General features: G+C 56.8%; 1 protein-coding gene and 1 pseudogene across 2 annotated transcripts; one reads left to right on the top strand and one right to left on the bottom strand.

The window, feature by feature from the left end:
- Nucleotides 1-10,236: 10,236 nt before the first annotated feature.
- LOC108524372 (uncharacterized) lies at nt 10,237-12,853 on the bottom strand (annotated as a pseudogene). The gene has a single exon (XR_001884032.1). The product of XR_001884032.1 is annotated as an uncharacterized LOC108524372 (transcript).
- A 1,835-nt stretch (nt 12,854-14,688) lies between these two features.
- CTBP1 (C-terminal binding protein 1) lies at nt 14,689-49,819 on the top strand. Its single transcript, XM_017865400.1, is given in 15 exon segments — nt 14,689-20,563; nt 20,695-20,889; nt 23,451-23,605; nt 32,881-33,040; nt 36,084-36,112; nt 36,114-36,249; nt 38,047-38,079; nt 38,181-38,237; nt 38,511-38,630; nt 44,424-44,825; nt 45,166-45,380; nt 46,795-46,925; nt 47,660-47,787; nt 48,228-48,345; nt 48,834-49,819. Coding segments are annotated over 14 exon segments (1,875 nt in total). The 5' UTR covers nt 14,689-20,563; nt 20,695-20,882; the 3' UTR covers nt 49,018-49,819.
- The last annotated feature ends 20,240 nt before the right edge of the window (nt 49,820-70,059 follow it).

Genomic DNA, 70,059 nt, shown 5'->3' on the forward strand with positions numbered 1-70,059 from the left:
ATCATTCCACTTGTCTCTCGCAAACACCACAAGGTGTTGTCATCCATTTTCCGTCAACCCACTTGGCCCTCCCAACCACCCTTGGGGAAGGCATATCATAATCTCCCTTTTACGTCAATTCTCTTAATCTCCAACTACTCATGAGGAAGGTGCTTGCCATCATAATCTCTGTTTCCAAGAGAGAAAAGCAGGCCCAGAGAAGATGAGCTTCTGGTCACAGTCACCCAGCTGGTGAGTGGAGGTTTTAGAGTCAAACCCAGCATCTGGCTGCAGAGTCCCACGCCCCATTCCCTCCTGGTGACAGGTGTGCTCCATGGGACTCTTACGAAGATGGATGTCAATGTGCTGCAAAAGATGCCTGATAACAATCTGATGAGAAAAGTGGAAAACTATCTGAGCAAAACCTAGAAGTTGGGAATGGGAGCAGAGACGAGAAGTAACGATTTTAAAGACCTCACAGCAAAGTGGGGAGCATGAGGAAGAGAAAGCTTTCCAAGGATTCCATCTGGATATAGGCACGAAGGGAGGAGGCTCGTGTGGACTCCTTGTTTGTAGAAAGTGACCACTAGGCCAGGTGCGGTGGCTCAAGCCTGTCATCCCAGCACTTTGGGAGGCCGAGACGGGTGGATCACGAGGTCAGGAGATCCAGACCATCCTGGCTAACACGGTGAAACCCCGTCTCTACTAAAATAAAAAAAAACTAGCCGGGCGAGGTGGCGGGCGCCTGTAGTCCCAGCTACTCGGGAGGCTGAGGCAGGGGAATGGCGGGAACCCGGGAGGCGGAGCTTGCCGTGAGCCGAGATCCGGCCACTGCCCTCCAGCCTGGGCGACAGAGCGAGACTCCGCCTCAAAAAAAAAAAAAGAAAAGAAAAGAAAAGAAAAGAAAGTGACCGCTAATGCTAAGCTCTCAACCACTCTGAACCCTGCAGTCCGTTCATGGCCTGAAGGCACCTGGGTTTAGCTGCATGCTAAAAATTTTTATATGTAGTATTTCTTATTGTCTAGTTCTAAATCTTTTCAGCTCCCACTGTGATTCATTCTTTGGGCTATTAGTCAAATGTGGTTTTATGGTTTTACATTTTCAAATGTTTGGTGATTGTTTCTTATTCTGTTGTCATTGCATTTGGTCAGAGAACATGACCAATGTGATATAGATTCTTTGGTATTTTTTGAGATTTGGTTTTGTGGGCTGGTAATGTGTTCATTGTTTGTTAGTAAACATTCCATATATGCTTGAAAATAATGAATTATTTAATTTGGGGTATATGTATCTTTAGAATCACGCTTGTTAATTGGGTTCTTCAATTTTTCATGACCTGATTAATTATAAAACTATCAACTCTATCAGGTATGAAAGACATATATTACCATAGTTCTATAATAATAGTTGGTGACTCCAATACCCTATTCTCAATAATGGATAGGACAATCATACAGAAGATAAGTAAGGAAATAAAGGATTTAAGCAACACAATAAGCCAGCTAGATCTAACACACATCCAGACATTCTACCAAGGACAACAGCAGCATACACATCCTTCTCAAATAAGCATGAGTCATTTTCCAGGATACACCATCTGTTAGGCCACAAATTAGGTCTCAATCGATTTTAAAATGTAGGTATCATATAAACTCTTCTCCAACAACAACAGGATAATGTTAGCAATCAGTAACAGAAGTAAAACTGTAAAATCCACAAATTTCTGGAAGTTAAACAACACACTCTTAAACAACCAATAAGCCAGAGAAGAAATCACAAGGGAAATAAGAAAATACTTAGAATGAAAATGAAAACGCAGCAGACCAGCACTTACAGGATGCTACAAAAGCAGTACCAGAGGGGAAATTCATAGTTATAAGTGCTTACACTAAAAACTAGCAAGATCTCAAACCAGCAACCTAACTTGACAACTTAAGAAGCTAGAAAAAGAAGAATAAACTAAACCCAAAGCTAGCAGAAGAAATACTGAAGGTTAGAGAGTGATAAACGAAATAAAGAATTGAAAACTATAGAGAAAATCAATAAAATCAAAAGTTAGTTCTTTGAAAGATCAACAAAATTAACAAACCTTTCACTAGATGGACTAAGAAAATAGAAAACTCCAGTTACTAAATCAGAAACAAAAGTGGGCACATTACTACTGACTCTACAGAAATAAAAAGAAAATTGTAAGAGAGTACTATGAACAATTGTATGCCAACAAATTGGATAACATGGGTGAAATGAACAAATTCCTAGAGACACAAAATCTACTGAGAAACAAATAAATCAGGAATAAATAGAAAGTCTTAAGAGAATTATAACTAATGTGGAGATTGAATCAGTAATCAGAAATCTGACAAAGAAAAGCCCTGGACTTGATGGCTTCACTGGCAAATTCTTCCAAATATTTGATGAAGAATACCAGTTCTTCTCAGGCGCTTCGGAAAAACTGAAGGCGAAGGACTACTTCCTAACTATTCTATCAGGCCAACATTATCTTGATGCCAAAGCCAGACAAAGACACTATAAGAAAAGAAAACTGGGCTGAGCGTGGTGAATCACACCTGTAATCCCAGTACTTTGGGAGGCTGAGGCAGGAGGATCACTTGAAACCAGGAGTTCAAGACCAGCCTGGGCAACATATTGAGACCCCATCTCTACAAAAGAATAAAATAGGCTGGTGTGGTGGTGAATGCCTGTAGTCCTAGCTAGTTGGGAGGCTAAGGTGGGAAGATCACTTGAGCCCAGGAATTCCAGGTTGCAATGAGCCATGATCACACCACTGCATTCCAGCCTAGGCAGCAGAGCAAGACCCTGTCTCTAAAAAAATAAAAAATAATAAAAAAATAAATTTAAAGAAAAGAAAACTACAGACTAGGGCCAGGCACAGTGGTTCATGCCTGCAACCCCAGCACTGTGGGAGGCTGAGGTGGAAGCTCAGGAGTTCAAGACCAGCCTGGGAAACGTGGGGAAGCCCCATCTCTACACAAAATACAGAAATTAGGCATAGTGGCATGTGCCTGTAGTCCCAGCTACTCAGGAAACTGAGGTAGGAGAATGGCTTGAGCCAGGAGGTATAGGTTGCAGTAAGCCAAGATTGCGTCACTGCACTCCAGCCTGGGTGACAGAGCAAGACCCTGTCTCAAACAACAAAACAACTACAGAACTAACATCCTTGATGAATATAGATGTGAAAATTCTCAACAAAATGCTAGCAAACCTAATTCAGCAGCATATTAAAAGGATTATACACTACGACCAAGTGTGACTTATTCTTGGAGTACTAAGATGGCTCAACTGAAAATGGATCAGTGCAATACACGACATTTCCAGAAGGGGAAAATAATCCCCCACATAACCATCTGAATTGATGCAGAGGCAGCATTTGACAAAATTCCACACATTTTATGATTTAAAGAAAAACACTTAACAAACTAGGAATAAAAGGAAACTGCTTCGACAACACATAATAAAAGTCATATACGAAAAACCCACAAGGAAGGGTGCCTGTTTCCCCACTGCTATTCAGCATAGTACTAAAAGTGCTAGCCAGAGCAATTAGGCATGAAAAATAAATGACCTAATAAGTGAATTCAGCTAAGTAGCAGGATACAAAGTCAATACATTGTTCATGCTAACAGTGAACAGTTTGAAAAGGAAATTATGAAAACAGTTCTACTTACAGTAGCAGCCAAAAAAAAAAAAAAATTAGGAATTAGCTTAACCAAGGAGGTGAAAGACTTCTGTACTGACAACTACAAAAAAGTTGCAGTAAGAAATTAAAGAAGACATAAATAAATGAAAACACATCCCATGTTTGTGGATTGGAAGATGTCAATAGTACTCAAAGTGATCTACAGATTTAATTCAATCCCATCAAAACCACAAAGCCTTTCTCAGAAATGGAAAAACCCATCCTAAAACTCATATAGAACCTCAAGGGATCCCAAATAGTAAAAACAATGTTGAAAAAAAAGAAGAAAGTTAGGGGACTTACACTTCCTGATTTCAGAACTTACTACAAAGCTACAGTAATCAATAATTTAGTAATCTGGTAAACTTGCTACAAAGCTGTAATCAAGAATACAGTAATCTACAGTCTGTCTTCATGCCAGTGTGGTACCCTGGACCTATGTGTCTGTCTTTATGCCAGTACCACATTGGCACAGAGACAGACACATAGGTCAATGAAATAGAGCACAGAGTTCAGAAATAAACCTTCACATATATGGTCAAATAATCTTTGACAAGGTGCTGAGACCGTTCAGTGGGGAAAAGAATAGTCTTTTTGACAAGCAGTGTTGGGAAAACAGGACATTAATTTACAAAAAAATAAAGTTGGATCTTTTGCTTCACACCATATACAAACTACAAAAACCTAAATGTACCACCTAAAACTGTAAAACTCTAAAAAACAATAAGACAAAGCTATACAACTTTGGGTTTGGCAATGATTTCTTGGATATGACAACAAAAGCACAGGCAAAAGACAATGTGAACAGAGTAAACAGGCAACTTGCTAGATGGGAGAAAATAGTTGCAAGTTGCATATGTGATGAAGAATTAGTATCCTTAATACATAGAAAACTCCTAAAACTCTTCAACGAAACAACAAGCTGATTCAAAAATAGACACGACTTGAATAGACATTTCTCTAAATAAGTACTCAAATGGGCAATATGCATATAAAAAATGTTTGACATCGCCATTCATTAGGCAAATGCGTATCTAAACTACAATGAGGCTAGGGTATAGTGGCTCACACCTGTAATTCCAGCACTTGGAGAGGCTGAGGGATTGCTTGAGCCCAGTTCAAGATCAGCCTGCACAACATAGTGAGACCCCCGTCATGTCTCTAAAAAAAAAAATGTTAAATTAGCCAGGCATGGTGGTGGTTGCCTGTATTTCCAGCTACTCAGGAGATTGAGGTAGGAGGATCACTGGAGCCCAGGAGGTCAAGTCTGCAGTAAGCTATGATTGCACCACTTACACTCCAGCATGGGCAACAGAGTGAGACCCTGCCTTAAAAACAAAAAACAAAACAAAACTGCAATGATATACCACCTGACACCATTAGGTTGGTTACTATATTAATAAAACAAACAAGCAAACAAAAAAACACAAAAATTCCAGAAAATAACAAGTGTTGGTGAGGATGTGGAGAAACTGGAACCCTTCTGCACCATTGCTAGGAATGTGAAATGGTACATCCATGATGGAAAACAGTATGGTGGTTCCTCAAAAAATTAAAAGTAGAATTACCCAGCAACTGAATTTCTGCACATATACCCAAAAGAATTGAAAGCAGGGTCTCAAAGAGGTATTTGTATGCACATGTTCATAGCAGCATTATTCACAATAGCTAAAACATGGACGCAACCTGTGTTAGTCCATTTTCATGCTGCTGATAAAGACATATGCAAGACTGGGTAATTTATAAGGAGAAAGAGTTTTAATGGACTCAGTTCCACGTGGCTGGGGAGACCTCACAATCATGGCAGAAGGTGAAATGCACATCTCACATGGTGGCAGACAAGATAAGAAAACTTGTGCAGGAAAACTCCCCTTTGTAAAACCATCAGATCTCATGAGACTTATCCGCCATCACGAGAACATCATGGGAAAGACCTGCCCTCATGATTCAATTACTTCCCACTGGGTCCCTCCCACAATACGTGGGAGTTGTGGGAACCAAAATTCAAGATGAGATTTGGGTGGGGACACAGCCAAACCATATCACAACCCAAGTGCCCATTGATGGATAAATGAATAAGCAGAATGTGGTATAAACAATGGGATACTATTTAGCCTTAAAAAGGGATGAGATTCACCCCATCTCTACTAAAAAGAAATACAAAAAATTAGCCGGGCGTCGTGGCACCCGCCTGTAATCCCAGCTACTCAGGAGGCTGAGGCAGGGAACCGGTTGAACCTGGGAGGCAGAGGTTGCAGTGAGCCGAGATCGCGCCACTGCACTCCATCCTGGGCAATGGAGCGAGACTCTGTCTCAAAAAAAACAAAACAAAACAAAACGAAACGAAAAAAGGGATGAGATTCTGACACAGGCTGCAACATGGATGAATCCTGAGGACACTGTGCTAAGTGAAATAAGCCAGTTGCCAAAAATACAACTATTACAGAATTCCACTTATATGAGGTGGCTAGACTAGTCAAAATTATAGAAACAGAAAGTAGAATGGTGGGTACCAGGGCCAGGGGAAGGGAAATGAGGAATTATTGTTTAATGGAGACAGAGTTTCAGTTTTGCAAGATGGAAAGAGTTCTACACAAATGCATGGTGGTGATGGTTGCACATCACGAGTGTATTTAACACCACCAAACTGTACACTTAAAATGATTAAGGTTGTAATTTTAAGTTATATGCATTTTACTACAAACTTTAAAAGTTGAAAAAAAGACAAGTGAGGGCAGTCGTTGCACTGGGGAGAAGGAGGAGGGCAGTTACTGGTGGGGGCTTTGGAGGGGTTTTTGACACAGTGTTCCACTTCTCAAACCAAGTGACAATTACGCAAATATTGCTTTGCTTTTTTAAAAAAAGATTGTGGCTTTCTTCTTCCTAGAAGACTGTGTGTTGTCCTCTTGTCTGGTGTGCTTTGTTGAGAGAAGCTGCCCCATGGGAGAGCCTACGTGGCTGGGAGCTTAGGGTCCCTCTGCCCAACAGCCCATGAAGAGTAAGCTCAGATGCAGACTTCCCCAGGCAAGCCTTCAGATGAGACCACAGATGCTGTGCCATTGTCTTGATTGCAGTCTAGTGAGAAGCCAATATGCAGAGGACTCAAGCCATGCCTGGATTCCTGACTCATGGAAATGGTGAGATACTGAATGTTTTTTAAGCTGCAAAGTTGCAGGGAATTTTATTATGCCCCAATAGATAACAAATAATGCTATGTATAGAATCCTGTGTTACTACTTATTTTGTTTTGTGACTTTAAAAACATAGATATTTGACTATTGCTTGGCTTTTATCATTGTAATTGATAAGACTGCTTTCAAGATAACTGCTTTTGGTGTAATCTGAATGGTTTTCTTTTTCACTTTAAATTTTTTTTGTCTTTTGTATTCTGTAGTTTTACTCCTAAATGTAGAAGTGTAGTTTCATTTTTTTCCACCAGTTCAAGTCTCACAGTGTTCCTGAATCTTAGGATTCACATTTTTCATGAAGTATAGAACTTTCTTAGTCATTATCTTTTTAAATACTGTTGCTTCCTCATTCTTCTAATCATTCAGAATGGAACTCTCAAAGATGTTTGGGATCTCCTCATTCTGTCATCATGCTCTGCCTCACACCAGAAGTAATTTCTGCATATATCACAAATTCAGCTTTGAGCTGGGTCTAAATTGCTTTTTAACTCACTCATTGAGTTAATTTTAGCAAGTATGGTTTTCCAGTCTAGATATTCCATTTAGTTCTTCAAAACTGCCTATTCTTCCCCCATTCCCTTGCAATCGTATTCTTGTTCATTTACTTTTTTTTTTTTTTTTTTTTTTTTTTTTTTTTTTTGAGATGGAGTTTCGCTCTCGTTGCCTAGGCTGGAGTGCAATGGCACAATCTCGGCTCACCGCAACCTCCGCCTCCCGGGTTCAAGCAATTCTCCTGTCTCGGCCTCCCAAGTAGCTGGGATTACAGGCATACACCACCACGCCCAGCTAATTTGGTAATTTTAGTGAAGATGGGGTTTCTCCTTGTTGGTCAGGCTGGTCTCGAACTCCCAACCTCAGGTGATCCACCCACCTCGGCCTCCCAAAGTGCTGGGATTACAGCCGTGAGCCACCGTGCCCAGCCTCATTTACTTCTTTTGTTACTGTAATTCTTAACCATGTTAAACATGTTTAATTAATGTTCTCTTTTTTGCTCGATTCACCTTCTGAAGACCTTTGGTGAGGGAGTCCGTTCCTGCTTTCACACATCTGCTGACTTCCCTCATGTGGTTCTTTCATTGCATGTCTTGTACTTTATGATTGTAAATTCATCTTCAGTGGGTTTTATGGGTAGGAATTGGAGGGGGCTAGATTGAGAATGTCTATGTGATTTTGCTTCTATCACTGTGCCTGCTTCTGTCATGGACATCAAAGGTCTTACTGGCCTGGGCCCAGGTTTTATATCAAGTTGTTTGCTGCAGGGGTGGTAAGGCCTGGATTGTGAAACCTGTGAAAATTTGACACCTAGGCTGGGCACAGTAGCTCATTCCTCTAATCCCAGCATTTGGGGAGGCCAAAGTAGGACGATCACTTGGGCCCAGGAGTTCAAGACCAGCGTGGGCAACACAGCTAGACCCTGTCTCAAAAAAGAAAAATTCAATACCTGAAGTCTAACGAGACTCTGAGTCCTGATTATCAATTGTCAACAAAACTGTTTCTGTCTCACAGAACCACAACAGGCAGGCAAACACAGAACCATCCTATTTTCTTCCTATTTTCATCCTACTTCTGTGGGCACAGTTGTTCATATCTCTGCTGAGGGTGTAGCCCTTTGAGTGCCCTTGTTCCAGTTCCCGATTCACGTGGATCCAGGGAGGCCTCGTCTCCTTTCCCATGTAAGTGCGGAGACTTAAATCCCGAGGCTCCGGACCAACATTCTCCCGGGCTGCTGCCCTTTGGCTCTTACACTTCAAGACCTGGTTTTCAGTCTTCTGTTTGTCTCTGGTTCCTGTCACATCCCTGACCTCCTTGTGAGCTCAGCAGTGCCTCAAAAGTTTGTTGTTTCTATCTTGTGCTCACAAGTTCTGTTCTGGGAGGCTTTTGGGGTTAGACCATCACAGGTAAAGACAGAAGTGGAAATCTACTTTTGCACTATTTCTAAGATCAATTTCTAGGCTTGTTTTCAGAACATTTGCCATCCCTCTCTGCTCTGGTTTGAATAATTGTCCCCTCCAAAATTCATATTGAAGTTTGATTGTCATTGTGATGATCTTAAGAGGTGGAACCTCTGAGAGGCAATTCAGCCACGAGGACTTTGCCCTTCTGAATGGGCTGGTGCTGTTATGGGAGTGGGCGTCTTATAAAAGGGTGCATTCAGCACCCTTTGCTTTCTCTCTCTCTTTGCCCTTCTGCTGTTCTGCGATGTGAAGATGCAACAAGAAGGCCCTCACCAGATGCAGCCCCTTGAGGTTGAACTTCCCAGCCTCCAGAACCATAAGCCAACAAGCTTCTGTAAACTATAAGTTACCCACTCTGTAGTAGTCTGTTATAGCAGCACAGAATGGATGAAGACGTCCTCTGTATCATTTTGCAATCCTACAAGAAAGGTGTTCTTTTGTACTCATTTCATCCCTGGCTAAACTGGACTCTGGAGGGCTAAAGTAACAAGGCAGGTCTGTCTGCTTCCAGAGGACCTGTCCTACAGTGGCGGTTCTGGGCTCCCCTGGGCTTTGTGGCACTTTACAGCTTGCAGTCATCCTGCAAGGTAGATGTTACTTCTCTTCCCATCTTAGGGCTGAAAACCAAGCCCTTATAGCAGTTATACAAGTTATGTGGCAGTTTTCAGCTATTGTATTAAAAATATTTTAGGTAGACAATATGGTGTATATACCAGTCAGCCTTAAAAAGGAAGACAAGGCTGCCATATATGACAATATGGATGAACCAGAAGGACGTTATGTGAAAAACCCAGGCACAGAAAGACAAATGCTGCATGATCTCACTTACAGGTGAAATCTAGAAAAGTTGAACTCACAGAAGCAGAGGGTAGAATGGTGTTTATCTGGGGCTGGGGCTGGGCAGTGATGTTGGTCAAGGGATACATTTGAGTTACATTGGAGGAATATGTTCTAGGGATCTATAGTAGGACATGATGACTATAGTTAGTAACAATATATCGTGTGCTGGAAAATTGCTGAGAGTAGATTTTAAGTGTTCTCACCACACCAAAAAACAACAAGTATATGAGTTAATGCATGTTAATTAACTTGATTTAGCCATTCCACAATGTATACGTTTTAAAACAAGTTGTAAACAATAAATATATACAATTATTATTTGCCAATTAAAATATATACATTTAAAATATTTTAGATATTTGTCCATTTTTGTTTCAAGTTTACTTGTTGGTCATTTTATTGTTAAAAATTCTTGGTTGTTTTTGGCCGGGCGCAGTGGCTCATGCCTGTAGTGGCTCATGCCTGTAATCTCAGCACTTTGGGAGGCTGAGGCGGGTGGATCACCTGAGGGTCAGGAGTTCGAGACCAGCCTGACCAACACAGTGAAACCCCATCTCTACTAAAAATACATAAAATTAGCTGGACGTGGTGATGGGTGTTCTACAATTCCAGCTACTCGGGAGGCTGAAACAGGAGAATCGCTTGAACCTGGGAGGCAGAGGTTGTACTGAGCTGAGATGCACCATTGCACTCCAGCCTGGGCAACAAGAGCGAAACTCTGTCTCAAAATAAATAAATAAATAAAAATGATTTTTTTTTTCTGTGTGTACATGACTGACAACACCAGTGGTTTCCTTTAATACCTCATCAATGTTCCCAGGCACTTTTTGTATTTGAGGTATGTGAAGTGATAGGGTGGCCCTTGTCTTGTGTGTGATACTGAACACACCGACTGATAAAATGGGGGCCTTTGGCTGCACGCCAGACACTCTGGGTAGTGATGAGCTCGCCCCCGACTCTGTGCCAGAAATCAGAACGGTGGTCCAGGAGAGTTGGCAGAAAGAGGAGGAACCAGACGCAGTGATCTACCTGGTTTGTCCTGGTGTCAAGTAAGTTGGAGTTTTTCTTTCACACCTGGCTGGCACACAGGAGCACTCATAAATACCCGAGTTGAGTAATATAGTCCATTGATGTGGAGTCGCATGAAGCAGCATTCGTCCATCCAAAATGCCGATGCTTCTTTAGAGTGGACTGAGTTTTCCCCCAATACTAGGTTGTCCCACGCGATGGACAAAAATACCCCGTGTGGGAATGGAGGCTGGAGAGGGGGAACCTAGTGCCCAGGCCTCTGGCATCCCCACCAAGGTGACTCTCCAGCAGCTCCTAGGATAGCCCATCTGTGTAGGGCAAACGCCACGGGACCCTCCTGTGTGCAGGCACATGACAGGCCCAGGCACAGGGAGGCAGATGGGCAGGCACAAGAGCAGCCAAACACTGACCCTGGAGGGCGGCGGTCATCTGCTCATCATGGGAAGGACTAGAGGTGGGAGAGGCAGGCAGCGCCCACTGGGGTTGGGACGAGCTGTGCACACGGCTGGGTGCACACAAAACTGAGGCTTCTTTGTGAGCAACACAGTCACATTTAGGTGTAGGAATCTTGGCTGGAGTTGCGTAACGTGGGGAGCAGACAGCTCTGCAGCCAGAACCACAGCTGGAGAAGGAAGCACTTGGAACAAGCCAGGGGAGTGGGACGGGCCAGGGTCATATAAGAGTCGTGATAACACACTGACAAGTTGTGCAGAGGGACACTGTGCAGACGGAGGCCATGGGGCGTTCTGATGGGGAAGACGACGGATCCCTGGCTGGCATCCCTCTCCGTTCTTAGTTGCCTGTGGAATTCCCGAGAGCTCTGCTCCAGCTACACTGGACATAAAAGTGCGCAGGAAATGGATCCTGGAGAGGAACTGCTCTTCTGGACTGAGCTTGCTGCTCATGGCAGCCTCACCTACAGGACCCAAAGCCTTATGTGATGTTTGCTGGACACTCAGCCACGTGGCTGCCTGTTGAGCTCTGCAAGTCCACGGGGGAGCCAGGAATTTCTCCCCAGAAGCCTCTCCATTTTATTCACCAACGCCCAGTAAATCACAACCTGACTTGCTGCAGAGGATGGAGTGCCTAGGACCCGTCTGTCCCCAGCTTCTCTGGGGAAAGAGGGGGTGGCACGTCCCTGCTGCCTTCTCCTGGGCTGGCTGTCCATGCCGAGCAGACAGGAAAGCCCAGTGTGGTCCCTGCTTGTGCACCCCACCAACCACATCGTCCCTTCCCGGCAGCCTCACCTAGGCCCCTCCATCTGTGACCCCTTGTCCCCTGCACCGATGTCTGGCCTTGCAGGTTGCTGCTCATTTTTCTGGAATTTTCTTAGATCTCTGCAGGGCTGCCCCTCCCCCTACAAGGGCTCCACACGTATTCCCTCCTTCATGACTCCCACTGGGCTTCCCCGACAGGGCCTCACCCTCCCCAAAGCTCTGGTGACACCTGCCAGGTTTCCTCCAGGCCACAGCTGGGCAGCCCGGTCTTAGAACAGAAAGCGGTACGCATGGCAGGCCCGACTGAGGACCCAGCACTGTCAGTGGGGTCAGACGTCTTCCCAGGCCTCGAAGGGCAGACATGGGCTTCTCAGGGCAGCCTAGGACGCGTCCTCACGAACCACGGCGAAACTAGAGCAGGTGTCTCTCTCGGATAGGAGTCTGTATCATTCCGTCTCCAGGCTGTGGTTTCTGAAATGCAACTATCTGATCATTCCAGTGTGCTCAGAGTAGCCACGCGCAGAGGCCCTCCCCACGGGGTGGATGGAAGCGTCCACTCGAGGCGCCAGGAATATCCCTGGGCCCCTCGGGAGAGTCTGCAGGGGCAGCCCCTGGGTGAGCAGGCCCGGTGCGGCCTCTCCCTGAAGGGACTTTCGGGCCCTTCCCGGTCGGGGCGTCTCCGGCAGCGGGCAGCAGCAGAGCTGAGCTGCCTGGAGGTTGGTTGGCTACAAACCCTACTCTTGTTAAAGGAAAAACGGGGTCGGGAAGGGGGTTCTCCAGCCCTGAACTTCCCGGGCCGGGGACAGCGCGCTGGGCCGGGCAGGACGCGGCCCCTCCCGGAGTCAGGGTCCCCGCGGCTGGGGACGCACTGGGGCGGGCGCGCTTCTCCTCCCGGGGCCCCATGTGCGGCCGGCTCTTGGACGGTAAATCAGGGCCCGGGTGGGGGCGATGGGTGAAACCCGCGGCCTAGGTCCCCCTGGCCAGCCCCGCGGACAGCGGCACCGCAAGGACAAGCTCTTCGTAGGCGCACGGGCCAGGCCGCAGGGCCAGAAGCGAGCGCGGGAGGGCGGCGGCTGGCGGGGCGGGAAGGGAGCGGGGCAGCCGCGGCGCGGAGGAGCGCCATTTACGTTCGGGTCCGTTCCGGGCGCTGACGTGGGCGACCCTGCCTCGGCTTCCGGGCCCGGCGCCGACCCGTAGGGGCCTCGCGGGCGGCGGCGCTCCCGCCCAGCGGGTGCAGACCTGGCCCGACCCCTGGCGCCTCTAACTCGGGGACAGAGCGGTTTAGAACGTGCGGAACAGGCCCTCGGGCTTCCACCACGGCTCCAGGTCCCGAAGCTTACACACCCCCGCCAGGCTCCGCCGCCCCCCCGCAGCCGCGCCCCGACCGGCCGAGGAGGTACGGGCCCTCGACCGCCGCGTGAGCTCCCGTCGCCGCGCGCCCCCAGCCTCGCGGGGGATCACCGGAGACAACGCGACGAGGGTCACACAGCCCGCCGCGTCCGCCGCCGTTTTTTTTTGGGGTCCCCACCCGAATACGCACGTGTCACTCGTGGGGGTCGTATATCGGAGCGCGGCTTCAGGCGGCCGCGGGGGGCCTGCCTGGTCTCACGTTAATGAAGTAGCTGGCGGGGCGGAGTGGCTCAAGGCCGGCGGTCGGCCAGGCGCAGGCGGGCGGGGCGGAGCAGCGGACGGTCAGCCCGCCGGACTTGCGGCGGCGCAGCGCGCCGGAGTGGTCGGGGCCCCGCGGCCGCTCGCGCCTCTCGATGGGCAGCTCGCACGTGCTCACAAGGCTGCGCTCGGTAAGGCCGCGCGCGCGCGCGCCGTTTCCGGCGCGGGCGGGGGCGGCGGGGGGCGCGCGGTGGGCGGGCGGGGGCGGGCCGGCGCGCGCCCGCGGCCGTCGGCTTTGTGTGCGATGCGCGTGCGCGCCGGCGTCCGCGCGTGCCGCGTCGGGGGCGGGACCGCGAAAGTGTCGTGCGCATGCGCGGCCGCTGCGTGTGAGCGAGCGCCGCCGTCTGCCTCCCGCCCGCGGCCCGGCGCAGGTGAACGCCGCGCTGGTAGCGCGCTCGCCACCGAACCCAGCGCCTGCAGGCCCGGGAGTCACCCGAGTCCGATCCCCCGGCGCTACCCCGTCCCCGTCACGACCCCGGGGCTGGGCCTGCCGGAACGGGGGTGGAGCTGCGGCGTGCGAGCTAGGGGTGTTTTGGGCGCGCCGCTCCCGGGCCACTCGCGAGGCGCCCCTCCCGCCCTGGGGCGCGGCGACGCGGCCGCGCGCTGTGGGGGAAGGGGACGGGGCCCGGGCGCCGGGTCTGACCGTGGAGGAGGCCGCCGCCCTCAGACCGAGCCCAAAGCGCAGCCCCCGGCGGTGACGCGGGAGGGCCCCGGGGTTCTCCGCTCCCGCGAACTCCGCGAGGTCCTGGACCGGCCCGGCGCCCCCACCTGCCCCTGCCTGTGCCGGCCCAGGTCCCGGGGCGCCTTCCTCGCGGGCTGCGGCCGCGGAAGCAGGGAGCACGGGCGGACGCCGGGCTCAAGGCCATCGCCATCTTGCAGCGCCCGCGTCCTGGGCCGGCCCGGGCCGCTCCGCGGAGCGTCTCTCTGCCTCGACCCCGCTGCAGAGGCAGAGCCCGCGCGCCTGATCCCCGGGCCAAGGCTGGAGCGTGCTCTGGCGGCCTCCAAGGGCGCCGGTGTCCAGAAGCCCGGCCGGGGCCAGAGCCCTTTTGCTGTAGTCTCCGCGATTGCCGGGACAGAATTCCCATCCAGTGGGGAAAAGGGAAGGCGGTCGCGCCCTTTCCGGTGCCCTGAGTGGGGAGGTGAAACCCTGAGAGTTGGGGCTAGAGGGCCCGGAGCCAGGGCCGAGGCGGCGGGTGCGCAGGGTGCTCCGTGGAGCCCGAGCACCACCCCCCAAGTCCTCTCCAGCGTTTCTGTAGGAGCTCGGCAGGGAGCACACGTCCCTGGGGAAGAAAACGGCGCTGGTGGCTGGGCCCGCGCCGCGGGCGTCCTCGCTAAGCTCCTAGCGGGTGGCCTGTGCGCGTCTGTGTACTCGTCTGCGGCTTGGGGCAGGGTTGGGGCAGCACCGTGGGGTAGCTATTTGCCGTTGCAGCTGAGGATGGCAGCTGCGGTTTGGGGGTCCCTCGTTCTGTGTCCTGGAACTTTGTAGGGCGTGGCTCTGCCTTGGGCCTCAGCACCAGGTATCCCCTGCCTGCCCAGGCCTGGCCACCTCCCTCTGGGGTCTGGGTTTGGCTCCTGGTTGGCACTGTCAGCTCTGCAGACGCGTTTTGCCCTCTGTGATGCTGTCGCCCATCTTTGAGCACTTGCTTCCATGCTGGCGTCCTCTGCAGAGCTCTGGGAGGGACATGCAGTGGGGGCTGCATCTGCTCACTGCCCGGGCTGCCTCGTCCGCCTGCCTGGCCATTTTTGAGGTGTCTCACATGTCCGCAACATGCACTTCGTCCTGTTAGCCTTGACCAGGGCAGCTGTTAGTTCTGAGAGGTGGACATGTGGTTGGGAATGTCAGTGAGTAGGATCTTCCCTTCTACACACTTGTCATTAACCTGAGAACATGCCAGTGGGGGAGGGGAGATTTGGCCCGGGGTGCACAGGACTGTGGGCTGGTCCTGTCCCTCTGCTGAGTGGGATGAGCCTTGGCCCAGCCCTGTGGACTTGGCGCAGAACCGACCCCAGCCACGTCCTGGGGGGATTGGAGGTGCTGGCCGGTCCTGTCTGCCTCCTCCAAGGGCTGGGAGCCCCCCACTCTTTGGACATTTGTAGTGTAAGGTTCCATTATCCAGCAGACAGCCACTGTTAACAGTCACTCTGTTAATAAATTTTTTCTAGAGGAACCCTGGACAGAAGTAGTCACGCTCTTCAGGAAGTGGGCCCCAGGCTCGAGAGGCCCAGTCTCTTCCTTTAGGGCTCAGAGGTGGCTGTTCAGCCACACCTGGCTCCCCAGCAGCCTGGCAGTTTTTCTTCTCTGCCTGTAACTAGCCCTTTCAACTTCCTGTAGCCAGTGCCCCCAGAGTGTGACCTGGTCTGAGTTGATGGTGGCGTCCCTGAGCCAAGAGGTGTACGGCTGGTACCACTAGTGTTGCTGAGAACCCTTTAGGCAGCGCTCTGTGCCCGGATGTGCCCTGGCACTCCCCATGCAGTGCCCAAGTCAAAGGCATGTGCCCTGTGAGGTGTTTACCCAGGTGACTCTCCTTCTAGAAGGACTTCATGTTTTCCACTCCACTCAGGGCTGGAGAGGGCTCCGTCCGGGTGGTGCTGACGGTGCAGGCCTGGCTCAGGGCCCAGGGGTGGCCAGGAGGTGGTGGAGGCAGCAGGTGGTGTCCTCCGGGTTCTGTGGTTGAACTGCATCGCCCGAGGGAACGCTGGTCAGAGTACCGGGGTCCTCTGGTGGTCGCTGGATTTTGGTCGTTGTGGGTAAGAGCTCTGTGCTGGGAGTGTCTGCCCCCCAGGTCCTCCATTGTCAGCTGCAGTGGCCAGGGCCCACTACTCTCCCCCACACTGGGTCGGGGTAACCCACAAGATGCCACCTGCGTCACTGACCGTCCCTTCCAGAAGCTCATCCAGCCACACACTCCATGTGGTATCTCCCACGAGGAAGCGTTCACTTTTTTCCTGTAAAGTCAGAAATCTCTTCGGTGGCCTTTTGTCAAGCCAAACATTAACCTTGAGTTGTCTCTCTGGGTGGCCCCAGGCGGTGCCAGTTCTTATGGGCGTTGAAGGAGAGTGAGGATGGCCCTGAGGGAAGCCCAGTTGGTTTGGATGGGGAGGAGTTGGGGCTATGGCCCTGAGAGAGGTGTGGGTGGCGTTGGGACCAGGCCCCTTCTGACCCTCCCCTGGCACCACCAGCAACTCCCCAGGCCTGGTGTGGCCCATGCCACCCTGCCTGCCTGTGCCACCCTGCCTACCCATGCCACCCTGCCTGCCCATGCACCCTCCCCCGCCACCCGTGTCACCCTGCCCACCCGTGTCACCCTGACCTGCCGCCCATCTGTGGTGTGAGGGCTGCTGGGCTGCCCTGTCTGCATGGCTGGCGTGAGCCTCAGAGGTGTCCGAGGCTGCCTCTCAAGTTGTGTCGTGTGTAGAAAGTCCTGTTGAGAGGGAGAGGAAGGGGTGTAGCCCTGATATCCCACGCGTGGTAGGAGCCGGGAAGGTGATGTTCTGGGGGTCCTGGAGCTCACAGGGCATGTGCATGTGCTCGTGCTCCCTGAATAAACGGGGAAACGTACGGCTCCACGGGTGTCCTGGAGAGGAATCTTGCTGGCAAATCTGTGCCTTTGATCGCAGCCCCTACGCTGTGTCCTCTGAGCTGTGATGCGGCCCCGCAGGCCTTGTGGAGTACCGTGGCTCCCTGGCTCCTAGGGATGCTGCCGTCGGAGGTGCTGTAACGGCTCGTGGATGACTTGGGCGGTGTCTGTCTGGGGCGCTGTCGTCGAAGGAGCTGTGGGTGACAGGCAGTGTCTGAGGGAGGTTCTGGTGGCCCCATGCTGTCAGCCCAGTGGCTCCACGATGCTGTGTAGTCCCTCTTGGGGGCCTGCCTTCTCTGCCGTTGAAGGGCAGGGGCTCAGTTCCCTCTGGGTGGCAGGTGGCTGTATCTCAGGACCGGAAGGCTCCAGGTCAGGCTGTGCACAGCTTTCGTTCATGTCAGCTCCTGGCTGGGCAGCACAGGGGCCTCCAGGCCTGGACAGCCAAAGGGGGCATCTCACCAACGCCCAGATGGCTGTGCTGGGGACTTATGGCAGGACAACTTTGTCATGAGATGGCCACTCGAGCCTGAAGTAATCAGGGCTTACGGGGACAGGGCAGGGTGAGGGCCAGTGAGACCGCCCAACCTGAGGGTGCGCTTCTGGTGGTTGGGGAGCTCCTTCCTGGGCAGCGGCTTTAGGGGCTGCTGTGGAGAGGGGAAAGAAGATGGGGTTGGTGAGCAGGGGCTTTTGGGACACAGTGTCCTGGTAGAGGCTGTCGGGGAGGGGAGCAGACCGGTTGGCCCAGCAGGGCTGGCCAGTGGAGGGGTGTGGAGGGTTGGTGGCTGCCGAGCCTGGGTCTGAGCAAGCGGGGATGGGGACCAGGTGCTGAGGCTGGGGAAGGAATGGGGGCAGCCGCTTAGTCATGGCACATCTTGGGGTCCCCTGTGACTTCCTGGGAACCCCAGTGCCCAGAGACCCGCTGTGGCTGTCTGGCGGGGGGGCAGGTCCCAGCCCGTGGTGACCCCCAATGTGCCAGGGCAACCCTGGTCCCTCTCCAGAGTGGACCGATGCCCAGCACACACATGGTTCAGGGCCGAGTGGGCAGGCATGGCCAACAGGAGGGAGGACCCAGCAAGCAGCTGGTGATGTGTGTCCAGAGATAGGGTATTGACATGTGGCCAAGAGGCTCTGGGGTCATCGGGCCGCCACCGTGCAGCCCCCACCCCAGGACTTGATGGCTCCAGAGAACCTGGGGGCTGCTGCCCTCACCTCACCCCGATTTTCTTTAAATGAATTTTTATTTTAGAACAGTCTTAGCTTTATAGGAAAATAGGAAGCTAGCACAAGCTTCCCACGTGCGCTGCACTCACTTCCCTCATGAGTCTGTTGAGTGCTTTCTTATAACGTAAGGTTAAGCGTCTGCAGGGTGAGAACCTGGAGACTGTCCTTGTGTTGCTGTGCTGAGAGCCGTGTGTGGCTGTGAGGTTTTGATGAGGAAAAGCAGTGTGGGTCCTGCGTTTGGACAGCGCAGGCCCCTCTGGGAGCCGAGTGCCTTCACCTCGGAGCGTGTGGGCGAGGTACAGAGCTGGAGCCCTTGACCCTGACCGGCCAGCCAGGAAGGCCGTAGGAGGTCAGCCCCCTGGCGTGAGGTGCCCAGGGCCTCCGGCATCACCCTGGGTGGGGGTTCCAGGACTTGGACGCTGGCTGTCAGTGGGGCAGGTGTGGCCCAGCAGGGGGCTGCTTTGTGGGTGCACTGTGGCCCCAGGATGGTGCAGATGGTGGGCGGACTTGCCCCAGGGTTGTTTCTGAGACAGAGGCCCCTGGAGGAGAACCAGGTGCTGGGCCTCAGGTGTCTGTCCTGAACTGGGGCAGCCTTGGAACAAGGAGCCGCAGGAGGTCCCTGTGGCATGGGGCCCTGGCAGGGCCACCCCGGGGAGTGCAGGGCCACAGGAGTCCTGCCGCAGGTTCCTCGGCTCGGGAGCTCACGGCCTCCTCACTGCAGAGTCCTTTCAGGAGGGCCAGGGTGGCCTTCCCACGTCTGCTTCCTCCTCAGAGACACAGGTGTGGGTACGTACTGGCCAGTATTGATAAGCATTGAGTGGTATTGATGGGTGTCGATGAGCCTCCAGGAGCAGCGGCCGACGCCGTGCTGCTGTGGGCAGTATCGATGAGTACTGGCTGGTGTTGATGAGTTTGACTGGGCGTGGGTGGCGTGGTGCTTTCCCCCCTGGCCAGGCTGGTTCGTGGGTGAAGTGTGACATTCGGGTGGTTTTCTCCTGTCCTTTTAGTTTCTGTTTTTATGGAGGATCCGGGTGCCACGGGGGGATCTGGCCTTCAGGGCAGGAGGCTGCAGCGCAGGTCAGGGGGGCCCAGACGCAGGCAGTGGGGTCCCACTCCACAGTGTTGCTCTTGGGGCCTCCATCGGGAGGCCCCATACAGCACCTGCCGTGAGGAGTGGTGTTGGGGACCCTGGATGGGAGCTGTGTGCGTGGGGCTACACCTCAGCCCCTGTGATGGTGTCTCTGGAAGCTGGAGGCGGTCGGCCTGTGTGTGTGAATCCTGCAGAGGGAATTGAGGGGCGGAGATTTGTCTGCGAGGCCTCTGGCAGGGGCGGCCTTACAGCGCACCACCAGGGTCTTAGGCTTGGCTGAGTGGCCCCTCCTAGCCTGGCAGGCAGTCGTCTCTGCCCATGCCTGCCACGCTGCTGGGCTGGTGGTGGCTGGCTCCTGTCCTGGTTAGCCTGATGTCAGCTGCACGTTGGGGTCAGCCCCTGTGCTGTGTCTTCATGCCAGAGCAGGGGTCAGGTGTGGGTGGCTCAGTGACACCCTCCCGAGGGCTGGGCAATCGGGTGCACTCCCAGCACCCTCTACCTTGCAGGGCTGCATTCCTGGAAGGCTTGGCCCCCTCAGGGCCTGTGCACCCTGCCCCTGTGCATTCGGCCGTCAGGGTTCACGCTCTCAGCTTCCCACCAGGCCCTGGTCGTAGCGGTCAGGAAGAGCTGAGCCGTGCTTTTGGGAGAATCGAGGGAATGTCACTGGGATGCACCAAGGGTCAGTGGTGGAGCCGGCGTGGCCCAGGGCAGGCAGTACCAGGCCTTATGCTGGAAAGCCAGCAGCTCCTCTCCCAGTGGCTCCTGGGAAGTTCCACGTCCTTGCCTGGTCACAGAGGCCCAGGAATCGGTAACATGAGATAGAAGCTTTTCCAGAACAGGAGGCAGAGCCCTTCCGCAGTTTCCCTGCCCATAGCACACACCCTGTGCTCTCCGCCCCCTGGTTTTTGGACACTGGGGACATCTGGGTGCGGCTAGAGCCTGTGGGGGTGGCCGCAGCCCTGGGGGGGCTATTCCCAAGAGTCAGCCTAGGGGCCACTGGGGCCCAGCCTCGGGCCTGGCACTGTGACCTCGGGGTGAGCGCCCCACGTGTGTGCGGCAGGAGCCGGGGCCCCTGGCTGGCAGCAGGCTCCCAAGTCCAGGTAGGTCCCAGACAGCAGCCCCAGGTGTGGCAGATGCAGTGAGGTCCACTTCTGAGGCGTTCCCTGGAGTCTGTGAGTTCTGGTCGGATCTTCGATGGCATTTTAATGTGTCTCTTGTGTTTGATTTTTAGTAAGACTTTGACCCCGACGCAGGCTTCAGTGATTGCCGTGGATCAGAAGCCTGAGCGCTTTGGCTCGAGACAATTAAGGACGTGGGATGAGGCTCCGAGACAGGACGCGGTTCTGCCTGGGGATCCTGAAGATAAAAAGCTTTGAAAAGTCGAATTCATGGTCGTGGAAGCTGAGGCCATATTAAGAGATGTCAGGTTGGTAGGAGTTCCTGGCTTCGGTGGCAGGTGAAGCCAGCTGGTCTCTTTGCGACCGTGTGGAGGAGGCACTGCCTCGGGTCAAGTCGAGGGCCCTGGGCTGTGCAGGCGTCGGGCCTGACTGCTGCCACCTGGCCCCAAGTGTGCTCTGGGCGAGGACGGGTGTCCCTCGAGGGAGCGCTTCCTGCACACCTGGCGGCAGAGCACAGCTGGTCAGGCCTTTCCATGGTGTCTGCTGTCTGTTTCTGTCGGATAGTGTCCGAGAGGCACGGAGGGCCTCCATGTGGAGGCCACCAGCAGGAGGGCAGAGCCCCACATGGAACCCTGGAAATCTCAGGTGTCCACCCGGCTGCCCAAGAGCAGGGCTGCGGCCCCTGTGGAGCTGTTCCTCGTGGTTGATCTGTGTTCTCTGGCCCGGAAGTGCGTGCAGCTAGAAACAGTCTTGGGCTGGGGGGTTGCTGTGAAGCCTGCTTCAGCACAGGCCGTGTGAATGTGAAGCCTCCTGAGTATGTCCCCAAGCCCACATAGGGGGCTGTTCAGGGGAACCCTGGCACGGTGGTCGGGGGCAGCTCGTGGGTGATGTGAGAAGGCACCTTGGGTGCCTGAACCTAATGGGGCCTCGTGTCTCCACCTGCTCCTCCCTCACCACCGTTCCGCTAAGGAACCCGGCTCCCACGCACCCAGCACCCGGGAGTCCCCACAGGCAGTTCCAACGAGGGACCCGGTTCCCGCTCACCCAGCACCCGGGAGTCCCCCCAGGCCGTTCTGATGAGGAACCCGGCTCCCACTGCTCCAGCACACGGGAGTCCCCCCAGGCAATTCCGACGCAGCCGAGTGGTCTGCAGTGGTCCTGCGTGTCCACGCCTTACTTGTCAGAAGTGAAATCCAAGGACGCTGAGAGCGGGTGTCTGTCCGCTTACTCAGAAACAGCAACGTAAACCTTTCCTCTCATGAGAAGTAGTCACCACGCACAGTGGGGAGGAAGGCCGTGTGCAGAGGGAGGCCATGTACAGTGTCACTGGGCGGCTGCCTGTGGTGCTCGTGGGCAGCTGCGGTCCGGAGGAAATGAAGGAAAGGTGAACCAGGACGCGGTTTTGACCGTGCAGACCCCATGCTCGGGGTCTGGGCAGGTCCTGGTGCCTTTCCTGTCTTGAAGGCAAGTGGGCAGAACGGCCAGTGGCTCCTCCGAGGACGCTGGGGCGCGAGGACCTTGTGGGAGGGTCATGGGCCCAGCCGTACTGGGAGCCCTTGGCTTTGGGGTGGTCAGTGGAGACCCATGCCCCGTCCCCTACAGGCACATGCTGCAGGCCCACTGCATCCGTGGGCTGTCCACCAGGGCGTTTCTTTTCTCTGCCGTGGGTTCCAAGAGGCACTTCCCTGCTTCCTGGATACTGGCAGCTCGGTGGCCTCTACTCACCAGCAGGTGGATGGGGTGGGAGACTGAGCTGAGCGTGCTTATGGCCGCGGCCACTGGGGAGCCTCCTGGGTCACTGTTTCTTGGTTCTGTCCTGCACCTCCCCTCCTGCTGGCCGAACAGTTCTGGAGGCTGCTTGGTCTCCTGGGGCCGGTCTTTAGGGGTGGACCGGCTGGGCCCTGGCCCCAGCTCTGCCTCTGCCCAGCTGCCATGGGCCTGACGGTGGCCCTGCCTGGTGCTCCCTGCCTAGCACGGGGCCGTTGGGCGGTACCTGGAAGCTGCCATGCTTCTGTGACGCCTCAGAGCCCTTATTTCTGCACTTGGTCTCAATGAAGCTTAGTTGTGTCATACGCAAAAGGAATGGGTGTTAATGATCTTTAATCATCTCGTTCTGGGAAGGTCAGGGGCACAGAGTGGACTTTAATAGGTTTTAACCCTTTTCTTCCCTTGCTCTGTTTCTTTTCCCTTCAAATCTATAAATGGAAGTGATGCCAGGCAGAGTGTGGGGGGCGTCCCACATGAAACACTGGTGACCCCGTCAGGGATTCTGGGCAGCCACACGGTAGCCCAGGCAGGAAAGGGACGACCGTATTCCCAGAGGCCCATGCTGCCATCTGTGTTCTCCAGTGTCCTGGGTCCCTCCTGTCCCCCCGCCTCACGGAGCTGCCCTGGGGTCTCGGAGGGTCTGGGAGGGTCTTGGAGGGCCTGGGAGGGTCTGGAGGTTCCTTGGGGGGTCTCAGAGGGTCTTGAAGTGCCTCGGAGGGTCTCAGAGGGCCTGGGAAGGTCGCAGAGGGTCTGGGAGGATCTCAGAGAGTCTGGGAGGGTCTCGGGGTCTCGGAGGGGCCTTGGAGGGTCTGGGAGGGTCTCGGGGTCTTGGAGGGTCTGGGAGGGTCTTGGAGGCCCTGCGCCCAAGGAGGATGGTGGTGGGTGTCTGCAGTCTGTGTCCACTCGAGTCGGCGAGCTGAGGCACACATGAGTCTGTCTTTCCCGTGGATTTTTAATTTACTTTTTACAAATAGCAAAACATACAGGATAGAAACCGCCGGGGGTCAGCCCGCGCTGGCCCGTGCATGGTGGGTGGCGTGGAGTGGGCTGTGGCCGCAGGGCCGCAGTGATGCGAAGCTAAGCCCTTGCCTCTGTCTTGCAGGCGTCCGACCTCCAATCATGAATGGGCCCCTGCACCCGCGGCCCCTGGTGGCGCTGCTGGACGGCCGGGACTGCACAGTGGAGATGCCCATCCTGAAGGACGTGGCCACTGTGGCCTTCTGTGACGCGCAGTCCACGCAGGAGATCCACGAGAAGGTACCACCACGTGCTGGCGTGGGGCTGGAAGAACCACACGCTGGAGGGGAGTGGGGAAGGATGGGAGCACAGCAGCCCAGGCCGAAACGGGTCTGGTGTGCCACTGGGGGCGGAGCAGCCCTCTGTCCCAGTCGCCCCAATGGCATCGGGAGTGGACACGAGGTTTCTCCTGGCTCTCCATCGGAGGTGGACACGGGGTTTTCTCTGCTCTCCATTCGGGAGGATGGAACACAGGGTTTGCCCTGAGCTCCATCGGGAGGTGGACACGGGGTTTTCCTGCTCCCATCGGAGGTGGAACAGGGGTTTCTCCTGCTCTCCATCCGGGAGTGGACACAGGGTTGCTGAGCTCCATCGGGAGGTGGACACGGGGTTTCCTCCTGCCTCTCCCATCGGGAGGATGACACGGGTTTGCCCTGAGCTCCATTCGGGAGTGGACACGGGGTTTCTCCCTGCTCTCCATCGGGAGGTGGACACGGGGTTTGCCCTGAGCTCCATCGGGAGGTGGACACGGGGTTTGCCCTGAGCCTCCATCGGAGGTGGACACGGGGTTCTCCTGCTCTCCCATCGGGAGGTGGACACGGGGTTTGCCCTGAGCTCCCATCGGGAAGGTGGACACGGGGTTTCTCTGCTCTCCATCGGGAGGTGGACACGGGTTTGCCCTGAGCTCCAATCGGGAGGTGGACACGGGTTTCTCCTGCTCTCCATCGGGAGGGTGGACAACGGGGTTTCTCCTGCTCTCCATCGGGAGGTGGACACAGGGTTTCTCCTGCTCTCCATCGGAAAGTGGACACGGGGTTTCTCCTGCTCTCCATCGGGAGGTGGACACGGGGTTTCTCCTGCTCTCCATCGGGAGGTGGACACGGGGTTTCTCCTGCTCTCCATCGGGAAGTGGGCACCGGGTTTGCCCTTGCGCCCCACTGGGAAGTGGACACGGGGTCTCCCTTGCGCCCCACTGGGAGGTGGACACGGGGTTTCCCTTGCGCCCCACTGGGAAGTGGGCACCGGGTTTGCCCTGTGGCTTCTTGATGCGTTTTCAGTTTTTCCCAGGAAGCAGGTCCTTTTGTGGCGGGGGTGGAGTGAGGTGCTTCTCCCCGCCCCAGTTGCACAGCGGTCTCGGCATTGCCCACGACCCGGCTGTGGTCCAGCAATGGGCGGCCTTTGGGCAGCTCTCCTGATTCATGTTTGCTCAGGAGCTCCACAGGCTCCTCCGTGATGGGGGCTGGGTCGGTCCGGCTCCTCGTAGCCAGGGATCTGTGATTCAGAGCAGCTTTTTCCTGAAGACAGATGAAGAGCTGGGCCCGCAGGAGCTCACGGGATAGGGCCAGGCCCAGGCTGCAACCCGGAGAGGCCCGGAGCCTGCAGGAACGGACGAGCCTTGCCAACTCTGGCCTGGGGCGTTGGGTGTTCTGGAAGAAGTGGCTGAGAGGCTGAATTTGGCTTTGCTGGGTGTGGGACCCTCCCGGGATATCCACGGCCCAAAAGGTGACACCTGGAGTGAGGGTGACCTGGATTCTGACTCTCCACATGGTCAGCACCCAGCCTGCTGACGTCTGGGACACTTTGAATCTGGATTTTCAGGGACCCCGCACTGCTGACCCCAGGTGCAGAAGGAAATGGGACGGCCCCTTTAGAGGAAGACAGCGTCAGCCCAGGCCTCAGGTCATTTCTAGAAATCGTCGTCTGGCGCAGGGTCCGTCAGACTCAAGCAGAGGTAACCAGGCAGATGCACAAAACCCACCAGCCAGGAAAGCGGTGCCGGCCCATAGGAGCTCCCCGTGCTGCCCACAGGCCAATCACCCCAGCACATTCCCCGGGAGGCCGGGCCGGACACCCGACGAAGAGCTGATGACCCTGAAATGGGGCGTAGCAGTGTCAGGGGAGAACATGAGATGTGAATCTGAGAAATGCTGAAGCTGAACGGGGGAACTGAGGGGCAGGTTTACCAGTGGGCCGGGCAGCAGTGGACAGGAGGGAAGGAGGGAACGCAGGAGAGGGCGAGATGAGGAAGGATCTCCCTCACAGAAACTTCAGAACAAGAGAGGGAAGGGGCTGGAAGTGATGACGACAGCAAAAGCATTTCCAAAACGGACAGAAGACAACCTGATGTTAAAAATGTGCATGGTCTGCCGGGAGCTCTGCCGGGGCATTCGCTCTGGAAGATTCTTCACGGTTTCTCATGGGGTTAGATGGGTGCTTGTAATGCAGCCCAGCGGCCACCCTCTTTTATCCCAGAGACTCGCAACGTGCTGCATCCACACGCCCAGTGGCCACACTCCTTTATCCCGGAGACTCGGAACGTATATCCACACGCCCAGCAGCCACACTCCTTTATCCCAGAGACTCGGAATGCGTGTCCACACACAGACCTGCACGTCATGCTCCCTGGCAGCTTAACTCACCATAGCCTTAACCGGAAGGACATCCCCCAGGCTGCCCTTCAGTAAGTGAGTGGTCGGGCGAACACTGGCCACCTCCCTCAGTGTCCTCCTCAGCAACAGGCGTGAACTCTGGGTCCCTGCCACACCCTGGGTGATCTCGGCAGCGCGATGGTGAGTGAAGAAGCTGGTTTCAAGGGGTGCACGCTGTATCATCTATTCATCCCCAGGTGACGGGGTAAGCGTGATGGAAACGGTTGCCCGCGGTGCAGGTGGCGGATCTGCCGGTGGGCCAGTGTCTGGAATCAGCGTGTAGATACATCACATGGGCGTGTCCACACACGTGCAAGGGGCTGAGGGTGAACTGCCCGTGGTGCACACCTGAGGGAGTTGTGTGGCACCAGCTCGGTTTTGACAATGCCCTTGGTTAGGTACAGTTTTCTCATTGGGAAACTGTGTTTGTATTAAAGATATACACGTAGGAATGAAAAAGAGGCACGTAGAAAACTTTCAATATTGTAAACAACATTGAAGTTTTGCCAACGAATTGGAAAACTAAGGCAAAACAGATGTTTTTCTAGAATTGCAGTAATCCCAAACTGCCTTGCCAGGTTCATATAAAATGCAAATCAGTGGTCGGGGTGGGGCCGGCGTGGGCCCTGGCATGAGACAGACTTTCTGCTCCCCACCCAGACTGCACAGCCCAGGGCAGGGAAAGGACAAGGTAAACATACGGAAAACCACCCCAGGGGACGCAGCTGGATTCTTGGAAGAGATGAGTGTTGGGAACGGTCCTGGCATCCTGGAGGGGTCTGAAGCAGCCCCTAACCAGAAGGAGAGCAGGTGCCGCAGAAAGGAGCCCCCAGGAACTAGGACAGCTTGAAATTAAAAACGTGAGTGAAAATCTAATAAAAACAGGAAGTTTGAAGACACAGGGAAATTGCAGAAGCCAGAGATGGGAAGAGAAGCCACAGCCTCCTGGGGCTCCGTGTGGAATCTGAGGGGGCTGCCTGGATGCCGAGTCCCTGTTTCACAGTGTGTGGTCCTGCAGGAGGACCTGGCTGCCCATGCTTTCTTGCCACTAGGGGTGGCCAAAGGACTGAACTGCAGCACAGAGGGGAGCAGGGCCTCTCCCTGCCATCCCTTCCCTGTCCCTGCTGGCCGGAAGCCAGCTGTGATGGGCGGAGCCTGGGTAGCCACCTTGGACCGTGAGTGGAGCCGTGTTGGGAACCGTGGAGCAACAAGACAGGAGGCAGGGACCCTTGTGGCTGTGGAGAGGGCCGCGGGCCACCTGTCTGCAGGCTTTGGCATGGGAGGAAACTGAGCGCCTGCTTCATGTGTCACTGTTAGTCAGGAATTTGTGCCTCCCTGGGCAGAAACTTCCCGCATAGCTGTTTGGATGTCGCTGCTGTCTGAGTGCCGTGGAGGGAGAGAATGTGATACCGTCAGTGTGGTCATAGGAAGAACAGAAAGGATGTCGGGGCCTGGGAGGCAGCCTGCTGTTAAGGTTCAGGATTAGGATTTTACTGATACCATGGGTGGGGGATGTCACCCACCAGGACACAAGACTCAGCACAGTCCCCACCCGCCTGCTTTGGAATTACCGTAGGAGAAGGGTTTTCAGCCCAGCACTGCACATCTGATCAAACTGCTGAGCAAGAAAAAGGAAGCCCTGGAGCCCGGAGGCTGCGTCCGGTGTGGGCTGCGGGGCCTGGAGCAGCAGGGCAGCTCTGGGAGGGCACAGGATGCAGTGGTCTGCAACGACCTGCAGCCAGCTGGACAGTCACACTCCTGCAAGACAAGCATCTCCTGGCCTTGGGGGTAGGGAGGCCGCCAGAAAGCCCCACTGGACAGAGGTGCTGGGGCTGTGCGGGAAACGAATTGATAGAAATCCGGGAAAAACACACAAGCTGACGTTGTCATGGTGATCAGGAAAAACACACAGGCTGGCGTTGTCATGGTGACCGGGAAAAACACACAGGCTGGCATTGTCATGGTGATGGAGTACAGGACAAGCCCCTTGGTCTCTTGCTGGCAGCCGGCACAGAGACAGGCTGCCGTGGGCTCTGACCTTAATACCGGGTCACAGTCGCTTCTAGGAGCAAGAGGACAGATACCCCATTGCTGTATACTGGCGCCTGTTTCCAGGCAGACTGCCCAGTGCCCAGCTGAGCCTTGGGTGCACTGCGGCCCCCGCAGTGCATGTCCAGACCCCAGGACCCACTCTCAGGTCTAGAAGATCCAGTTGGGCAGTGTTGGTACCACCAAGAGTGGGCAGGACAGAGGACCAGAGACGGCCCCACCCAGCAGGACGCAAGGACTTGGGCAGTGGCTTTTCAGGTGTGTGGGCTGAGAACTGGGGAGTTGGTGAATTCTCGGGCCCCTGGGGTAGCCATTTGGGAACGGCAGCAGCTCCCCCAACTGCAGATGCTCACTGCCCACAGAAGCGACCACGTGTTTGAATGAAGAGCAGTTAGAGGAACGTTTGCAAGAGAATGTGTTTACTCCCTGAGGTTATGACAATACAGAAAATACAACTCTTTCTGTAGAAAATGTGATACTATAGAGGAAAAGATCACTTTGATTAAATGGCAATTAGAAATAACAACATTGCAAGGCCAGGTGCAGCAGCTCATGCCTTTAATCCCAGCACTTTAGGAGGCCGAGGTGGCCGGATCACTTGAGGTCAGGAGTTCAAGACGAGCCTGGGCAACATGGTGAAACCCTGTCTCTACTGAAAATACAAGAATTAGCCACGCATGGTGGTGCATGCCTATGGTCCCAAATACTCAGGAGGCTGAGGCAGGAGAATCTCTTGAATCCAAGAGGCAGAGGTTGCACTCAGCCAAGATTGTGCCACCGCACTCCAGCCTGGGCAACAGAGCGAGACTCCGTCTAAAAAAAACAAAGGAAAAGAAGGAAGACATAGTAAAACAAATTTTAAAAATAAAAGCAGGTGAGAGATAGGGGTTGGGTATTTTCAATTTGTGTGCCAGCCTAAGGGTGAATCTCTGATATAATCAGAGCTGGTGCAGGGGCCGTGCCTGTAATCCTAGAGTATCCAGAGGCCAAGGCCGGAGGATCGCCTCAGCCTAGGAGGTCAAGTCCGCAGCGAGTCATGATTACACCACTGCAGTCCGGCGAGATCCTGTTTGTAATATAAATAAATGTAAAAGTTTGTGTATTCAGAGACTCCTCCCAATCAGTAGGAAACAGAAAAATCCAAGCAGAAAATGGATGAGGGCGGTGGCGTTTGGGTACGGACAGAGCGATGTATGAGAACCAGGGTGCCCCTCCCGGGTTCTCATGGGTGCAGCAGTCACTGCCGGTAACCACTGGCCTGGCCCACACTGAGCCCTGCCCCAGCCATGTTGAGGGAGCCTGAGCCTGTCCCTTCATATGGAATAGAAACGGCCATGCCAGTCTCGATGGTGCTTTGGCAGTTTCTCTGGAAATCTGAAACCTGCGGTCTTTGGCCCAGCCCCATCCTGGGCCTGCATGTGGCTGCGTGTCGTAGAGAAGCATCTGCCCTGATGGTGAGCTGATGTGAGCAGCAGTTTCAGAGTAAGCCACACCTGTGCACGAGGTCTGGAAAGGTAAGTGCGATGTCATTGAGTCCTGAGCACAGGAGAAGCAGGTGGCAGAACTGCATGGCAGGAGTTGGGCCTGGCAGGCCCCCTCCTGACCCCCAAGAGTTGGCTGCCACCAGCAGCCTCCTGGTGTCCTGGAGTCTGTTTCCAGCCTGGTGGCAGCCAGGCTTCCTGGGCACCCGGCTTTCCCCAGGCCTGCTCTGAGCACTGGAGTTGAGGGCACTGAGCAGAGGGGGGCTGAGCCCCTGGCGGTGAAGGGGACACACCAGTGGGTATTGGCTGGGGGTGGCTTCTGGGAGGCTGCTGGGTCCTGCTCTAAAGGAGCACACCTGGCTGTACCCACCTCCTGCAGACTTCTTCCATGGGAGACCGAGGCAGTAGGCGGGGTGGAGCAGCCATGTGGCAGCCATGAGGGGGACGGGAAGGTAGACCCCGAGGCTGACGAGCCGCTGTGGCACCCTGGCCTGTGGACCTGTGGATGACGTGGCCACCACGTGTAAAGCATACACACTAGCGGCTCTGGCCCTGCAGCTGAGCACAGGCCAACCGGGTACGTGGCTGTGGTCGGGGCATGGGGTCTCCGAGCCATGTTCAGATTCCTGTAGTGAGAACGCGTTCACTTAGTACATTGTTAAAAATATATTCAGTAAGGAAAAGGGCAAGGTCCTGAAAAAAGTGTATTAAGAAGCATGTCCAGGCAAGTGAGTAAAGCCTCGTCAGGGAGGCAGCTTGCACTTCACAGCTCAGCTGGGTCTTCAGCCTCTGTAGCTGGTTGAGCGCGCCCAGAGCCCGAAGGAGGCCCTCGGCCGGCGCACGTTTCATCTTCTCGGAACTTATCTCGATGAGATAAAAAACGTTCATCGCGGAAGAGCCAGCGCAGGAAGCAACCTTAAGGCCGCACACATGAATGTTCTTCATATTCACGTGAATCGATCGCCGTCTGATCCGAACGTGCGGGAGGGGACGTGCCGCAGTTCAGAATCGACTTTTCAAAGCCCATGGCCGGTGCTCAGGGTGAAAGCAAGCTTGTTGCCTGCGTACACACAGGCCTGTGTGGTGTGGGTCCGTCCAGCCTGTCCATGCTGAGCCTCTGTGCGCACACCATGGGAGCAGCCCCTGCATGTCCAGCTGTCCAGGCCGGCCCCTCGGGCTCATGTCTGGCGCCCTTACCCCATGGCCCCTCTCCCACTGCGCCTCTGCCCACCACTCGCATGCACAGTCCCTCCTGCCCACAGTGGGTGCTGACGAAGCTTCACCTGCAAGTGACTCCCTCTTAGCTGCAGCTGCTCTGCCAAGCTGCCCAAGGTACCTCCTGGGTGTGTGGGCGGCCACCTCCAATCCACACAGCACGGGGTCTTTCTGGCTGCATCACTCGCCTCTACCCATGGCCGTGCACCAGTCACCCACTGCTGGCCTCTGCCCGTGCTGTCCTCGTGGCCTCACCCAGTCCACACTACATCTGGTCAGGTGTAGTGCACCAGGGGTCACCCCATCCACACCGTGTCTGGTGCACCAGGGGTCTGCACATAGGCAGCCTTAAAGCCTTCCCAGGAGGCCTGGGGCAGCCATCAGCCCTGTCCGTGAACTGATGAGTGCTACACCCATTCCTCTGTGATCTGGGCAGATGCCTCCCTGCCTCTTGCAGCCGAGCTGCTCCAACTTTCCCGTCGTCCTGGAGAACGCCCAGGCCAACCCGGGGCTCCCCTGCCCTGCTGCCCAGCCTCTGCCATGGCCCTGGTCTGCGTGGTCCCCCATGGTCCTATCCTCTAGGTCCCCTACAATGGGCAGGAGGGAAGGGAGGCTGTGCCAACCTCAAAGGGAACCATCTGTTCTGGCCGAGCTGGAGGTCCGGGCACTGGAGGAGAAGGGGTTGCAGCTGGGTGGTGAGCATCTTCCTGGGGGCTGTCCTCATCCCGCCCATGTGTGCCTGCCCAACACCAGCTGCTCTACCCAGGGCCTGAGCAGGGTCAGCTCCCACAGGACACCCTGTGGTCCAGCAACCCTGGCACTCCCGCCCAGGATCGGCAGGCTCCATGCACGGCAGGAAGGGAGGGAAAGAGGCTGCCTAGGCCCCGGCAGTCTCTGTGCTGAGCCCGTGGTGTGGGTCGGTCAGGAGTACCTGGGGCCCCGCTGGCAGGTGGTGGGTGGGAGTCACGTCCTCACGGGAGGCTCAGTGGTGTCTCCCGGGACTCAGACGTGCCTATGTGGATGAGGCCTGCACGTGTCCTGGTGTCCTCAGCCATGGCCGTTTGCATAGAGCCTCTCTATACCCACGGGTGGGCGTTGTCATGCACAAGTGTGGGATGCACGTGTGTGGATGGGTGTTTTCGGGTGTGGGTAGATGCACAGGTGGTGCACACACACCCCCACCCTGTGCCCAGTGCCGCCGTGCGTGGTTCTTCTTTCTGCGCCTAGGGTACTTTCTCCACCTATGTGCCTCTGCACCCCCATCTGCCCCGCTCCCCGGACTGGGTAAACTGGGAGCCCTTTGGTAGGGCGTGGGTTGGCTGTGACACGCAACCCTTGATGTTGGCTGTAGTGGATGCGCCCAGGGTTGGGCTTGCTGTGCTGTGTGCCAAGGTCCGGTTGTCGGAATTGTTCCGGCTCTAGAATTTGCATGGAAACTGAAATCACAAGCATGACTGTTATGAAACATAGCTCAAACCCAAGCCTTTGCCAGCCATGGTGTGCCCGCTGTGGGCAGCATTTCTGGGTGGGTTCTCAGGCGACACGGGGGCAGTGTGTGCTCCTGTGGTTGTGTCCTTGTGGCCGGGTGGCCCCTGCCTGTCTCTGCCCATGTGCTTGTGTGCCCCGGGGACTTACCGCTTTCTACCTGCACCCCTGGGCCTGCAGGTCTCAGGTGCCCCGGCTGCCCCCACCCAGCCGCACCTGCTCAGCATCCTTCCTGGGTGTGGCTGCACCCCCCTCTTGTGTCCTTGCCTAGTGCGACCCCATTTCTTCCACAAGGCTGGGCAGAGTCTCAAGGTGGGGCACACACTCAAAAGGAAACATCTCAGCCACCACAGTGGGAAGCAGGTGACTCTGACCAGTGCCAGCCTGCAGCCTGCACATGGCTGAGGAGGCTGCGGCGGGAATTGCTGGGACTCGGGTGCCTAGGCAGGGGTTGAGGGATAGCGCATGGTGGGGAGGTATTCACGTGGCCTTCCACAGTGTCCAGGCTGGTGCTTGGGGAACAGAGCCTGAGGGCCACAGGCTAATTTCCCAGCCAGGTTCAGCCCCATCCCCGAAGGTCCAGGTTTGAGGCTCTGCAGGCGCTGGCCTCAGCCCATGTGTTTTCTCCTCGCTGTAGGTCCTGAATGAGGCCGTGGGGGCTCTGATGTACCACACCATCACACTCACCAGGGAGGACCTGGAGAAGTTCAAAGCCCTCCGCATCATCGTCCGCATCGGCAGTGGTTTTGACAACATTGACATCAAGTCGGCCGGGGATTTAGGTAGGCCGGCTCCGAATTCTCTCCTGTGCCCATTCATGCGAGCTCCGCCCCGTCTTGCTTCATCCTTGGAGGCTTCGCTGCCACACCGAGGACCCCGTTGCACATTGCCTGGTGTGACTGGCGGTGGCTGCAGTCCCATCTAGGGCCAGCGTGGGGCCGCAGCCATTCTGTTCCTCACGGAGCCTCACCTCGGGGCACTTCCTCTCTTTTGGGCAGTAGGAAATCCAGCTGCCGCTTCACACAAGTCTGCATGCATGTCTAGCTGGTGCCCCTTGCTTGGGTACCGGGGCCCTGGGGTTGAGGGGCAGGGGCGTCAGAGCGTGGCTGTAATAGCGCTCATAGGTTTCTGTCCCAAGACACAGCGGGAACAGCGGGGTGTGTCGCAACCCAGTACACATGCACTCAGCACATGGAACACACACACAGAACACGCACATCTGCACCCATGCACATGCACTCAGCACACAGAACATGGACACACATCTGCACCTGTGCACGTGAACTCAGCACACGGAACACACGCACATCTGCACCCATGCACATGCACTCAGCACACAGAACATGGACACTCAGCACACGGAACACGCACACATCTGCACCCGTGCACGTGCACTCAGCACATGGAACACGCACACACCTACACCCGTGCACGTGCACTCAGCACACAGAACATGCAGACTCATCTACACCCATGCACATGCAGTCAGCACACGGAACATGCACACACATCTGCACCTGTGCACGTGAACTCAGCACACGGAACACACACACATCTGCACCCATGCACGTGCACTCAGCACACAGAATGTGCACAGTCAGCACACAGAACACGCATATGCATCTGCACCTGTTCACGTACACTCAGCACATGGAACACTCAGAGGACACGCACGTCTGCACCCGTGCACGTGCACTCAGCACACAGAACACGCAGACACGTCTGTACCTGTGCTCATGTACTCAGCAAATGGAACGCTCACAGAACATGCACGTCCGTACCCATGCACCTACACATGCACACGGAACGTGCCTATGTGTCTGCACCCACGCACAGATACTTAATAGAACAAACTCAGGGTGGTGCTTGGCCGTCCTGCGTGGAGCGCCCTTTCTGTTTTCTGCCAGGCTCCGTCTGTTTTTTTTTTGTTGTTGTTGGTGGTGGTTTTTTTTTTTTGTTTTTGAGACAAGTCTCGCTCTGTTGCCCAGGCTGGAGTGCAGTGGCGGGATCTAAGCTCACTGCAAGCTCCACCTCCCGGGTTCACGCCATTTTCCTGCCTCAGCCTCCCGAGTAGCTGGGACTACAGGCGCCCGCTACCTTGCCCGGCTAGTTTTTTTAGTAGAGATGGGGTTTCACCGTGTTAGCCAGGATGGTCTTGATCTCCTGACCTCGTGATCCACCCGTCTCGGCCTCCCAAAGTGCTGGGATTACAGGCTTGTGCCACCGCACCCAGCCTCGGTCTGTTTTTTCTCCTCCCCTCGATGCTGGTAACAGGCAAGGTCGTACCCTGTCCTTGCCCACGGTTGGCCAGCGCTTCACGGTTTTGCTTCCCTTTTCCTAGGATACAGCATTGCAAAATCGGAACCGTCTGTGTTCCTGCAGGAGACGCAGGTGGTGTCAGAAGCCACACCTCCATTCGGGGGTCTTCTCCTGCGCTGGCTTCAGCTGCTTCCGCCGATGCCCATGGGCCAAAGCTGTGTGCCAGCCCCCTCCCGCCTTTGTCTCTGTGGTGGCATCCTGGGAAAGGCTGGCTGCGGTGTCGGGCGCAGGCCTGGCTCTACGGTGTTGGGCGCGGGCCCAGCTATGCGGTGTCGGTTGCGGGCCTGGCGCTTTCTGAGCGACCCCCGCTGTTTACCATTTCCGTTGCCTGTGGAGTTTCCCAGCCCCGGGCTCTGTTCTTCAGCCAGGGACACAGTCTGGGGCACCCCTGGGATCTGGCCCACACTCCAATGCCCCACAGTCAGGAGGCCTTTCTTCCAATCTCGTGTGGTGCTTGGCTTGGCTCTCCCTCAGTCTCCCTTGTTTAACATTTTTATGTCCAAGTGAGTTGTGTCTGGGGGCTATGCAGGATCCCACCCTTGGCCTTGTGTAGCGCCTGCCCGCGCTGGCCCATGTCAGGCCCCCTCCCGAACCCTCGGAACGCCTTGCAGAACCACATGGTCTCGTCCAGCCTCTGGGCATATGAATGCAGCCCTGTCCTGGCCGCCTGCCCATTCCCCCTCCCCAGAGAGATGGACAGCCAGTTGGACCGCCAGTTGGACACAGGAGTGCAATCATCTGAATGGGGTGGGAAGTGCCATGCAGGGGAGTCGCTGGCCGGGGACAGACCAGGGATGAGGATAAATAGGCTCAGGGAGGGGCCCTGGCCGGGGAAGGGCCTGCCTCTGGGACAAGGCTGGGAGCGGGCAGTAGGGGTTACACATGGGCGTGCCTGACCACTGGGGAGAAATGGGATGGATTTGCTTTCCAGGAATGGCTCCAGCTTCAGTGTTATTGACTGCAGGGTGTAGGGCATGGAGGGCGGAAGGGGCCGCGGGGGCCTGGCTTGGCCTGGGGGAGGCCTGAGGACATGTGCGGATGTCCATGTAGGGGTGTGCAGGTGGGTCCAGCACCCAGATTCTGACCTGGCCGCAGCCTCCCAGCAGGAACCCCCTGGAGGAATCAGGGCGGCGAGGTGACGCAGGGAGACATGGGCTTGTCTCTGCCTGGGCTCCCAGTGCTGAGTTGGGAGGGGTCAGGGCAGCGTCTTAACGCCCTGGCCCCACCACACACCGAGCAGTTGCCATACGTGTGCTGCCGCGTGAACCTAAAGTGGAGGTGGGGCTCCAGCCACAGGGCACAGGTGCCGGGCCAGGTGCTCTGTTGCCCGTGAGCCTGGGAGATGTGCGTTCATTTCGTGGCCTCCCAGGGTGGCCTTGGGGACATGGCCTTTGGCTTCTTCCTCGGGAAGCTCCAAACCTGCTCCAGCCACGGTGGCCCTGGTGTCTCCTCTGAGGCTGGGCCTGGCCTGGGAGGTGAACCCGCCATGTGTCTTGTCACCACGGCGATTGCCGGTCGCACACGTGCCTGCAGCGTCTGTGGAGGAGACGGGCTGACTCGACGCTGTGCCAGCATCCTGAACCTGTAACCGGCGGGGCCACCTGGCTGCACCAGGCGTTGCGGGAGGGCACGCGAGTCAGAGCGTCGAAGCAGATCCGCGACGGTGGCGTCCGGCGCCGCCAGGATCGTGGGGGAAGACCTTGCGGATCGTATCGGACATCGGTGCGTCAGCCCAGCTCCCGCGTCTGTGCCCTTTCTGGGTGTCGGGCACTGCTGCTTCATTCAGCCGTTCCCAGGAGAGGCCCAACGGTGGGTGTGGGCTGCGGTGTCCAGTCCCAACCCAGGACAGGACTGAGTGCGCGCACCGCACAGGCGCCAGGCAGGAATCCCATCTGTGTTGCCCTACGTACACGGACGCCACAGCACATACAGCCTCACACCAGACATCGACGGCACACACCATGGGTTCCTCCACACGGCCTGCATTCAGACCTCACACACCACAGCACATGTAGTGGGCTCACACAGTCACTCGGCACACACTGACATCACACCTACGAACGGTCCACAGCACACATGGGCAGCCTGCACGGATGGCACACAGATGCCACAGTACACGATGACTTTGCATGGGCCAACAGGACATGACATCGATGGACAGCACACGCACCACACAATGGGGACCTCATAGGCACACACACGTGAATACACGGGGATGTCACAGCCACATCCCCACAGCCCACACAGATATCACCAGTACACACATGGTCTCACACCGGCCTATCAGGATGTCACCGCACCACACGGCCTGTACAGATATCAAGCATTACAACACCACAGCCACGTGGGCCTCACACGACTCAACTGCACACACCAGGACATCCTGCACGGACGTCACAGCACACACGTGGGCCTCACACAGGCCTGCACTGATGTCCCACATGCCACAGCACACACGTGGGCCTCAGACATCACACATGGACCTCACAACACAGCCTTACACGGGCACACACAGATAACACGGATGTCATAGCACCCACAGCCTCACACAGCACACACATGGGTCTCACACGGGCCTGCACAGACATCACACGGACGTCACACACACGTGGACTCAGACATCATATGTGGACGTCACAGCACACACATGGGCCACACGGGGACATGCAGATGTCACAGGACACAGATATCACACAGCACACATGGGCATCACATGGATATCACAGCATACACATGATACCACGTGGAAACACACTGATGTCATGGGCACATGGGCAGATAGACACGGGCATACGTGTGGGCACACACATCAACCACGGTCTAGCACGCGCTCACCCTTTGAGGCCTCTGGAGCTGGCTGCGTGGGTCCCGCTGGGGCCGGGGTTCGGGCAGCTGTGGGCTTCCTCCTCTGTCACCAGCAGCCGGCCCTGCCCCAGGGAGTGGTTTGCCCCTCCGCAACCCCTTGCTCTTCATTTGCCCACTCGCTCTGCAGCCGCCTGTCCTGGGCCCAGCACCATCCTGGGTCCGGCACGCAGCAGTGAGCAGGCCCCACACAGCCAGGCCCAGGTTGAGCTCAGAGCAGCAAGCGTGTGTGTGTGTGTGTGTGCGCGCACATGTGTGTGATCCTAGAGTAGAGCCGTGTCTTGAGAGAGTGGAGCTGGGAGAGGCCAAGCGAGGTCACGGGGGCGCCTCTGGGCGGGGCCCAGGTGTGAGGTGGGAAGTGGGAAGGTGCTCCCATAGAGGGTTCTTAGAGAGGGTGGGTGGGGCGTGGTGTCCCTTTTCTGAAGACCCTCCGGACACCTTGGCCCAGGTGCCTTGTCTCCCCAGATCGTGGGTTCCTAGGAGCTGCCTGCGCCATTCCCCAGGAGGCCCCGTGGGGATGCGAGGACCTTGCCTTGCCGGGGATCCCGTTGACCGGCCGGCCCCCAACTTCCCAAACATCCAGGCAGCCCACTCCTGCTGACCGCTGTCCTTGTCCCGGCAGCGTTTGGGGAATCAGATGTTTCGGGTGGTCTCAGTGAGGCGGACACACCTGGGCTAGTGGGAGAGGTTGGCTTACGGATGCACATGGAACACGTGCTTGTTTCTTCCTGGACACATCTCTCACGGCCTTGCTAGTGCCCCCACCAGGATCCCAGGGCTGGCTGGAACCTGTGAGGATCCCGGAGCCCCGAGGTACCCATTCCTCATACCTCTGCCCTTCTGAGGCCTGGGCGGCCCCTCCCACCTCACGGCCATGGTCCGTGTGTGGTTTGTTGAAGGAGGGAAGGAGGGAGGGTGGGTAGGAAGCCCAGGTCGGGGCAGAGGTCAGAAGGGGCCAGGGACTCGGGGCTCTGTGGACCTTCAGCTCCGTGGGCTGTCCACCGGCCTTGTGCAGGGGCAGTGCCTCAGCTGTCTCCAGAGCAAGCCCACAGGGCGGGAGGGGCCTCATGTGTGCCTTGCCTGCAGGGCGCCTCCTGTCCCGCAGCCACAGGTCTGACACCTCACCTGGGGTGTATGAGGGACTGTGGGATGTGGGGGGTTGTGGGCTGTGTCTGTGTGTGGCCAGGGATGTCTGTAGTTCCCCTGGTAAGAGCAGGTGGGGGTGTTGTCTCCAGAGTCCTGTAACCTGTCTCTCCTGGGGTTGGGGTCTGTGGTTCCAGCCCTGAAGGCCCCAGACCCTCCCCGTGGCCACTCTGAGGCCTGAGGGTGGCGCCTGCCCAGGCTGAGTGTGGAACTGGGCCCAGCCGGCCCCTCCCAGGGCCCCGTGCTGAGTGGGGGTTGGAGCACCCAGGTTAGGATGCCCTCAGAGGGCAGGGCTGTGGCCACCCCCTTCCTTGAGGACCCCACCTACCAAGGCCCCCACCCAGGCCTGGCCTGAGGAGTGCGGGTGGCTCCTGGCGTCCTGGGGAGTGCAGGGTGGACCTGGCAGGCTGTGGGGGTCTGCCATGGGCGTTCTCCCCTGCAGTGGCCCAGGTCGTCCTGTGGGCGCTCAGGCAGGCGTCCCTGGGGCAGCTGGGCTGCTTCCCTTGCTCTGGGCGTGGCCCCTCTGCCTGTGGTGACCTCGTGGTGACCCAGGCCAGGTCAAAGCTCCCTCGGCCTGGGGAGCTGAGGAGAGCAGTTCTGTCCTTAGGGACACAAGTTCCCTGACGCTGCAGCCTCTACCTCGTGGACAGGGACCCCTACCCCAGCCTGGCCGCCCACCTGGCACCTGCGCCCCCCTGCCCCTCGCCCTTGTCCCTGAACCCCATCCCCACCCTCTGGGAGAGTCTCATGCTCTGGGCGGGGCCCGTGCTGGGCACCAGCCACTCAGGCTCTCCCGGGGTGTGCCTGTCCCGATCTGCCCTCTGCTGGGCACACCCTGTGTGTGGGTTGTTCTTAGCGTGGAATCCACGCGTGTGGTGACTACAGGAACGTGGAAGCCCTGGGCAGTGTGTGGTTCACGGTGTTGCTGCCACTCGGTGCAGACGAGGGGGTGGCCACTTCTGCTCTACGAGGCTCTGGTGCTTGTGACTTAACGTCTCCTTGTTTTTTTCTTTCCTCCCTCCTTCCCTTCCTTCCTTTCTTCTGAAAAAAATGCACTATCTTAGGTGCACACAGGAAAACATTGTACAAAGAACCCGCCAGCACGTCAAGAGAGCAGGCTTCTGCACGCAGCTCCCTCGGGCCCCTTCTCCCGCTGCGGCCCCGCAATGACCTGGGTCCCGCTTCCTAGAGCAGAGGGCCTTCCCCAGCTCTGCCGAGGTGGGGTCGCGGGCACACAGCCTTCTGTGTCGGCCTCCTGTCCGTCGGGCTGATGCCTCCAGGTCTCTGTGTTTTCGCATGACCCCCAGTTTCTGATAACGTGAACACAGCACGATTCGCTTCTCCAGACTCTTGGTGATGCATTTTCTAAGCTTTTGGCCAGTATCACAAACAAAACTTCTGTGAACACATGTGCACATAGACGACTCGTGCCTCTTGGGTTTGTACCTAGGAGTGGAGTTTCTGAGTCCCAGAGCAGGACGTTGGTTCACGTGGAAGGAGTTGCTGTTCTTCAGGCAGGTGCACGGCGTCACACTCCGGCAGCCGCGTATCCTTGCCAGCACTCCGTGTTGGAGTCTGTGTAATTCTAGCCCTTCCAGCAGGAATTTTGTGATATTTTTATTTTAACCTACAGTTTCCGGATGACTCAGGGGGTCGAGCACCTCTTTGTACCCCTGGCCACTGGGAGCACCTCTGGCAGTCTTTTCCATGTTGGTTACGGAGCCCTCATGTGGTCTGTGTCTGGTTTTTGTCAGATCGACATGCACTGTGGATATTTTTATAATTTCAAAATGTTTGTTTTTACATGTTTACCAATATCTCAGCCCGTGGCTTGACTTTTCACTTTCTTGACATCGCTCTGACGAGAACACATTTCAGTTTTTATGAAGCCCAGCGTATCACCCGTTTTTTCGGTGAATACCTTTTGTGTCCTGAGGAATCTCTGTTTACCCCAGGGTCATCCAGGTTCTCTGTGTTTTCTTCTGGAAGCTTCTACCTCTAGGTCCAGGGTCTTCTGGGTTGCCACTCACGCCTGGTGTGAAGCTGGGGTCGCGGCCCGCCCTCTCCCGGGATGGCAGGTCCCTGCGGCACGATGCGCTGAGACACCCTCCTTCCCGTTGGCGTGGCTCCTCTGCGGAAAGGCAGTTGGCCACGTGTGAGTGGGTCTGTCTGGACTCTTCTGTTCCGTGGGCCTGTTTTTCTTCCCTTTCTCCCGTGTTATGCTGTCTGCACGGTTGTGAGCCTTGACAGCTTCCACCATGTTCTTCACAAGGGTCTTGGCTATTTTACGTCCTGCTGTGCATTCCCATTTCCATTCTGGAATCAGCTCATCAATTTTCATTTTGTTGAGTCCTTAAAATCAGTTTTGGGAGCGCTGATTTCCTAATATTGAATCTTCGGGACACAAATACGATGTCTCCATTTATTTTGACTTTTCTTAACAGTGTTTCATCATTATCAGTAGAAGGTTTCCACGTAGTTCATTAAGTTTATTGTTGGGTATTTGGCATTTGTAATGCTGTTACAAATTTTGTTGTTGTTGTTTTGTTTTTTTGAGACAGTCTCGCTGTGTCACCCAGGCTGGAGTACAGTGGTATGATTTCAGCCCACTGCAATCTCCACTTCCTGGGTTCAAATGATTCTCCTACCTCAGCCTCCTGAGTAGCTGGGATTACAGGCGCATGCCACTACACCTGGTTAATTTTTGTATTTTTAGTAGAGACGGGGTTTTGCCGTGTTGGCCAGGCTCGAACTCCTGACTTCAAGTGATCCACCCGCCTTGGCCTCCCAAAATGTTGGGATTACAGGCATGAGCCACTGTGCCCAGCCTAATTGTTTCTTGATGTTTGGTTATTAGTGGGTAGAAATACACTTGAGTTTTGTAAACCAACCTCATATCCCACAGCCTTCTAAATTCTCCATATTAGGCCGGGTGCAGTGGCTTGTGCCTGCTATCATAGTGAGTTATGAGGCCAAGGCTGGAGGATCACCAGGAGTTAGAGACCAGCCTGGATGGCATAATGAGACCTGCCTCTGCCAAAAACAGATTCTCTTGAATTTTCTCTTGCACACACTGCCGTGTCACCTGCAGATAAACACAGATTTACATTTTCCTTTCTGATCTCTGTGCCTTTTATTTCTTTAATTTCTTTATTTTTGCCTTTTTGCATTAGCTACAATCGTCAGTAGCAGTGACTTGCAGTTATTACTGTCTTGATATGGGAGAAAAAGTTTTTGATATTTCACCATTAAGTAGGACATTTGCTTTCGCTCTTTTTGTGGTCTAATTAATTGGTCTAATGTTGAGGTAGCCATCCCAGCTCTTTTGATCAGTGTTTATATGTGGTATGTCTTTTTTCATCCTTTTAATTTCAGCTTATCTCTGTTCTTATATTCATCATTCAGATGAATGGTCTTGCTCTGTCACTCAGGCTGGAGTGTGGTGGTGCAGTCATGGCTTGCTGCAGCCTTGAGCACTGGGGCTCAAGAGATCCTCTTGCCTTAGCCTCCGAAGTAGTTAGGACTATAGGTTCGTGCCACTGCAATTTTTAAAAATTAATTATTATTATTATTTTGGTAGAGACAAGGCCTTGCTATGTTGCCCAGGATGGTCTTAAACTCCTGGGCTCAAGTGGTCACCCTGCCTTGGCCTCCCAAAGTGCTGGGATTACAGGTGTGAGCCATGGCACCTGGCTTCTGTGTTTGTGTTTAAAGTGTGTCTGTTATTAATAGTTTATAGTTGGTTCCTCTTTCTTTTTTCAGTCTGACAGTCTTTGCCTCTTGAGTGCTCCGTTCATTTATTTTTAGTGTAATTGCTGCTCATTTGGATTTCAGTGTCGTCTGGCTACATGTTTTCTGTTCATCCTTGTGTTTCCTTTCTGGCCTTCTTTTATGTTAATCAAGTGTTAAATGATTCCTCGCATCTGTTGTTGCTTTTTAATCTATACTGACTGCTTAGTGATTGTGTTTAGTTTTACTTTAGAGATTAGGATATGCCTTCATAACTCACTGCCATCCGGCATAACCTGTGGAGCCTCTTCGAGGGCGGTAAGAGGCCTGTGGTGGCTCCTCTCACCCTCGGGCTGCTGCCCTTGGGCCGATCTTCCACGTCTGTTGTGCGGAAAACCATACAAGAAGCTATTGGTCATGAGTCTTTCAAGGAATTTTTCAGTAACTTTTGTTTTTGAATATTGACCGACACATCCACCCTTTCTGCCTTGTTTATCCCGCCCCCGATTCTGGCTGTTGTCGGGCATCATGTTCCTGTAGCTACAGACTCTGTTAGAAACGTGGCTCATCAGCGAACAATTCCCTCCTCTTTTGTCTGAAAATGTGTTTTGCCTTTTTTTTTTTTTTTTTTTTTTTTTTTTTTGGTAGAAGATAGAGTCTCGCTCTGTCGCTCAGGCTGGAGTGTGGTGGTGCGATCTCAGATCACTGCAATCTCCACCTCCTGGGTTCACGCCATTCTCCTGCCTCAGCCTCCCGAGTAGCTGGGATTACAGGCACCCACCACCACGCCCAGCTGACTTTTTGTATTTTTAGTAGAGATGGGGTTTCACCATGGTGGCCAGGCTGGTCTCGAACTCCAGACATCGTAATTCACCCGCCTCACCCTCCCAGAGTGCTGGGATTACAGGCGTGAGCCGCCACGGCCTGTTCTTTAAAAAAAGGTTTTTAGTTCCTTTCTCTCTGCTTCTGTTTGGATGCCATCTGCTGACTTTGAGCCCGTGCTTTCAAGCTCCCGATCCTTTTCTTGCTGTTAGCTTCGTCCAGGGAGCTCCATTTCAGAGGGATGTTTTCGTTCTGGAATTTCTGTGTGGTTCTTTATAGAGCTGCCATTCATCTTCAAGAATCCTCCATTTTTCTGCTGTTTACATCAACACTTGCTGTCATCTCTGAGCATGTTTATAGTAGTTATTTAGGAGCTTTTGCTGGCTGATTCCAGCCTTGGTCATCTGCGGGTCTGTCCGCCTCTAGTGTTTTGTTCTAATTAGAAGCCACATCTTCCTACTTCTTCACTTGCATCATCATAATTTCTTATCATAAGCCAGACATCGTATGGAAAAGAATGGCAGAGACTAAAGTGAAGAATCATCTCGCCCCAACAGCCACTGCTCTCCTGTGTCAGGTGTGGCCGGTGCTGGCCTGCGGCTCTAGCTGGTTTTCGCCACCGGCAGCCCGACTCCCTGGGGCTTTCTGTTTAGCACAGTGGGAAACAGCGTCTTTTCTGCTTTCTGCGCTGTGGGAGGTGCCTTTCTCTGTGTCTGCCTATCTCCCTTCCTTCCTCCCTCTCCTGCCCATTCGGTGGGATCCCTGGCAGGGGGTGCTGACAGACGGGGGCTGTTCCTGCATCTGGGGAGCTGCCCAGGTACTCCAGCTGTGACTGACCTCGGAACTGCTGCTCCCACCTCCGCCTGCTGAGCCCTCCTCCCCGGACCGTTGCCTCCTGCAGCAGCCTTGTCCCTGAGGATGAAAGGAGCCGCCATGTTTCTTCTCGTAGAACAGGCGCCTCCCTTTCTAGGATGTAGTGTGTTTAGACGGTCCTCAGTTCTTCTGACTGGCCTCCCAGCCTCCCCCAGGCTGTTCCCAAGTGACTGGGGGTCCCCTGGGCGTTTGGGCCACGTCCGGCCGCCCTGTCTGCCTGGCGGTCTAGTCTCCTTGGCTCTCAGGCCGCCGCCGCCGTGGGCCCCTCGCACACGTTGTTCCAGCTCTCCGGCTCCCTTCCCATCCCCTCATGTCTCCAGCAAGCTTGGTCTTCTCAGGGAGGCCTGCCCTGGCTGTCGCCTTTGAAACTGTGCCCGCTTCCCACCTGCCCCAGTGCCCAGCCTGCTTCCTTCCTGTGCAGCGGTTCTCTCTGAGGCGATACAGGAGACACCGCATTGGTGGGCTTGGGTTCCTGTGTCCTTTGCGGCCGTGCTGTTGGCTCGCGGTGGGCGCATGCGCCCTGCGAACGCTTCCCCGGGGAGGAGCCGGCCAGACGTAGTGGCTCTGGCTCCATGGCTCCTGTGCTGGGGCCCACGCCAGCCTTGGACTGCTGGGGTCGGGGCAGGCACGTCTGCCCGGGATGGCTTTCTCTGCCACTCCACTCGAAGGGGACAGGACGTGAGCCCAGCGGGGCCTCCCTGGTGTGGAAGGTTCCCTCCTGCCCCCTTTGCCGTCTCCACCTAGTCGTGGCTGGAATTGAGATGCCGGAGACATCGATGGGTGGACCGGAAAGCAGGCCAGTGGAGGGACCTGGGCACGTAGGGCGTGTGTGGGGTGAGTGGAGACCCGCTGATGGTCCATTTGACACTGAGTGGTTCATGTCACGTCCTGTGGACAGGCTGCAGGGGGGGTGTGGCTGGCGGCTGGTGTGGGCCGAGGGGCTCATGCACCCTTTCCACCCCTGTGCACAGCCTCTGCTTTGGCAGTGGGCGCATTGGGAGCAGACACCTCGTGTGGAGACACCTCGCGCCGGCACCTTGGCTTGACCACAGCTGGTGTCCTCCTTGGCAGATGGTCAAACTGAGGCACAGAGGCCACTCCGACCCTGGCTGTCGGGGCCGGCCTCCCAGCCACGGGTGAGCGAGGGTCTCACACTGTGTCCTGACACCACCAGGTCGCGTGGGGCAGGCAGTGGCGCTGCGGGCCAAGGCCTTCGGCTTCAACGTGCTCTTCTACGACCCTTACCTGTCGGACGGCGTGGAGCGGGCGCTGGGGCTGCAGCGGGTCAGCACCCTGCAGGACCTGCTTTTCCACAGCGACTGCGTGAGCCTGCACTGCGGCCTCAACGAGCACAACCACCACCTCATCAACGACTTCACCGTCAAGCAGGTGCGTGGAGCCGGGGGCACAGTGCTCTCCTTCTGCGGGGCAGGCACAGGTGGGGGTGTCAGGAAGGTCCCTCCCAGCAGCCACCTGCACCTGCACGACACCCTGCCTTCAGTGAGCCACATGGCGGCAGTGCCACCCTGTCTGCCCAGACAGCGTTTTCCATGTTCTGAGTTCTACCCAGGATGCCTGAAATACTCTCTGGACAAGACAGAACCACATACCTGTGAATCCTAAATTCCCCTGAAGCTCTTGCCACTCTCACAGTGGAGATGATGCAGCCACCTGGGGGCGCTGGGCCGGTCCTTCTGACTTCCGTGCTGTGCTGCCAAGTTCAGGTTTCACATCTGCAGCTGGAGAGGGCTGTGCTCAGGTCGGCCTCTGCCTCAGCGCAGCTCAGAGCGCAGCCTCAGCACGTGTTTCCCTTGAGTGGGCGGAGCTGGGGACGGCTGCCTCCCGCTGGCTGTAGGCCTTTCAGAGAGTCACTATGTGTGCACAGTGATGTGTGTGTATGTGGGCAAGTGTGTGTGGGTGCCTGTGTCTGCCTGTTTGAGCTTGTATGTATGTGCATGTGTGTACACACGTGTCAGAGGCCACCCACCCACTCTAGCTGTCCCAGCAGCCTGTAGCCGCAAGGAGGATGAAGCCAGGTGCCCGCCTCCCCTTCCTTTGTTCACAGAGCCAGTGGATTTGGAGCCTTCTAGTGGACAGGGTATGGCACGTGGATGCTGGTCAGAGCCCTGCCATCCCTGAGGACCTTGGGTGTGAGGCTGCAATGGGCAGCAACTCACCAAAGAAAAGCCACCATGACCCACCCAGCTGCCAGCCAAGCAGTGTGGCTGGGTGGGCTTCCTTGGAATGAAATGGGGCGTTGCAGGAAAGCCTTGGCCACGAAGCTGACAGGGAGCCACCGCAAGGGCCTTTTGCAAAAATGCATGAAAAGCGAGCCTGTCCAGAGACTCTGCTGCAGGCCCCGCTGGGGTTGGAGTCAAAGACCACGCCTCAGAGTAGACGGCCCTGGGCTTTGTCATCCCAGGGAGTCCCACCTCGTGGGCCGAAGCCCTGTTGGGGGAGGCTGGGCTGGAGGGGACCCAGAAAAGGGATACCACAGGGGGACCAAGCCAGGAGCCCCCACCCAGTCCTCAGCTCAGGGCTTGGGCAGGAGCATAGAGCTCTCTAGGAGGTGTGGGGCCGTGCAGGTCTGCACAGGACCGAACCTCAGCCAGTTTGCCAGGGCCGCGGTGCAGCACGTCTGAGGCCTTACGTCCTAGCACCCTAGTGAGCCCAGGGTGGGCCTGGGCTGGGAAGGGGCCAGGGAGCTGGGCCTCTCCAGCAGCGTGTGTGACCACCTTGCTTCCCTGGCCGCTCGCTCTGCGCGGATCCCTGACTGGGCCTGTCCTGTCCTCATGTCTTCCAGATGAGACAAGGGGCCTTCCTGGTGAACACGGCCCGGGGCGGCCTGGTGGACGAGAAGGCGCTGGCCCAGGCTCTGAAGGAGGGCCGGATCCGCGGCGCGGCCCTGGACGTGCACGAGTCGGAACCCTTCAGGTGCCCTCACGGCCAGTGTCACCCCCTGCTCTTCCCTGCCCACCATCCTGCCGGTCTTGACCTCCAGATGGCGCCTCTGCCAGGCCGGGCACTTGCTTGTACTCAGGCCTCTCGCTGGCTGGCACGGGGGAGTTTGCTGTCCACTGTGGGGTGAGGACGGAGCCATGGGCTCCAGGCCTGTCTCGCCTCGGTCCTGTGAGGGCTACTCGTCCTCCTCAGCCCCTCTTTGGGCAGGGCTCCCCACCAGCCAGGAGAGAGTGAGGCCCCAATATCCGTAAGTGGCCCCCACAGGCCCTGGCCATGGAGTCATGGCGTCATGTCCAGACCTGCAATCCCTGCAGCGCCCTGGGACCCCAGGCAGCCCTGGGTTGGATGTTCAGCCACAGGAGGAGACACCCCACAGGGGCAGTACCAGCCTGCAGCTCCTGGGGCTAAAGGACCTTCGGCCGGGAGGGGCCAGGCCAGCATGTCCCCCCATCAGGGCTCCTCCCCCAAGGGGCTTGGAGATTAAATCCCTTGGGCTCCCACACCCGCTGCTCTCAGGGGCCCCTGGTGTGTCTGATGGTCCCGGGGCTGAGCTCTTGCGCTCAGCCTGCCTGCCGAGTGGAGCGGGGCCGTGGGGTCTGTGGTTGACAGGCAGGGCCCCCCACAGGGGGTTCCAGTGCCCAGCCACTTCCCCCTCCGCACCCAGCCACAGCACTCGGGCTGCACTGACCATGCTGTGCTGTTCCCAGCTTTAGCCAGGGCCCCCTGAAGGATGCACCCAATCTTATCTGCACCCCCCACGCTGCGTGGTACAGCGAGCAGGCGTCCATCGAGATGCGAGAGGAGGCGGCACGGGAGATCCGCAGAGCCATCACAGGTGGGCCTGGGGGACCCTTCCTGCCAGTCCCAGGCCTGGCTCATGGGCTCGCATCCGCCCGGCAGCCAGGCCCGTGCTCGTGCCTTCCCCATGCGCAGCTCAGGGCCCATGGCTGCTTTCCCCACTGCACGCGCCTATCAGGGACCTCCTAAGGCCAAAGTCAGGTTGAGCCTGGGGTCGTCTACCACAAGGCTGGGAAGTTGCTGGGCTGAGCAGACAGGTCTCTCAGCAAACTGGGCACATGCTCTGGGCTGGGGATCCCCACGCTGCGAGGGTGCTGGTGCCCTGAGAGACAGGACTCTGCCATGCCTTAGGAGCCCCGGGGCTGAGAGGGAGGAGCACACTGCCGAGAGCCCTACAGCCCGTGTCTTCAACCCAGTGGGCCACGCTCCTGGGGCCCCCTCAGAGCCACAGCTATTCCTCCCTCCTGCGTCTCCTAGGCCGGATCCCAGACAGCCTGAAGAACTGTGTCAACAAGGACCATCTGACGGCGGCCACCCACTGGGCCAGCATGGACCCTGCTGTCGTGCACCCTGAGCTCAACGGGGCCGCCTATAGGTGAGCAGGCCCGCTGGCCCGGAACAGCCACCAGGAGGGCCCGAGGCTTCCCCAGGATCCCAGCACAGCCCCTGGCGGGAGGGGCGGCGTCTCCACTGACTGACCTGGAGGATCTGGGTGGAACTGGTAAGGCCTACCTCACCCGAAAGGCCCGTAAGAACCAGGGCCTCTTGGAAGGAACCTGGGCTGGGGTGGTCTTCAGGACCCAGTGCACACAGGACTACTGTGGGCACGGGGCCTGTGGGAGGTGGGGGCTTCGGTTGAGGCGAAGACCTCATGTTCAGGTTGCCTAGAGACACCAGGGCTCCCCTCCCCTGCCCTGAGAAGTAGCCCCCGTAGGCGGGAGCGTCCGTGCAGAGGTGAGATCCTCACCCTGACTGCTGGTCCTCCTGGAGCCACCCCCTCGGTGCTGCCGACGCTATGAGGACAGGTGGGGCCCGGTCAGGCTGCCTGTAGGTGGGCCTCACGGACGGACCCTCTCCCAGCAGGTACCCTCCAGGCGTGGTGGGCGTGGCCCCCACTGGCATCCCAGCTGCTGTGGAAGGTATCGTCCCCAGCGCCATGTCCCTGTCCCATGGCCTGCCCCCTGTGGCCCACCCACCCCATGCCCCTTCTCCTGGCCAAACTGTCAAGCCCGAGGCAGATAGAGACCACGCCAGTGACCAGTTGTAGCCCGGGAGGAGCTCTCCAGCCTCAGCGCCTGGGCAGAGGGCCCAGAAACCCTCGGACCAGAGTGTGTGGAGGAGGTGCCTGTGTGGCGGCCCTGGCACTGCAGAGACTGGTCCGGGCTGTCAGGAGGCGGGAGGGGGCAGCGCTGGGCCTCGTGTCGCTTGTCGTCCGTCCTGTGGGCGCTCTGCCCTGTGTCCTTCGCGTTCCTCGTTAAGCAGAAGAAGTCAGTAGTTATTCTCCCATGAACGTTCTTGTCTGTGTACAGTTTTTAGAACATTACAAAGGATCTGTTTGCTTAGCTGTCAACAAAAAGAAAACCTGAAGGAGCATTCGGAAGTCAATTTGAGGGTTTTTTTGTTTTGTTTTTTGTTTTTTTTTTTTTTTTTTTGTATGTTGGAACGTGCCCCAGAATGAGGCAGTTGGCAAACTTCTCAGGACAATGAATCCTTCCCGTTTTCTTTTATGCCACACAGTGCATTGTTTTTTCTACCTGCTTGTCTTATTTTAGAATAATTTAGAAAACAAAACAAAGGCTGTTTTTCCTAATTTTGGCATGAACCCCCTCCTTGTTCCAAATGAAGACGGCATCACAAAGCAGCTCCAAAAGGAAAAGCTTGGGCGGTGCCCAGCGTGCCCGCTGCCCATCGACATCTGTCCTGGGGATGTGGAGGGTGGCAGCGTCCCCGCCTGCACCAGTGCCGTCCTGCTGATGTGGTAGGCTAGCAATATTTTGGTTAAAATCATGTTTGTGACTGTAACCATTTGTATGAATTATTTTAAAGAAATAAAAATCCCGAAAGAACCAGTTTGCCTAGCATTTGTTCTAGTGGCTTTCTCTCATGAGGACACGGGTGAGCCTCAGTCCTGCCTCTGGTGACCTCCAGGGCCTAGCTCAGCCTCTCGGAAGTAGGCAGCCTAAGAAAGACTCAGAGACGGTGCAGTGGCAGGTTGGGCGGTGGTCTCTGTGTGTACCGGGCCTGTCCCTCTGCCCACTGGCTCTGTGGGATGCTGTAGGGTCCTGGCTTGGAGGTGGCCTGCCCGAAGTGCCCCTGTGGGAGGGAAGCAGGGTGCCAGGCCGAGCCTGCCCCAGTGCCCACCCCCTCCCTTCTTGGCATACCTCCCGCAGGCCGGCCTGTGACCTGGGAAGACTGGGGGCCACAGGAGGAGGAAGGAAAGCACATGTCAGGACTGAGGAAGTTCCCCAGACCATGGGTCACCCAGCCTACAGAAATGTGCAAAAAAGCCAAAAGGGGTCGCGCTTCACCTTAGCCCACAGCTGGGCTGGATGTTCAGCCGCAGGAGGAGACCCCCGCAGGGGTAGTATCGGCCTGCGGCTGATCCTGAAAACCGTTTACTGGCGTCCTTTTCGAAATCCCAGCCTCCTGGTTTCTCAGAGCTTCTTTGGGGAGCTTGGTCTGTGCACATCAGCAGAGTCCCAGCTCGTTTATGAGCGTACGTTAACTTTGATACCACATCTCCAAGTGAAAAAATACCGCAGAAACCCCAGAGGAGCGTTTCCAGGTAAACTCCTGCAGGCGGGTCCAGGTAGCACAAGGAGGGGCTGCAGCGGGTGCTAGGGGAACCCGGGTCCCCTCGGGACGTCCCCATCCCAAGCCTTTCCCTGCGTGCAGATGGGTTCTCCTGCCACCCCAAGCGTCCAGACCCTGCAGTGTCAGCCCCCAAGTGTCAGCCTCCCCTTGCTCCTGGCCCCATCTAAAGCAGAAGCAGAGGGGAGGCAGCTGCCTTTGGCGGGGGTGCCCCCTCCTACCTGGCTCTGCACCCCAGTGCCACAGAGGTCTCTTGGGTATGGGCAGTGGCTCCTGGTCTTGAGACCCACACCAAGGGCAGCCCCGCCTCATGACAGGCCTCTTGCTCCCTGCCGCCAGCCCATCTCTGACCTGTCTGGGGCTCATCCTGGAGCCCCTGGGTCGCTAAGGGAGGTGGCTTGGGCGGGGTGGGAAGGGTGGGTTCTGAACACAGTTAAAGAGCCAGCCCTGGTTTCGCCGACGTGGGCATGGGTGTGAGGAGGGGCAGCCAAGCTGACTTCAAGTGTCTGGGCTGCAGGCTGGAGCTGATGTTTTCTGATATCGCTGGTGCGGGCTGCAGAGGTGTCAGTAGGAAGACCAGGAGTTCCATGCTGACCGCTGGCTCCAGCCTCTGCACAGGCAAGCCCTGGGCTGGGTCACTGGGCCCTGGTCAGCCCCCATGGCAGCCGAGGGTGGGGCTGGCCTCTGGCAGGGTAGGCCGCCCTCCCAGCTCCAGCTGGAGACAGGCCCCGCCCCGAGAGGCAGCCAGGCACCGGGAACTAGCTCTGGACACAGGCCTGGAGGCTCCCACTCAGCTGGCCTCATTGTTTCCATGTTTCCAAGTAGAAGGGTTGGGGCAGGAATAGAACACCTCCAAAGGCTGTCCGTGGTGTGAGACTGGCGGCCAGGGAGCCGGGACGCTGAAGTGTGACTGAGTCTGGGATATAAGGGACAGAGAGCTGTCAGAAAAGTGTTCTGAGCCTCGAAATGAACCTCCCCTTGGTGCCACCTCGGGGGAGTCACCCCACCCAGCAAGACTTGCAAGATTGATTTTCCAGCAAAAAACAACGCCCAGCAAGGGTGCGGGGTAGCAGGAGGTGGGTGGGGGGGGGGCCTCAGCCTCAGTTTCCTGGCCTGTGAAATGGGCAGCACTGTTTATCTCCCTAGAGGTTGGTATTAGACTGGAGGTTGTGCCAAAACCTAACATGAAATAAGGTTTGCATGTTGGAAGGGAAGAGATAAGCCGCTGGTATTTGCTGACAAGCATCTGTGTACAAGACTCAAGAAAATCAGCCAAAGCCTGCAGCTAACCCTGGGACTGGCCAGGTGGCCTCACAGGAGCGCCTGTGGTGCCCGCCAACTGTCCCGCCCAACCTGGGGCAGAAGCAAACAGAAGTTGCAGACAGTGGGTGCCCTGTGACAGGACACGTCCTGCTCTGTCCTTACGACGCAGGGTCTGGCCCACTCGCCTGATTCCACAGTGAGTGGGCACAGTGGTCAGAACCTGGTCCCAGCCGCTGGCACCCGGCTGGTAAAGACCGTGGGAGTAACTGGGGCCACCAACCGTGGTGAACGGTGAGGCCGCCAGATGACGAGATGGGCTGTGCTTGCGGGCGGCGGGCTGTTAATGTCGTCAAATAATACATGCCCTTTAAATACATTTTACCAAGTGCTAGAGACGTTCATCACCACCCCAGGCAAAATTTCAACTGCTTACGTTGAACAGATTGAACAATTTTATCCTCAAATTTATATGCAGCAACGAAGGTCTATTAATTTGGGCTCATAAAACTCAGGCATATTGAAGAGGAAACAGCCACCGGCAGCCTGGTTCTGACACCAGGGACTCCGGGGCAGGGACTGGGCCCGCTGGCTTGGCGTGCGCTTGCGTGCAGGTGTGTGGGTGTCTGCCTGGTGGGCAGGCATGTGCATGTGCGTCTGTGTGAACTGGACGTGTGATCAAGAACACAGGTCCTGGGCTTCCCCCTCATGGGTGAAACAAGAGCTGCCGTATGCCAGCCTTGGAGGCCCCTGAGCTCAGACAGCAGAGGCACAGGCCATTGACGCGTTGGCACCGTGGCCAGAGTCCGTTCAAGAAAGGTGGGCCAGAGTCCGTTCAAGAAAGGCGCTACTGCGCCTCAGTGGGGAACTCTCCTGTGCCTGCTGATGAATGCCCCGGCTCTGGTCTCCTGTAGACCTCTGCCTGGGCACGGGAGCAAGGGGAGGCTGCAGGTAGCTCCGGGGGCCTGGGCAGGAAGTTGGGAGGATCGGGACAGTCCTTCCGGGGTGACCCAAGCAGGGCACAGAGTAGGGGGAGCCAGGCTCTTCGGGGCCCCACCCCATCCTGCCTTCTCTCCCCACTGTGGGTCCAGAACTTGCCCCACAGAGGCCGGAAAGCACCCACCACCCCACCCCTAGCTGCTCTCAGCCAGAGCCCAGCTGGACTTGCAGGATGGATTTTCCAGCAAAAAACAACAGCAGAGAAGCCCAAGCGAGGCCCAGCTGCACACGCCCTCCCAGGCCCCCCCCCACAGCCGGCACTCCCTGCAGCAAAGAAAACCATCTGGCCACTGGGCCCTGAGCCCGGTGCCCGCAGGAGGACCTCTGCCCCGCTGTGCAGCTCTGCTCCCCAGGCTGGCCCCAGGCCTCTCCTGGCCTGACCCGCTCTGCCTGGCATCAAACCCCAGCAGGAACGGGGTGACCCAGCCAGGGCGTGGGTCGAGTTGGTGTTCTCCAGCCCCTCTGAGCACCAGCACCTGGTGAGTCTACCTCTGCTTCCCCAAGCCCTTGACCGCTGCCCTGGACAGCCTCAGCCGCCCCCTGACCCGACCTTCACACAGCAGCCAAGGGCTTCCCATGTAGAGTCCGAAAACATCCCTGTCAGGCAGGACGTGCGACTTGAACAATATAAGGTTAGGCGCATCTGTAAACGCAGCGCAGTCGGACCCTCTGGCGCCGTCTGTAAGCGCGGCTCCTGGAAACACCGGCTCTTCCGGGCGGCCTCTGTGCTGCCCTTTCTTTTTTAAACCAGTTACCGGCGCCATTGGTCAGTGGTAGCAGCGTCTGTAGGATCCCACTGTGGTGGGCTCACCACTCACTCTCCAGGTCCCTGACGCAAGCTGCCTCCAGCCGGGGGTGCCCAGTAGGTGGGACACCAGGGACAGCCAGGGCCAGGGCTATGGACGCTGGTGGGATGAAGGGTGTGGGAGGAGTCAGACTCACCCACATCCCTCCCAGCCCCTGCAGGTGTCTGGGCCTCCAGCCTCCACCCCCTCTGTGCAGTGGGCAGTCACACCTGGTGGAGCCCGGCTGCCTACCCAGAGAGCAGGTTCTGAGCAGCAGCCCTGGTATCCCAGGTCAGCCTCTTCCCAGCCCCACACTCACCTGACAGTGCCTCCCCGGCACTGCCCTGCACTTCCCCACACCTGCCCACACAACTCCAGCCCCCTCCACGTGCCCTCCACCCACCCCTCACCTGCTCAGACCTAACCCCATCCACCCCCAATTGACACCATCCACCCCCACCTACCTCCAACTGCCCCACATCTGCCCCACTGCCTCTTCTCCTGTCCCCATCTTCCCCCACTCTCCATGTGTCTCCCACCTGTCCCCTCACCTGCTCACACCTGTCTGCCCCTCACCTGTCCACTCGTGGTCAAAGCCACCTGCTTTTACACCCACCCCACACCTGGGGTTCACCTTGAACTGGGGTTTGTTCTCTGCTGCTGGTGGGGCACCCTGGCTCTTCTGCCCCTTGAGGGAGACCTCGCAGGGCAAGGCTGCCTCCCCACCAGGAGCCTCAGGTCCTGCCTCCCCACTCCACTTGCAGAGCTGAGTCTGGAGAGGCTCCTTCTATTCCAAGAGTCCCACTCAGCCCGCTGGGTCCCCGTGCCCCGAGGAGCTGCTGCTCTTGCTGGGCGCCTCAGCCCTCCCACAGGGGACACATCTGTCCTGGAGAGACCACCTAGGGACGCATTTGCTGCCCTGGGCCCTCCGGGTCACTCCCTCTTCTCGTCTGTCGCAGCATAGCCCTCTGGCCCCACAACCTGGGCTGCCAGCCTCCACTGCCCTGGCAGAGCAGTGGTGGGGCCAGACCAAGGGCTGACAACCCCCAGTCCAGTCAGCTCAGCCTAGGCCCACGGTCAGCCCAGGGGATCTGGGGGCTGCAGCCGGGTGAGTGAGTGGCACCGCAGACCCCGGGCAGGGTCCTCTCCAGTCCTGGGTGCCCTGAGAGGCGGCTGGGGTCCGGTGGCTGCCTGCTGGCTCCCGTGGGGGCACACAGGGACTCATGAGGAGCAGTGAGGGGGGCAGCCTTCTGCTCATGGCCCCAGGTCAGCCTTGGGTAGGGCAGGGTCACCCTGACAGCCCTCAGCCCAGTGCCAGGGGAGGAGTCCAGGAAGAAGCCCACCCTGGAAATGCAAACCCAATGCTGGGTGTAGCCTCCTCCCAAAAGCTGCGCCCCCACCATGCTGGCCGTGGCCTCCTCCCCAAAACTCTGCTCCCCACCAGACTGGGCGTGGCCTCCTCCCCAAAGCTCCACCCCCACCATGCTGGGTGTGGCCTCCTCCCAAAGTTCCGCCCCTACCCCCCCAACTCTCTAGTCAGGATGGGGGCCTGGAGGGAGACAGAGGCCAGGAGGCAGCCAGGGGAGCTGGGGGTGGGCATCAGGGGTGGAGCATGGCTTCCTGCGGCCCCAATCCCCAGGCCCAAGCAAGAAGGTCTCAGGGGCCCCTTCTGGACCTTCTTGCCCATCCAAGCTGAGGGTCCCAGTTTGTCGGCCGAGGGCCTGCACAGCTTCAGGGGTGAGAGGGGCCCCTGGTGGGACCTGGGCAGGTGTTTGTGGGTGGGTCATCTGAGTGAGGGAGCCGGGGCGGGCCTGGAGGCCCTGGGGCTGTGGAGACGCTGGCATCTCCCCTGATCAACACCAAGTGATGCCCCTCCCTGGGCCTCCACCCGCCCCGAGGCTGCCACAGGCACTGCTGGCAAAAGCCTCAGATGCTTGGGCTGGCGGCAGGGAGGGCCAGGCGGTTCCAATGGGGCCTCTGCGGACAGGGTTGCAGGAAGCCAGGATCCTCGTTTTTTTGAGACGGAGTCTNGTCTCGGCCTCCCAAAGTGCTGGGATTACAGGCTTGAGCCACCGCGCCCAGCCAGGATCCTCGTTTTTAACCCTGAGTCCAGCACCCCTGCAGGGCCCCCCAGGTGCTGGGCACGGCTCTCCCTGGACAAAGCCCACAGCTCCACGGGTGCCAGCTGCAGTTCTAGTAAAGATGTGGACACGAAAACCGAGGGGCAGGGTTTGCCCCCAGATACAGCTGCTCCGAGGAGGCCCCAGCTCGAAGGTGCCTCCTCCATGCCCAGCGCAGGCATCGAGACTCAGCCAGCCCCACCTCCTGTGTCCAGGAACCCCGGGCATGGCCTCTTCCCCAGGACCTCAGCTGGGTGCTGTCTCCACCCACAGCCAGTTCCTCTCCATGTGCCCCCAGGGCCCTGCCCTGTGCAGAGTCCAGGCAGCATTACGGGGAGGGCATGGCGAGGGCACAGGGAGGGGACAGCCTCAGCCACAGGGACAGGCCAGGCCTCACAGCCAAGAGCCCCAGGAGGAGCTGCACGCACACAGCTGGAGGGAGACTCTGCAGCTGAGCACAGCCTGCTGCAACTCCTCATAGATTTGGAAAATTGATTCGAAGGCAGCGGTGAGTTTAGGAGGGTGGCTGTGCACAAAATTCAGCGTCAAGAATCAGCATCTTTCAAATTCAAGCACTTCTGGTTAGGAGAGACGATGAAGAAAGAGAAGGCACCATTCTCAACAGCAACAAAAATTGTAAATTTCTAGGAGCAAACAGCGGGCAGATCTATACCTGTTATAGAGGGTCTGAGGCCTGACCGAGGACCGCAGACCAGCAACAAGCCCGGTCTGTCCTGGGCGTCACGAGGCGCCATGCCCCATGCTAGCTGGCTGCCACGGGGCGGCCAATTAAAACACCAGAGAACCCTGAAACCAGGTAGATTGATTGTGAAGTTAACGTGGAAAAATAAGTAAGAAAACTAAGGAAATTCTGGAACAAAAGATCCACGAGGGAACTGTTGGCACTAGGCTTTAACACACACCAGAGGCTGCACCTGGTCAGCCCTGTGTGGAGCTGGTACGTGGGGCGGTCCCAGTAACAAGATGAACGGGGAACACACTGGCATTACAGACACGCTAAAAGGGACGTTTTTGAATCAGTGAGGGGCTGTGGTCAGATCAACAGTGCAAAGCCCCCTCCTGGGTCTGTATCCTTTAGACAGTCAGGGCCCGTCTAATATTCTAGGGACTCCTGCACATCAGGCTGAGGTCATGGCATCATACAGTAGCATTTCTCTGCATTTCTGGCTAATGACTGAGCGAAGGGATGTGCATCGGCTCCAGGGTGAGGTAGTGAAAAACCAATGTGCTAAAGAACTCTTACAGTTCAGCAATGCAAAGATAAACAACTGAGTTTAAAAATGGGCAAAGGAGGCCGGGCGCGGTGGCTCACACCTGTAATCCCAGCACTTTGGGAGGCCGAGCTGGGTGGCTCATTTGAGGTCAGGAGTTTGAGACCAGCCTGGCCAACACGGTGAAACCACATCTCTACTACAAATACAAAAATTAGCTGGGTGTGGTGGTGCACGCCTATAATCCCAGCTACTCAGGAAGCAGAGGCAAGAGAATTGCTTGAACCTGGGGGGCAGAGGTTGCAGTGAGCCGAGATCGTGCCACTGCACTCCAGCCTGGGCAACACAGCGAGACTCTAACTCAAAAAAAAAAAAAAAGGGGGGGGGGCAAAAGAATTTGAATAGATGTTTTTTTCAAATAATGTATGCCACCAGCCAACAAGCTCATGACAAGCTGCTTAACACCATTAGCCACCAGGAAAATGCAAATAAAAACCACATGAGACCGCACCTCACACCCACTGGGATGGCTGGAACCGAAAGCATCACGGGTATCAGGGCAGAGATGCGGGAACCTCACATGTGGCTGTTCTGTTCTTCAAAGTGTGAAGCCGAATTCCATGTGACCCAGCAGTCCCACTCCTGGGAACACGTCCCTGAGAATCAGAAACGTGTCCACACAAAACCTTATCCACAAATGTTCCTAGTAGCATTATTCACAATAGCCCCAAGGTGGGCACAGCCTACATGTCCATTGGCTGAGGGACAGATGAGCACATTGTGGCCTGGCCCCACACTGTTCTTCACCCGTAAAAAGGAACAAAGCTCTGGCCCATGCTCCAAAGTAGATGAACCTCGCAAACATTTGCTAAGTGAAGGTCAGACATGGACGGCCACATATCACATGAGACCATTTATGTCAAATGTCTGGAACGGGCAGGTCCATGGTGACACAGAGTAGACTCCTGGCTGCCTGGGTCTGGGGGTGAGGGCACAGCTGTGGGAAAACAGGAAGGGTCTTAGTCCATCCCCACTGCTGTAATAAAACACCTCAGACTGGGTAATTTACAAACAACAGAAATTTATTTCCTGTAGTTCTCAAGCTGGGGAGTCCAAGATCCAGGCACTGGCAGGCTGGGGTCTGCTGAGGGCAGCTCCGATGGCATATCCAGCCTCACATGGCAGAACTCGGAGGAAAAACAGCCAAGCTAGTTCCTTCCAGAAGGGCCCTGAGGGCAGAATCATGGCAAGGGACGGGCCTCTGGGGCACCTTTGGGACCACAAAGCTCACTGCCTGCCTGGGTCTCCCCAGATCCTGGCCCAGCCCTCCTTGGCTGCCCCCGCCATGGCTCAGGCAAGCGCAGGTGCAGCTCCACCTGTTGCTCCTGAAGGCGCATGCGGTGGGCCTTGGTGGCATCCACGCGGTACTGACCCTGCAAGTGACGGCGGCCTCCACCCAGATTTCAAAGGATGTTGCTGACAGTCTTGGGGCCCGGGCAGAGGCTCATCGTTGGGGCAGAGCTGCCTCAGAATCCCCAGCGGGGCAATGCCCAATGAAGCCGAGGCGAGGGGGTGGGGGTTGCCTCCAAGACCCCAGGACTGCAGGGCCACCAGTGACCAACCACAGCCTGGGAGAGTGGCAGGCAGGAGACTCCAACCCCCACGCCCTGAGTGGGCTGAGCCCAGCAAAGCTGTGGGGGCCCAGCCCTGCCCCGTGTGTCTGGAAGGTGGGCAGGGAGTCCAAGATCATCCCGTTCATGTCTCCTATGAGTCCTGTCCCTCTAGAGAACGCTGACTCATACGATTTTGTATGTGAGAGGGGGGAGTACTGGGCCCTGCATGCAGTGCTGTGGTTGGAATGCTTGCATCCTCTAAAGCTCAGGCGGATACTTAGACCCCAGGCAGTGCCAGGAGGTGGGGCCTGATGGGCGGTGTCTGATCCACTCACGAGGCAGAGCCCTTGTGACTAAAGCCACTATGAAAAGGGCTTGTGGGGCAGGCCCACCCTCCAGCCGGTGAGGATGCCGCCTGCGAGGGACCGTCCTGGAAGAGGAGAACCCGACATGGCCCTGCTGGGACCTTGGCCTCCAGACTGGGAGGCAGGAAGTCTCTGTTGATAAAGCGCTGTCTGGCGTTCTGTTGTGGCCGCACTCAAACCGCGGCGGGGAGCGGCTGCTAACAGGCACAGGACGTCTTCTGCGGATGATAAACGTGTTCCGGAATGAGATGAGTGGGAATGGTTGCACAACTTCGTGAATGTACTAAAAACCACTGAATTGTACACTGTAAAGGGTGACTTGTGTGCATGTAAATTTCATCTCAACGAAGCTGTTTTGCAGGAGCCAGGTGACGCGCTGTGAGGGCCACGCCCCAAGAAGGCAGCACTGGCCGGGCGCGTGGCTCACACCTGCAATCCCAGCACTTTGGGAGGCTGAGGCGGGTGGATCACGAGGTCAGGAGATCGAGACCATCCTGGCTAACACAGTGAAACCCCGTCTCTACTAAAATAGAAAAACTAGCCGGGCGTGGTGGCGGGCACCTGTAGTCCCAGCTACTTGGGAGACTGAGGCAGGAGAATGGCGTGAACCTGGGAGGCAGAGCTTGCAGTGAACCAAGATCGTGCCACTGCACTCCAGCCTGGGTGAGAGCGAGACTCCGTCTCAAAAAAAAAACAAAAACAAAAATTAGCTGGGTGTGGTGGTGGGCGCCTATAATTCCAGCTACTTGGGAGGCTGAGGCAGGATGATGGCCTGAACCCAGGAGGCGGAGCTTGCAGTGAGCCGAGATCAGGCCACTGCACTCCAGCCTGGGCAACAGAGCGAGACTCTGTCTCAAAAAAAAAAAAAAAAGAAGGCAGCACCAGAAAACCAGAAACTGTGCTGGGTCCTCAGGGCGGCAGGCGCTCCCAGGGTGCAGATGGGGTGAAGGCAGCCTTCTCTGCGGTCACATGTGTGTAACGGCACCTTCTCTCTCAGGGCCTCCTCCCTCCCTGCGTGGTTTGGGGGCTATTCTTGTGTCTGATAGCACAGACGCCCTGGTCACAAACACCTGCCTGCATTGCTGACCACAGGCCTGGCCTGGAGAAACCCGCACCCTCTTCAGGGAAGACAGCAAGGGGCTTGGCAGTGCCTGAAGCCAGTGGGCTGGGGACTCACAGCTGGGACACTCAGGGCGGGCAGGGCAGGCATGTGGCCCCAGCATGGCACAGGCACAGGTGGCAAAGCTCATCCCCTCTTTGTGCACTGGGCCACATTACTGCGGGGGGACAGGGCTGGAGGAGCTGGGGGCACGCGTGCGGATTTGGCCTGGCAAGGAATCTCGGGTCCTGCCTGGCTGTGGGGGTGACTGCAGAGCCACATGGGCAGGGCACATTCATGGGCCCCACCAGGCCAACATCGTCAGGGTGAGAAGGGGAAGGGCCAGAAAGCCTCAGCCCAGACCAGGTATGGTGGGAACAGTCCACACAGGAGGTGCCAGAACCGTCTAGAAGGCCCTGGCACACAGGTCTGCTGCAGCAGAGCCGGGAGGGCACGGGGGTGCGCATGTCCAGGGCAGAGGAACCACGTGGGGCTCAGTCAGCAGTCGGGGTCAGGCCTGGTTGGTGGCACTGAGGATCCTGAAGGCTTGGCCCCACCTCCGGGAGCTGGGCTTCCTCCACATGGTCACAGCAAAGGTAGGGACCAGAGGGGGCCAGAGACATGGGGGGCTGCACCCCACCCTCTCCTCACTGCTCCCCTCCCCCTTACCACCCTGTCCAGTGATGTCCGCGCAGATGGGAGGGTTGTGAGGGGCGTCCACACCTGGCCTGCAGTGGCTGCCCGGCTTCCTGCTAGGGAGATGGGGCCGGTACTGATGGGGAACAGCTGTTGTGTGGGCAGCCAGAGGAAACCACGTTCCCACGGGGTGAGCTCATGGTTTACGCGTTCCCCGCCAGATCCATAACATCCTGGAGGCAGAAGCGCAGAGGCTGAGCCTGCCCCTACCTCCGCTGAGCCTCCCCTGCTCTGATACAAGGGCCGCTCAGCCATCCTCACTCAGCCTGCACCTCCTGTCCTGAAGCTCCCTCCTCCCTCCGCGTGCTCCCCCTGTCATTTACTCCCCAGCCCCGACCCACCCTGCTCACCCCTGAAGCTTCTCTGGGTCCTGGACTCCACTCTGCAGGCTGGATGCCTTCTCAACTGTCCGTGGCGCCTGCCTGGTCTCTGGGGTGTTGAGTGAGGGGTGACCAGGAAGAACGTGTTGGAGACAGTGGACAGGGAAGCGTCTCTGTCTCTCACCCCTTAACTCACAGCAGCCCCACTGGGCGGGCACAACCATCACTGCAGCCGCAGATGTAGAAATTGAGGCACACAGACGCGATGTGGCTGCCCCTGTCTGGTAACTGGGGGCCGGGATTGGAGCCTGGGTCCGAGCTGCCTGTTTTTTCTTTCCTAGGCCGTGCACCTTTCTCCTGGGATAACTGGAGGTGATTTCATTGAACCTGGAGGCTGGGCTTCAGGCTGGCAGGAGCGGCTCCCGGCTGGGCCTTCTCCGTGGCTCTGCTCCCCGCTCTCCTTGCTTGAGCGGTGGGGGCCCTGCGTCCTCTCACGCCCACCCCCACCTTTCTTGCCAAATTGTCGGAGGCTTTTGTCACGTGGAGACACTGTTCCTGCCAGCTCTGGCCCCTTCTCCTGCGATGGCATTGCCTGTCCCTGCCTCAGCAAGCCCATCTTCCAGCCAAGCCAGGCCCTGACCAAGGGCTAACCATGGAGCGCACATGGCAACATGGGCCATGTCTCACATGTGGTCTTGGAAAACATGGCCTCTACTCTCCTGCCCCTGCCCTGGCCCCTCCTGCCAGCTGGATGTGGGCATTTCTGCACCCATTGGAACCCCGCAGCCAGGAAAGATGCCTGGAAGGCTAGAGGAGAGGCGTGATTGGGGGACCCCATGTGTGATGACAGAGCAGCCCACCGAGCCGTTCTCAGCCACCATGTGGGAGAGAAATGATGCTCCATCGAGTTCCCCATGCCCGGAGCTGCTCCTTACAGCATCCTAACCTTCACCCCAACTACTCAGTTGCCATGGCAAATGGAATATTTTGGCTCTTTTTTTTCTTTAATTCCCAAGTGATTATTGCTAGAGGAGTGAGAAGTTACTAATTTTTGTATATTCATCTTGTATTAAATGTTTTTTACTGATTTGTAATTTTAATTTTTTTTGAGATGGAGTTTCACTCTTCCGGCCTGGGCTGCAGTGCAGTGGTGCGATTTCGGCTCACTGCAACCTCCGCCCATGGGTTCAAGAGAATCTCACGCCTCAGCCCCCCAAGTAGCTGGTATTACAGGCATGCACCACCATGCCCAGCTAATTTTGTGTTTTTAGTAGAGACAGGGTTTCACTATGTTGGTCAGGCTGGTCTCAAACTCCCGACCTCAGGTGATCCGCCCACCTCGGCCTCCCAAAGTGTTGGGATTACACGCGTGAGCCACCGCACCTGGCCTGATTTTAATTTTAAATGAGGGGCAGAGGCATAACTAGGTTTACAATCATGTCATCAATAGAATAAATTATCTTATTTTTTCTGATGTTTGTGCCATTTATTTGGTTTTCTTATTAAGTTTGCCAGAACCTCCTAGAAAATGCTGGACAATTATTACAGCAGCAGGTCCCCCGAGTCGACCCTGGATTTGTGACATTTGTGTTTTCCACATAGAATGATCTTGGCCATTGTGAACACAGACTTTTGCACTTTTTTCTATTTTACTAGAAATAGAGCTTTTATTCATAACGATTGCTGAATTTGGTCAATTTTCTTTTCAGTACCTGTCGATAGGGTTCTCTGAATTTTCTGTGCTAATTGGCTAATGAAATGATGTCTCTGATTGCTGGGCTGCCCTCGTAAGCCTGGCCTTCATCTGCTTGGCCATAACATGATGCCATGGAAGCTGCGTTGGGTCCTATTTGCTGTTCTCTTGTGTAGAATCCGCTGACGCTGTGTTGAGTCCTATTTGCTATTCTGTTAGATTTTTTTGCATCTTCTGAAAGTGATATTTGTCTATGGTTTTCTCTTTTTGTTCCACATCAGGTTTTTGAATTAAATTATCCTGGTTTCATGAGATGAATTACAGAGTTTTCCATCCTTTCATGTCTTGGGAAGGTTAAAGTAACCCTGGGATGACTTTCTTTCCATGGAAGGTGAGGTCATCGTCAGCTGCGGACATCTGCTCCTGGAGCCTCCTTTCCTGGCTCAGCTGTTGCCCTCTCCAGCTCCTTGTGCTCATCTCCGCATGGTGCCGCTTGTCCAGAGTCATTCTGGACTTTACACCCAGGACAACATGGTCTGCTGCTGCAGGTTTCCAAGCAGCTGCCCCGGCCGAGTGGGCTGTCTCATCATTTCTCCAGCCTCTTCCATACTGTGGTCTCCTTCTTCCTAATCGTGTGTGGGTTTTTCTATTTCAATGTACATAAATTCTAAATATAGTCATTTATTTATTTAGTTTTCATTTTTGTGGTTTTTTTCTTTTGGAAACAGAGTCTCACTTTATCACCCAGGCTGGAGTGCAGGGTCACGATGTCAGTTCACTGCAGCCTCTGCCTCTCAGGTTCAAGTAATTGTTCTGCCTTAGCCTCCCGAGTAGCTGGGACTATAGGCGCACACCACCACGCCCGGCTAGTTTGTGTATTTTTGCAAATACAGGGTTTTACTGTATTGGCCAGGATGGTCTCAAACTCCAGGCCTCAAGCAATCCGCCCACCTCTGCTTCCCAAAGTGTGGGCATTATAGGCATGAGCCACCGTGCCCAGCCTAGGCAGTCATTTCTTGATGCAGCTTTTGGGCTGGGCAAGGGGATTTTATTTTATTTATTTCAGAAAAACAATCATTTCTCCTTTTTACTTATTTGTTTTCTACTTCATTAATTTCTGGCTTTATCTTCATAATTCTCCCTACTTTTTAAAATGCACTTTCTTGTTCTCATTTTAGATTCTTAGGATGGCACAAAGTCCCTCTCGTTTATTTTTTCCTCTAAAAAACAAGAGCTGTGCTGGGGGCTCTGGGCGCTGCATTAGCTGAGTCCTCAGCGCTGGATCAATATTTATGGTTTCTTGGCTTTTCAGAGAGCGCACATTCAGATTTAATATCCTGTTTTACCCAAGGGCTACCTGGGAGTGTGTTGGTTTCTAAGTTTTGGGGGGAAGAGGTGGCACTTTCCATTATTTATTTTACAATATTTGGATAATAGTATCATTTAAATTATTCTACTTTTTAGTTCCTTGAGGTTTTCTTTGCAACCAATACACAACAGACATGGACTTACCGGAAGCTGGAATGTTTGGAAGCTCTGTTTCCTGTGAGGAACGTACAGAAACGCTGTTTCCTGTGAGGAACATGAGCATGACCATCCATATCGATCTGTCTGCATTTTTCTGTCGCCACTAGACCTAATTACAGAGAGAGAGACACGGAGGGAGCTCCTGTGACCCTCAATTCCCCTCATCGCGTCCCCTTCCAGTTGGCTTTCCGAGTTTAGCTCCCATGTTGTTTGGCTCATGGAGGTTTATGTCTTCTACCTCAGTCATCGTCCCCCCCTCCCCCCCGGTGTGCCCACCCGCACGTGCTGACGTCACAGGCCCCACTCAGCCCCGCTTCCTCTCCCCTTGGCCTCACCTTGATGTCAGGGGGGTGTCCTCTGCTCCCACTCATGGGCAGTGGCTGGCTTCCTTCCAGTACTTTCTCTGGATAATGCATATGGATGACATATCTTCTAGTGTCTGCTGTGGTGCTTACTGGTGACATTTCTGGCCTGGTGTGGGATGCCTGGGATGGAGCCGTCTCCCTGGTGACCGTGGATGACGTTTCACTGTCCCCTGCTTCTGGTGGCACAGATGAGAACTCCAGGCCTCGTGCTCTCTCTGTTGGCACACACGTCTTCCCTCCACGCTGGCTGCACACCTGCCTATGGGGTTTCTGCAGGAGAGGAGACAGCCAGAGGCCCAAGTGGGGTGTGTGGCAGGCAGGCAGCAACCCTGGTCACCGTGGCAGCCTCTGCCTTGTGTCTCAGCAGCAACCCTGGTCACCACAGCAGCCTCTGCCCTGCGTCTCGCCAGCAACCCTGGTCACTGTGGCGGCCTCTGCCTTGCATCTCAACAGCAACCCTGGTCACCGTGGCGGCCTCTGCTCTGCTTCTCAGCGCTGCCTGGTGTGACCCCCAGGGTCTTGGTCGGTATGAGGCCACACAGCTCACGTACACTTCCCCTAGCTGCTTTCATGGCAGAGATGAGAGGTCCCCATGGAGCTCACATGGCCCCTAGAGACTTGCAGACCCTTGTGCTGTCAGACAGAGAAGGCTGAGGTTTAGAGAGTCACAGTCACCTTCTTGAAGATGCACAGCCATGAGTGAAGAAGCTGGGATTTCTCCTGGTCTCTCTGACCCTGGAACATGTGGCCTCTGGGTGTGCCCAGTAAGAGATGTTAAAGAAGGGCCTCCCCTATGAGCCCTGACTGAGGGGGGCACCAGGCACCCCATCAGTGTGCTTTGTGGTTCACAGAGGAGAAGGCAAAGGGCATGTCGGGGACGGCGATGGGGCAGGCAGAGGGGGCGGTCCTGGCCTGTGTGAGCCTCCTTGGGGGGAGGGTGCCAGGAACTACCCCATGATCCTCTATTCTCATGTGAGCCACAGGACCCCAACCCAGATCCCCACAGCAAAGGCAAAGTCAGTAACTCAACAAGGCACATGGCCAGGTGTGGGGCTCACTCCTGCAATTCCAGCACCATGGGAGGTCGAGCAGAAGGATGGCTTGAGACCAGGAGTTCGAAACTGACCTGGGCAACACAATGAGACCACTCTACAAATATTTAAAAAAAAAAATTAGCTGGGTGTGGTAGTGCATCCTTGTAGTCCCAACTACTTGGGAGGCTGAGGTGTGGGCATCCTGGGGCTGGGGTTCTCCAAGGGTGGGGGGTCCTGGGGCGGGGCGTCCCAGGGCTGAGGGCCATGACCAGGTTTTGCGCCTCTGCCTTCTGATGGCCCTGGGGCTGTGACGGCGATTTTGCATGGAGCCCACCCTACAGCCCTGCTTGCTGAGGGCTACTCAGGAGGGGCTGTGGCAGTGCCCACCCACATGTGGAGCCCAGGATGCAGCCCCCACCCGCCCAACCTCTAGAGCTGTGCCTGGATCCGGGGGGTTCGGGTGCCATGGCAGCTTCCAAGGGGCTGAGGACTCAGGGAGGGTGCTGGAGGCTGGCTGGCCTCTGAGGGGCAGGGGGCCGCCAGGGCCACTAAGCTGGTGCACCCACCAAGGGGCCAGGGAGCTGGTTCTGTTGCCTGTGGGAGTACTGGATGGTGGAGAGTGAAGTGGTTCCTGCGAGGCCGGCCACACACCAGTGGGACCTGCCCTGGGACCGCAGGAGATGCGGGAGTGGGCCAGTGAGTCATGGGCACCAGCCTTGGGCCATCTCCAGAGGACGGCGGTGGGGGCAGAGCCCAGCAGGAGGTGCTGCATGGGGCGCCCTCCCTGTGGCCCTGGGCCCTGAGCCTCCGGCTGTGAGGTGGAGCAGCGGCTGTGGTGTTGGAGCCGCGGCTGTGAGGCTTGAACCGCCGGCTGTGGGGTTGGAGCTGCTGGCTGTGAGGTGAGGCCTTTGCTGGCTGTGGGGTTGGAGGCGCCGGCTGTGAGGTGGGGCCGGCCGGTTGTGGGATTGGAACCATCGGCTGTGAGGTGAGGCCTTTGCTGGCTGCGGGGTTGGAGCCGCCGGCTGTGAGGTGAGGCCTCTGCCGACTGTGGTGCTGGAGATGCCCGCTGTGAGGTGATGAGGCCTTTGCTGGCTGTGGGGTTGGAGGCGCAGGCTGTGGGGTTGGAGGCGCCGGCTGTGGGGTTGGAGGCGCCGGCTGTGGGGTTGGAGGCGCTGGCTGTGGAGTTGGAGGCGCCGCGCTGTGAGGTGAGGCCTCTGCTGGCTGTGAGGTGAGGCCTCTGCTGGCTGTGAGGTGAGGTCTCTCTGCTGGCTGTGGGGTGTAGCCGCCGGCTGTGGGGTTGGAGTCGCCGGCTGTGAGGTGAGGCCTCTGTTGGCTGTGGGGTGGGGCTGCCCGCTGTGGGGTTGGAGCCGCCCACTGTAGGGTTGGAACCCCCCGCTGTGGGATTGGAGCTGCTGGCTGTGAGGTGCGGCCTCTGCTGGCTGTGGGGTGTAGCCGCCGGCTGTGGGGTTGGAACCGCCGGCTGTGAGGTGAGGCCTCTGCCAGGCAGCCCCCGCTGAGTGTTTTTCCTTCCACTGACTCTGGCCCCGCACCAGACTTGCAAACGTTGACCCACATTCCCCCTGCGCCCGGCAGAAACTAGGCCACCAGCGAGGCTGGGGAGGGTGTCCCGGCCCGCGCAAGGCCAGCTCAGACTTTCCAGGCTGGGGAGTAGGTCGTGAGGGCCAGAACTGGGAGGGGGGGCTCTTCCCCGGGGCCTCCGGCGCAGCTGGCCCAGAGAAGAGCACGGAGGCCACCCGGGCCAGGAAGAAGCTGCGCGGGGCAAGCCGCCCTCCCTCCACAGCCCTGCCTGCAGCCTGCACTACCAGGGCCCCGCTTCCCGGTTTCTTCCCACTCCCCCTGCAGGGCATACCAGCTGCTCCCTCTGGCCCTCCAGGCCTGGGGCCATCGCTCTCCCCCCAGGGCTGGTCCCAGGCCTCCCACCCTAGGGCTCAGCTCCTTGAACCACCTCTGAAGTGGTCCCTCTATCGGGACCTGCCAGTTGGGCCCTGTTGGTCCTTTTTTCTGCCAGCCTGACTGGGCCACCTCCCAATGACACGGCCTCAGCAGGAGAGGCCCAGACACCTCGCTGAAGACCTGGAGGAGCCCATTTGCTGTGGTGGGACTGGGGGTGGAGGGAGGCCGGCTGGAGGGTGTCTCTCTACCCGTAGGCACTGCCTGCTGTGCCCAAAGTCTGGCTGCAGCTCCCTGGAGACATCCGGTGGGGCCTTGGGCAAGGCCACCTTCAAAGCTTGTGGCGGCAGGGGAGGTGGGAACAGCTGCTGGGACACAGGGCATCCCCCTGGGTTCCACATAATGGCAACCTGGTCCAAAGAGGGGCAGGGAGCAGGGCCCACGCAGCCCCCATGTTCTTCCCATAGCCCCCCCACGGCCTTCCCACACCACCCCACGGCCTTCCCACACCACCCCACCTCCTTCCTACACTGCCCCCGACGTCCTTCCCACCCTCCTCCATGTCCTTCCCGCGCCACCCACGTTCTTGTCTCATGGTCGGTGGCAGGTCCTATGGGAGTGGCCCCTATTGCTGGGGAGGGGTTCTGGTGACACAGGGCTGTGGGGCACACAATCTCCCCTCCTGGAGAAAGGACTCAGTCCCCACCCAGCTCCCCCACACTCCTACTCCTGCTCCCCAGCCCCAGCGTGGGGCCCACTGAGACTGGGGGGCTCTGGGGAGAGGCCAGGCTTGGCCTGCTGGACTCTTCCAGGACGGATACCTGGCGACCCAGTGATGAGGGGTGTGTGGGGCAGGGGACAGGATGGGCCTGGGTGGAGGCTAGGGCAGGGGACGTTGCGCCCTCCAGTGCCTACTGAGTCCGTGCAGTGACATCCACCCTCTCTCAGCAGGGTCCATAAGCATCCTCCAGATCAAAGGCAGCGTCAGCCTCAGATGCAGGCGTGTGCATGGCATGTGAGCATGTGTGCTCTGCGTGTGCACCCATGTGTGGGGCGTGTGACTGGCATGGTGCAGCTGTGTCAGGGGCATGCATCCATATACAGGTGTGTGCACGTGTGTGTGGTATGCATGCATGTCCACATGTGTGTGTGGGCCTGGTGGGTACTCAGGTGTCTCCATCCCATGCCCCACCCTGTGCCAGCTGAAGTGGAAGCAGAGAAGGGACCCCAGCAGCCTCTGCAGTGGACATTGAGCTCTGTCCCCTCCCTGGTACCTTCTTCCACTCGGCCCTGCCTCTGAGGGCCCCTGGCAGCTGGAACAGCCTGATGTGAGGGCTTGAAGCTGGGCTGTGGCCTGGGCAAGCCTCCCCTTGGCCGGTAGCATCTCCCCGGCGTGTGTGTGGGGCCGGGGCAAGTGCTCCCTGGGCTAAAGGAGCAAAGGCTTCCAGCAGGATGGCTGTATCCCCGAGCCTTCCTAGAATCCAGGCTGCAAGCATCTGTGTTAAGAGGCTAAGAAACAAGGAGGCAGGTGCCTCTTTGTTTGCCCTGGGCGCCTCTGGCTTAGCCTAAGCCACCCTCTGCTGCCCCATGCTGCCCCCACTGCCCTTTCCAGCCCAGGGATGCTGCTGGAAAGAGGCTTCCCTGTGAGCACTCAGCCTCCTCAACCTAATGCCAATCCGAAAATGGCAACTGAGTTTAGCTACAGCAAAGGGCTTTACCATCATGTCAGAGATTGAGAGCGGGAAACTCTATTGGGAAAAAGAAAATGTGAAATTTAAAGCATAAATCCCTGAATTCCAAATCCCTTTCCTTGGATCCACAGCCAACCCTGGCCAGCCAGCACAGGGCTGCCAAGGCCGGCCCTGGGGCTGACTCAGAGCTTGGACGGAGTCCCACACTCAGTAGAGCCGCTTGGCTGGCCTGTCAGTCACGAGGAAAGGGATTATCTCTGTGCTAAAGCATGTGGGGCCATCTGGTGAGGTCTCCCCCATCCCACACTCTGCAGAGGGAGAAACTGAGGCCTTGAGAGAGTGTGGCCCATGCTGGGTCACACAGCCGTGGACGGGCCTGAGCTGGAATCCTTGTTCCCTGACACTAGCGTGGGGCTTCCTCTGGCCCCTCCTTGCTGAGGAGGAGAGATGAGGGGCACCTACACCCTCATGGGGCTGAGTCTCTTCTATCCCATCAGAACCCTGAAAACAGGGACCCAAGTGGTCTGCGGCCACCAGCCCGGGTGCACAGGCCCATGGGGAGGGGCTGGCTGTCTTAGGAGCCCTGTACCTGAATGCAGAATGACAGGAACTCACTGCAAACCTTGGTAACTTGTGGGCGCCTCCTCCACCCTCTCTCCACACTGATCCAACTGCTGCCTCACACGCATGTGTATAGGGGAGGCCTGTGCCCTATGGCTCTGGTGTCCCCTCCAGGCAGGGTCTACACAGCCCGAGGAGGCCTCTGTCCCTGCACTCCCACTAAGCAG

The sequence above is a fragment of the Rhinopithecus bieti genome, unplaced genomic scaffold (assembly GCF_001698545.2).
Source record: "Rhinopithecus bieti isolate Rb0 unplaced genomic scaffold, ASM169854v2 scaffold_79532, whole genome shotgun sequence".
Lineage (NCBI taxonomy): Eukaryota > Metazoa > Chordata > Mammalia > Primates > Cercopithecidae > Rhinopithecus > Rhinopithecus bieti.